Below are 71745 nucleotides of genomic sequence, written 5' to 3'. Positions count from 1 at the left end.
AAGTGGCAGAGTTAGGACACAGATGGGGTGTCCTGACGTGGGTAGCACTTGGGGGACACCTGCCCCTGTCCCAGATCAGAGTCCTCAGTGGTCCTCCATGTTCTACCAACTACAAACTGACAGCAGGGAAGAGCCCCCAGTGGGTGAGGGGAGATGACAGAGAGGCCCAGTGGTGCCAGGGAGGAGGGTCTAGGCCATGTCTGCAGCCCCTAGGACCCCTAGAGCCCCAGGCTCTAACTTTCTGGTGTGACCATATAGAGATCCCCTGGAACTCCTCATGGCTTCATGGTCAACACTCGAAGCAGTGGGGTCGGGGCCGTGACGAGCAGGTTAAGCTGCCATCTGCAGCGCCTGGCATCCCACATGGGCACTGGTTCGAGTCCCTGCTGCTTCACTTCTGACCCCGCTCCCGGCTAATGTGTCTGGGAAAGCAGTGGAGGATAGCCCAAGTGCTCGGGCCCCTGCACCCACATAGGAGATCTGGAGAAAGCTCCTGACTCTAGCCTGACCCAGCTCCAGTGCGAATCAGCGGATGACGATCTCTCCCTCTCTCTCTCCTTTCTCTCTGTCACTCTCAAAAAAAAAAAAAAAAAACAAAAAAAAAAACACAACTCACAGTGGAGGTCTCTGCACTAGGCACTAGGCACCCATGGCCCACTTCTAGATGAGGAAACTGTCTCAGAAAGGTTGAGTGACTGGCCCCAGACCACACAGCTGCCAGCTTGTGAGGCCAGCGGTCCTTACCCAGTTTTAGGAGTTGGACAAGTGTTTTTCTGTCCCCTCTCCCCAACTGGAGAGCCCCATTCCAGAGAAGTGGCAGGGGCTGTGGGTAGGCCATTGAAGGAGGAATGGACAGAAAATGGGGGTGCTGGTTCGAGTCCCAGCTGCTCCACTTCCAATCCAGTTCTCTGCTATGGGCTGGGAAAGCAAGAGAGGATGGCCCAAATCCTTGGGCCCCTGCACCCACGTGGGAGACCGGGAAGAAGTACCTGGTTCCTGGCTTCAGATTGGCACAGCTCCAGCCATTGCAACCATTTGGGGAGTCAACCAACAGATGGAAGACTCTCTCTGCCTCTCTGTAATCCTGCCTTTCAAATAAATAAATCTTAAAAAAAAAAAAAAGAATAAATAGAAAATGTTGAATGAAAGCTGCCGCGTGAGGTGCCTTCCATCCGTGTGGCACAGGGGACGTAGTCCATCTCCCCTCGGTGGGCCCAAGTCCCCGCAAGGGGCAGGGGCCTGGGGCATTGGCACAGGAAGGGCTGTGGGGAAGACAGCCGGGTGGTTCATTCAGGCCAGAGTCCCTCCCCACCAGCTTCATAGGGTCCCACCGTCATCCTCTGCCACCTGCACCCAGCCTGACCCCAGCTCTGACTTCTGCCTCTTGCTCAGGTGAGGGGGGTGGCCTGGGTGTCCACCCAGTTTTCGGGCTGCATGAAAAATTCACAAGGTTCACATCAGAGGAAGATCTCTGTCTCTCTGCCTCTCCTCTCTGTGTAACTCTGACTTTCAAATAAATAAATAAATCTTTAAAGAAAAATTCACAAGGTTCAGGAGAAGTAAAAGCAGCCAGTGTGTGGTGGTCTCCTGCCCAGCACCAAAGGGCCAGGGAAGGGCGGCCAGTCCTTGACTGCGGATGGGCCTGGGGCTGGTGGGCTGGATGTGGGTTCACATGGAGTCCTGGAGCCCAGGATGGCACCCTCCAGTGCCCAGAGCTGCCCTGCTCAGGACATGAGTACTGCAATGCCAAGGGCACGGGCACGGGGTGGGGGGGGGCTACAGGATGAGTGGGAGTCCCTGAGCCTGGCAGCACAGACCAGAGGAGCACCCCTTGGGGCAGAGTCCCAGCCCTGGAGCCCTGCTCAGCATACCTGGGACGACTGGCCAGGAGGGTGCCCTTCAGATGAGCCATGCAGAGCACCCAACCTACCCTAGGAGGTAGGGTTGCAGGAGGGGAAACTGAGGCAGGAAGGGGGCCCAGCTACAGGACCCCTAGGCCAGGTGGCACAGTCTCAACTCCCTGCTGGGGTGGATGTAGAGGGAATGAGAGAGAACCAGGCTTGGAGTGCCTGTAGGAAGGGGAGCCAGGGTTCCCGGCAGGTCACGTGAGCCCAGAGGGCGTGGCTGTCATTGGTCCTACAGCCACTTTTATCCAGGAAGTGTTTATTTTACAAAAGATTCCTTTCCCCTGCCTCCTCCTCCCCTCCCCAGCATTTATTTACAAGGGTGATTTGCCTACAACTTACTACTGGGAGAAGCGCGTTGCGAGCTTGTCGCTCTGGTGGGACAGAGCCTACAGTGGGCAGGGGTCTGCTGAGTCCCGGACGCGTAAGGGAGCAGTGACAAAGTCACAGCCGCACACGCACCGGGGGAGCAGGTACACCAGGAAGTGGAGATCCTGGCTCCCGCCTCCTAAAACAACAACAAAGCCGCTGGCATGACGTCATCCCCGCCCGCGCTAGGAAAGTCCCCACGCGGGGCCGCCAGGGGTGACCACCTCCGCCACGGCCGCCCCAGGGGGAGCCTCGGCATGCGCCCCAGGGCGCCGGTGGGCGCGCTCGCTCCTCACAGCAGCAACCCGGGACACTAGGAGGGCACACAGCGACCCGACGCGGTTCTCCGGCTGCTGGCCTGTGGGCGCGGGCCAGGACAGGGACTGCAAGCTCGCGCCCCGACCCCGCCCGCAGCGGCCCGCAGCCCCGCCAGGGCCAGAGGGCGCCGCCCCAGGCCTGGGTCCCGCGCTCTGAGGGGTCGCCGAGGGCCGGGGCGCGGGAGGGCCGGCGGGGGGGACGGCGCCGGGCGCCCTCTGGTGGCCGCCGCGCCGGTGGGGTGACCGCGGCCTGGAGTCCCCCGCGCGTGGAGGTGGCCAGGCCTTGCGCCCCCTTGTTTTGCAAAAGAAGAGCACACACTTGTGGCCACACCCGGCTTCGGTGGAACTGGACCCCCGGAGTACGAAACCAGCGAGGGCGCCTCGCGGCCGGGCCCTGGCGGGGAGGAGGGGCGGAGACGGCCTAGCGGAAATGGTGGCTGCTGTCGCTCCGTGCCGCGCCCGGGGAGCCTGCCCGGGGCGCGGCCGCGAGAGAAAGGTGGCCCCCGGCCCGGCCCCGCGTCCCCGGGCGGCGCCCGCTTCCCTTGGTCGGGCGGTGGGGAGCCGGCCCCGCGGCCCCGCCGAGGGCAGCGCGCGGGCGTCTGTGGACGCGGCGGGGCCTGCGTGCGCCCGGCCGGCGTCCTCGAGGCGGGTGGGAGCTGGGGCGACCCCATGGCCCGCCCGGGCTTCGCCTGCCGCCGGCCTCCTCCAACGGCCTCTGGGAGGCGGAGGGGCCGCCCCAGTCCGTGAGGGGCACCCGGGCAGCCCTTGGCCGCCCTCGCGACGGAGCCCGCGCCTTGGCGCCGCGCCCGACGGTGGAGCCAGGGCAGCGGGAAGTTCCCTGCGCGTCCCGGGCGTCAGTCCCAGCTCCGCGGGCCGGGAGGATCGGGCCTCGTTCCGAGACAGGGGCGCCGGCAGTCGGCCAAGGTCCGGCCAGGTGCAGCGGGCAGGGAGGCAAGGGAGCCGGGCGCTCTGCGCCTCCGCCTGCCAGGCTCTGGGCACGTGGTGCGGCTCAGGCTGGGCAGAGAGAGGAGCTGGGGACATCTTTATTTATTTGTTTATTTATATATTTATTTGAAAGGCAGAGTTAGCAAGAGGAGAGAGAGAGATCTCCCATCTACTGGTTCACTCCCAAAATGGCTGGAACAGCCAGGGCTGGGCCAGACCAACCCAGGAGCCAGGGGCTTCTGTCGGGTCTCCCACGTAGGTGCAGGGGCCCAAGGACTGGGACCGTCTTCAGCCGCTTTCCCAGGGAGCTGGGTCAGAAGTGGAGCAGCCCAGCGGTGTCCATGTGGATGCACAGCAGCTTAACCTGGGCCTGCAAGAGCCAGGGCCTGTGCAGGGCAGGGAGGCACCCCAGCGAGCAGCCGCTCTGAGTCCTGGGTGGGTGGGGGAGAGGGGCAGGTTGTCCAGGGGCGGGTGTGTCTGGGGACTGGCAGAGGGTCAGGGTGGGCCTTAGAGTGTGCAGCTGTAACAATTCCACCCTTGGTTTATCAACACAAGCGTGTTTACTCGCTGTCCAGAGGCCGGGAGGTGCTAAGATCAAGGCCCTGGCAGTCCTGGTGTCTGGTGAGGGCCCGGTGTCCGCTTCCTGCAGAGGGGAGGGGCCCTGGAGCTGTGAGCAATCACCAGCTGCCCTAACTCGACGTCTGGGCCCGGATAACCGCTTCCTGCTCCTCTTTCTAAGGTGAAATCCCGCCCGCCGTCCCTTCCCCGGACCCCAAACCTTCACCACGACCCGCGCGGGCCTCTCCCCTACCGCCCCCGGACCCCGGGCCCCAGTTTTCGGGCGGGAAAGGGGTGGAAATCGCCGCCGCTTCCCACCCCGGGGTAACTCGCTTTTTGCTGCCTCCCCACAGTTGTTGCTAAGCTTCACCATCTTGTCTCTCTTCTCTGGTCACCGACCATATTTTTTCCCCCGTTTCTCTCTTCCCCATTTTAAAAAGGAGGAAAAAATTTTTAAAAGAGGGACATTTTTTTCCTTTTTTGGAGAAGCGGAAACTTGATGCATTTGAAATGCAAAAAAAACTTTTGCATTTTGGAGGGCGGCACGTGGCAGGGGATAGGGGTATTTTCGAGCGATTTGGTGTTTTGTCTGTTCGGAAGGGAATCGGATACGTTTTGCGATTGTTTCCATTTTGTTCTGGTCTGGGAGCCGAGTTGGTGGCGGCGCGAGGCGCTGGGTGCGAGGCGGGCAGACTGGGGGACCCCGTGCCGAGGGGCCCGGAGGAGGCAAAACCAAAAGTTTCTGTGGAGCTCGGGTGGACCGGTCGGCGGTGTCGGGCGTTAATTAGAGCCCAGGTGCGGGGCGCCTTTGATTGCACTGCGAAGCCGCGAGGAGCTGCTTTGTAGAATGCTCGCCGGCGGTAGCTGCTGCTCCTCTTGTTTTCTAGACGGCTTTTTGTAACATAAGTGTTAAAGATGCAAAACCAAAAATGTTTTTAGATATTTACAGCAGTCCATCGACTGCCAGACGTATTTGGGGGGCGGGGGGGGGCTTAAACCTTTTTTTCCCCTGTAATTTGACTCGACTTTTCTGTGGTTTGTGGCTTGGTTCTTTTGACTTGTTTGTGGCTCAAATGTTTACAGACATTTCTAATTTCTACTTGAATTAGAGAAATTGGATGCAAGGCTTCAGGGGTCTTTTTGTTTTGCCGTTTGCGCTCACAGTTGGTTTTGAGGCGATTGGTATTATGCTAGCGATTTTCTAGTACTACAGTTTGTTTCGTGGAGTCATATTTGGGTGGTGGATGAAATCTGCACCCTTTCCAATTATATAACATTACGGACATTTTAAAAAATACATAAACTGATCATTTTCAGATTCTGGCGGGGGGGGAGGTGACAGTGGCAGGAAAACTTTGGTAGTTGCATATGGTTATTCTTTTTGTTGTTGTTGTTTTGTTTTAACGCTGGTAGGATAAGTAAGGAGGTCTTTATACCATGGCTCGTACAAAGCAGACTGCCCGCAAATCGACTGGTGGTAAAGCACCCAGGAAGCAACTGGCTACAAAAGCCGCTCGCAAGAGTGCGCCCTCTACTGGAGGGGTGAAGAAACCTCATCGTTACAGGTATTAAAGGGAAAAATTGGACAAAGTCTCTCGTGCTATATCCATATAATTTAACAAAGAGATGGCTAATAGCCAAACTTTATGCTTTAGGGAAGCTGAGATTTCTCCTTTTTAATATTTGCTGCTGCTTGAAGAAAAAATAAATAATTTAGTGTTAGGTTTTATTGAAAATGTGTTTGATTTTGAAGCAGTGGTCTGACCTAGAGGCCTAAGAAGAGGACTTAATAGAGCATCAATGTTGATGGACTAGATTAACCTCGAATTAGCTATTAGTAATTCTTTTTAAAAATAGTAAAATGCTTTTTCAGTTTCTGAGACTATCCTTCCTTGTTTTAAGCAAGATTGGGTTTTTGTTTTTCGTGAACTCCTTGTCCCTCGTGTGCTTGATTGGTTTCTTTCGTTCTGTATTAGCTCATTTGGTTTTGAAATGCTAAGCAGTGTTGTTAAGGGCATGTGCCATTAGAGGGCAGAAGTTAACCATACTTAGGTAGCCTCTGCGAATTTCACAGTTCACCTAAAATAAAACCCCATACAGTGGAAGCAGAAAGTCAGAATTAGAGGTAAATTTCTTGTTGAGAGTTTTTAAAAAGTATTCAACGAGGAATTTGCCTCTAAAGTGGATGAACCACCACACAATCAAGAGTATTCAAATTATTCTTGAAATATGAGCAGTAGACAAAGTAAAGATATTCTGAGGAACTCAAAATACCACAATGTTGTTTTTAGGTGAAGTGCATTGGGTTCATTGAGATGGTCAAGGATATAGGTGGGAATGAGAGTGGTGCTCAATTGAAGCGCCTGGGGGCCATACCTTATTTATTAACTTGATTTATACCATCCCATGCTCTAATGTCTGTTTGTACCGTGTTTTAAAATGCAAATCAATAGGGCTTTGATAAACTCCATGCCAGGATTGTACCTTAATCCCATGCTGTTTACGTTAAGGGTACTGTTACTCTTAGTAGACTTGAATGTTTGGATCATAAGTGGACCCGTGAAATTTCATCCTGAAGATGAAGACTAGTTGGGTGATTTACTTTTCGAAAAAGTTGGGCATTTCTTTAAAGCTGACCACTTATCCTCTGTGGTGTTTGCATATTTAGTAACAGTTTCTTTCCTGTTAATTTCTTAAAGGCCCGGTACTGTGGCACTTCGTGAAATCAGACGTTATCAGAAGTCCACTGAGCTTCTGATTCGCAAACTCCCCTTCCAGCGTCTGGTGCGAGAAATCGCTCAGGACTTCAAAACAGATCTGCGCTTCCAGAGCGCAGCTATTGGTGCTTTGCAGGTAAAGTAAAATGGTGAATGGGATGGGGTGATACTTTGGTGTGTGTCCCTGCTGTATAGCAAGAACAGCAGTGAATCTGAGTGCACTTTCTATAATCTAGTTACCTACACATCTGAAGTCGTTTACAGTGTCAGTTCACTGGTGAGGAGACTTAAGGAAAGTTAAGTTCCTCAAGGTCATGTGTATAGTAGATGGGAGTCATAACTTCAACCCATTTGATTTCAAAGCCTAATGCATATTCCATTATGCCATTTAAAAATTTTAACATTGCACTGAAAGCAAATGTGAAAAGACAACTCGGGTTTAATGGATGCTTTGGGATGTTAAGATGGTACAAGACTAGAGGTCTATGGTGTTTTGTAAGTCACTGTTTCAGACAGCCATGACTAGTATACATGGGAAGTTCGAATGTCCTTTGGACCTGAAGAGACAGATGCAGGTGGAGAGAGCCTAGCATGGAGTAGACAGCATTAAGGAATGATGCATTAAGGTAAAAGCATAAAGGTAAAAGTGAGTGGTGGTTAGGATTGGATCGATGAGAGGGACAAATGGTGCTTGAAAATGATACGGAACATGTAAAAGGACAGGGATTTGAAGATTTGTGGTTTGCTAAAGGGGACTTTGAATTTTATTTAAATGGGGAGCATGTTGCATTTCATCTTGGCTCCAGAGTGTCAGGAATTTGAGAAATGTCATTCTAGAGGTGGTTATATGGTTGAAGTATTTGTGGCGTATGTCAAGATTGAAACTTGAAATTCCCATGCGTAAGGTATTTGATTCAGTGTGTGGGTGTAATTGTTACTGTCTCTTGCTTAGGGTAATCTATATTGTATTGGCATTCTTTATATCCCTGTATCTGATGAAATGTGACTAAGACCACCACCTCCATTAGAATCACAGGATTGGGGGGGGGGGTTCAAATTATGAGGCACCGTTGCATAGCTGAAACAATCTCTTTGGAGAGGGTCTAAAATTCGCACACACCCATTGGAGGATTTTCCAGGCTGCTGTTGCTGTGCCGGGCTTTTGCTTTATATGGGAGAACGATTTGATAGGTGGATTCTACCCTGCTGTATAATTGGTCGAGCTGTTTCTATGGTTAGTCTCAACTTCATTTGATTGGTGAATTTCAGGAGTAGGAATCCATTAAATTCTCAGTGGATTGAAATTACTGAAATTTCAACTACCAAAATCTTCCCATGCTGTCACTTAAAACTTTTTCTGTTTTAACAGCTAATTATCTTCAGTTCCCATTTCTCTATTTTAGAGAGAGAAAAGATTCCCAAACATTGGTACAAAACTGCTAATTAGGTTTTCTAGTTATTGCTGGGGTTGTGCTTAAAGAACACCACACTATAAAAAGTCCAGCATATTTTTAGCTTAAATGTAGGTAAACTAGCCTTGTAAATTAAAATTACTAAATAATTTGGGTGGTGGACTCTTTAAGATTAATTGTATGTGTCAACTTCCACTGTTGCTATTCCCGGGTTATATATTTATTGAGCATGGCTGTGTTGGTTTTGAGCAAAATGTTCATGTCTGCTGCCTCTAGATCTCTTGGCATCAGATAGTTCTGTCCTTTATTGAAAAGAATTTTTACAAGTTTTTTGTTGTATTTATTTTATGCAAACCTTAGTTCTCAATATACACAGGATTTGGGTATGGAAATAGGGTGATAGGAAGAAATAGAATTCCAAAAGTTGTTCCATGTTTGGTTTTTACAGTTAACAGCTTTTCTAATATGGTAGTCTCCCCCTTGACCATGGGAAGCATAGTACCAGGACCCTCAGTACTGAATCTCATGTACAAGGGTACTTCAAAAAAGTTGTGGGAAAATGGAATTAACAGGTAAATTTTAGTGCAAAAAATTTGAAATCCTTGTAAGTACCCGCATACTGTTCTGTTATGTATATCTTGCTAAAATTTAGTTTATAGGTTAGATACAGTACTAACAGTGGTATAATTTTTATTACAGTACATTGTTTTAAGAGTTTTATTTCTGGAATTTCCATGTAATATTTTTGGACCATGAAAAACAAACAAAAACAGGGAGGGAGTATTGACTACTGTACACTACAGGGTGGAGAACAGTGAGAATGGTAGAGGGTGTTTGCATCTGCCATGATTGTGTATTGACCTAGAGCTTAGTCTTTGTCATGTCTAGACTTTGAACTAAAGTAACTTTGTATTAAAAATAGACAGTGGAGTTTTGGAATAGGTAAGAGTCAGACATTGAATAGGCTCAGTGTTGGAAATTTGTCCCCTAGTTGTAAGATGTGTTTTCTTTTTCTGTTCTCTTAAAATTGTGTTCATTGGGTCTTAAATTAATGTGGTGGACTTTAATTCTCGGGATGTACAGCCTTAGTGTTTGAGGCACTGTAGGATATTTGCAGAGGAACTGGAAATGTATGGGTTATGGTCAGACCCTCTCTGAGTATTGAATCCTTCCAGAGCTGACCAGACAGGACCCTTGTAAGCTGTGTTCATCACTGAGAGCCCTGGCTGCCATGTGCGTATCTGAGTGATCCCAGACAAGCCCACAGATGATCCCAGATTGTGCTCTCAGAACCATGGTACCTGTTGGCTTGTCCACACCAGCTTGTGCTGCATTTCACAAAAGCACTCTGCTTTTGCATAATCCTAAAGTGCTGGAGTAAACAAAATGAAACTGGCTTGTTTCCTGGAGAATTTCAATTCTAGTTTCAATTGTGCATTGTGAACCTCTATAAAGAGTAGGCTATAAAACGCAGTGGTGTTCAGACTTCTTTACACACTTTGAGACTGACCTGAGAATGAATCCCTGAATAATGAGGACTTTGGCTTTTGACAGCTCTGGGAGAGAGACAGGGACTAATACATAGAATAGGTATTTTAAAATTAGGGTGGGGACCGGCACTTGGCCTAGCAGGTAAAGCCGCTGCCTGCAGTGCCGGCATCCCATATGGGTGCCCATTCAAGGCCTGGCTGCTCCACTTCCAATCCAGCTCTCTGCTGTGGCCTGGGAGAACAGTGGAAGATGGCCCAGCTGCATGGGCCCCTGCACCTGCCTGGGAGACCTGGGGGAGGCTTCTGGCTCCTGGCTTGGCTTTGGATCCATGCAGCTCCGGCCATTCCGGTCAACTGGGGAGTGAACCAGCAGATGGAGGACCCTTCTGTGTCTCCTCCTCTCTGTGTGTGTAACTCTGACTTTTAAATAAATAAATAAATAAATCTTTTAAAAAAATTGGGGTAAGATCTAAAACATACTAGCAAATAGTGGAGGTTTGAGAGCAAGGCATTGTGAGTGAAATGAGACCTCTGATCAGATAATTTGAGGGCATTAAAAGAAAGCTGGTACACTACAAGGTCAGTTGAGTGCCAAGGAATTAGGGGTTCCAGGTTACCCTCATTGGAGACATGGGCAAGAGGAGTGCTTTCTTTGTCCTTCATGGGATAGGTAGTTTGAGCTAGGCCTTAACCGTAGGTAAATAAGACTCAGATATTGATAAATAATAAAACGTATGTAGGGGCAGTAATATGTGAATGGAACAAATTTTTATAGAAAAGTCATAAGGCCAAAAAGCATGAAGGTGTAAATGTGAATGAAAGAATATAAACGGTTTGGAGTTAATCAGTATGTTGGTGCTTTTAAAGCAGAATCTCAACAGTGTTATTTTACTGCCAAGTCAGTGGGGTTCTTTAATTTTGTTTTTGGAGAAAGCATATCTGTATTGCTTCCAGTTATCTTGTGTATTACATAGCATTATGGGGATTGAATGGCTCCAGGTTTTTTGTGTGTCTTTAACTATGTCTTTACCTAAAGATTCCAAAGTGGATTTTTTAAAATAATGTCTTTATTTCAAAATGAGGAAATAGATGGTTAACTTTTCTGAAAAGTTTATACTGCCATAAGATACGCTGACAATTTGCGTTGTTCATTTTGAAAGGAAGCTCTGCTTTCCTTAACATGCCAAGTGCTTGTGAATGATTCGTGCAGCCAGCAGTGTTTGGTAGGTGTAAGAGGATGCCTTGAAAGAACCGCATCATCAAATGGGACAAACTAAAGGGACTGGTGTTAGTTCTAGAGGACAACGAGCGCTCTTAGAGACTGAAGTACATAAATGGAAGGGTCTTAGTAGGGAACAAGGGCACATCTAGGAATACCAGATTACAGTATCAAAGAGACTGATCTGTGATGTTTTGGGACCTACATGTACACCTGTGATAAAACAAGTGTAAAAGGAAAGGTAGTGGGAACCATATAATGGAAACCGGTTGTCAGCCATACTGCACGACTTGATGAGGCAAAGGTTCAAGAGGATATTGGCGTGTGAGTGGGTTGCAGAATAAGACTGGGTAGAGTAGGGTATTTGGATTCGATACAATTCCTTTTTTTTTTTTTTAATTTTTAGAGATTTATTTATTTGAAAGAGCTCAAGAGAAAGACCTTCCATCCACCAGTTCACTCCCCAAATTACAGTAATGCCAGGGCTGGGCCAGACCGAAGTCAGGAGCTAGGAGCCTCACCCAGTTCTCCCATGTGGGTGTCAGGGGCCCCGGATACCTGGACCATCCTCCCCCAACCCTCCCAGGCCATTAGCAGGGAGCAGGATCAGAAGTGGAGCAGTTGGAACACAAACTGGCGCCCATATGGAATAGTGGTGGTTTTACCCGCTATGCCAAAGCAACAGCCCTACAATTCCATTTATAAATTTATATGCGTGATAATGTTAGAAGAGCTTAAAGTGGACTGCTTATTTTGTTCAAGACATTTCAGTTTACTAGAAATTATACATTAACACTAGAAAAATTAAAAGCTCCCAGGTGTGTGTGTGTGTGTTTGTTGTTGTTGTTTTAACCTCTTTGTTTGAAAGAGATATAGATCTTCCATCACTGGTTTACTCCCCAGATGCCCCACAACGGCTGGGGCTGGGCCAGGACAAAGCCAGGGACTTCTACCAGGTCGCCCACGTGGTGGGTGCCAAGGCCCAAGCATTTGGGCCATCCTTCTCAGCTCTCAGGCACAGCAGTAGGGAGCTGGATTGGAAGCTTTACGCCCACAGTGCCGGTTTCAAGTACTTTGACTTGTGTAACTGGATAAGATTTACAGGTTTGAGCTTTTGACTTTTCGTAGTCTGCCTTCAGAGTTTTATCCCACAGATGTTAAAATTTAAATATTTGGGATAATTTAGCGTGATTCACATACGTGTGTCTTAAACTGTTGAAAATAAGATGATTAATCACTTTTTCTCCCTTCTGGTTGCAGGAGGCAAGCGAGGCCTATCTGGTTGGCCTTTTTGAAGACACCAACCTGTGTGCTATCCATGCCAAACGTGTAACAATTATGCCAAAAGACATCCAGCTAGCACGCCGCATACGTGGAGAACGTGCTTAAGAATCCACTATGACGGGAAACATTTCATTCTCAAAAATTTTTTTTTCTCTTCTTCCTGTTATTGGTAGTTCTGAACGTTAGATATTTTTTCCCATGGGTCAAAAGGTACCTAAGTATATGATTGCGAGTGGAAAATAGGGGACAGAAATCAGGTATTGGCAGTTTTTCCATTTTCATTTGTGTGTGGATTTTTAATATAAATGCGGGGACGTAAAGCATTAATGCAAGTCAAAATGTTTCAGTGAACAAGTTTCAGCAGTTCAACTTTATAACAATTATAAATAAACCTGTTAAATTTTTCTGGACAATGCCAGCATTTGGATTTTTTTAAAACAAGTAAATTTCTTATTGACGGCAACTAAATGGTGTTTGTAGCATTTTTATCATACAGTAGATTCCATCCATTCACTATACTTTTCTAACTGAGTTGTCCTACATGCAAGTACATGTTTTAATGTTGTCTGTCTTCTGTGCTGTTCCTGTAAGTTTGCTATTAAAATACATTAAACTATACCTGCTTTTGGTCTTTATTATCAACCTTTACCTATGTGGTTCACTCATTTTCATATTCAGGATAATCTTAGTACCATGTGCTTTGACTGTCACCTGCTACCTGAGACATAAGTCTGTATTTGAGGGTGAGGATAGGATAAGCTTGGTGTGGAAAGGAAAGAAGCTGCTGCTGGTCTTTTCTAATTGTTCCAAGCATGCAGAGAGTAAATCTGTGTGCAGAAACCAAACCTTAACTCTGCATATGTTGTGTTGTGAAGCTACTTCTCAAACCTAGCTAGTCAACAGGATCACCTGAAAATACTTAATTGAATTTGTTAGTAGTGAAAGTACATTTATGCCGGTGCTATGGCTCAATAGGCTAATCCTCCGCCTTGCGGCGCCGGCACACCGGGTTCTAGTCCCGGTCGGGGCGCTGGATTCTGTCCCGGTTGCCCCTCTTCCAGGCCAGCTCTCTGCTGTGGCCCGGGAGTGCAGTGGAGGATGGTCCAAGTGCTTGGGCCCTGCACCCCATGGGAGACCAGGAGAAGCACCTGGCTCCTGCCATCGGATCAGCACGGTGCGCCGGCCGCGGCGGCCATTGGAGGGTGAACCAACGGCAAAAGGAAGACCTTTGTCTCTGTCTCTCTCTCACTGTCCACTCTGCCTGTAAAAAAAAAAAAAAAAAAAAAAAAAAAAGGAGCAGCCAGCACTTGAACTAGCATCCCTAGTGGATTCTTGTTCTGCTGTTCCACTTCCTATCCAGCTCTCTGCTATGGCCTGGGAAAGCAGTAGAAGATGACCCAAGTCCTTGGACCCCTGCACCCGTGTGGGAGACTTGGAAGAAGCTCCTGGCTCCTGCCTTCGGATGGGCGCCTTTCCGGCCATTGCAGCCAATTGGGGAGTGAAACAGCAGAGGGAAGATTCTCTCTCTCTCTTCTCTCTTCTCTCTTTCTGCCTCTCCTCTCTCAGTGTAACTCTGACTTTCAAATAAATAAATAAATCTTAAAAAAAAAAACAGTTTACATGACTAGACATCAGGGAAATGCAAATTAAGATCATGATCAGATATTGATCTATACCTATTAAGAACTGCAAAAAATAAAAAAAAAAAAAACCACTAATAGTTACAACACCAAAGTGCTCAAAAATTCGTGGAGAAGCTGGACCTTCTAGTTTGTTGGTGGTAATGGAAAAATACCCACTTCCTCTGGAAAAGAGTACCGTGCAGGTTACATTCATTCCACGGAGCTTGCTCAGCAGAAACAAGGAGCATTTATACACGCAAGTTGGATCAATTTTAAGGGGATTATGCTGAGGAAAAAAAAAAAAAAAAAAAGCCCTGGCCGGCGCCGCGGCTCACTAGGCTAATCCTCCGCCTGCGGTGCCAGCACACCGGGTTCTAGTCCCGGTTGGGGTGCCGGATTCTGTCCCAGTTGCTCCTCTTCCAGGCCAGCTCTCTGCTGTGGCCCGGGAGTGCGGTGGAGGATGGCCCAAGTGCTTGGGCCCTGCACCCCATGGGAGACCAGGAAAAGCACCTGGCTCCTGGCTCCTGCCATCGGATCAGCGCAGTGCGCCAGCTGTAGAGGCCACTTGGGGGGTGAACCAATGGAAAAGGAAGACCTTTCTCTCTGTCTCTCTCTCTCTCACTGTCCACTCTGCCTGTCAAAAAAAAAAGCCCTAAAATATCTTATACTATATGTTTCCATTTATACAACTTTCTTAAAATGACAAAATACAGAAAAGGGAAATGAAGTGTTTTCTTCAAGGTTAGAGATGAGAGTGAGTATCCTCCGCAGATCTTTGTGCAGATGGAAAGTCTCCACTGCAGTGATGTTTACACAAATTCACACAAGCAAGAAAATGCTGAAGCTATCTACACATATGGAACCTATGTCAGTTTCATATTTTGATACTGTACTTGAGGCATAAATCCACTGAAAAACACCACCCGAAGGGCATACAGTGTTTCTCTGTGCTATACTTGTGACTTTCTCTGAATATTATTTGACAATCGAAAGTTTTTAAGAAATCATTTTTTTCATTTATCCTTGAGTGATTATAATTAGGAATTGGCAAGATAGTAGTTATTTCTCTTGTATTTCTTTTTTGTTTCTACTAAGTAATGAAAAAACCCAACATTTCCAAGATCTTTTCCACAGAAAAATTGTTCTATGCCAAATATATTTATTTCCATAACAAAGAGGTTTTATGGGTAAGAAATTTGGAAAATCTAAATATCTAATATCAATCTTTTGAAGGTTCACAGTGATACACACAAAACATCTGGAAAATCTCATTAACAAGAGTATCCAGAGTTTTTTATACAGAACTTTTTCTATCCTGACGAATATCTGATATTATAACATATTTCACTTAAAGCAGTGGAGGAGAGCAGAGATCACCGTTGCTAATTCTTGAAACATAATGGAAGTCTCTGAGCCCCACTTAGCAGCAAACTGCAATAAAGAGTTCTTGAAGCTTTGGACAGCTGATCCTTCACAGGAAGACTGACTGGTTAACAGCATGATAGCTGACCTACTTTCTCACATCATCACACAGAAAAACAAAAGCTTTTCACAGTCCAGGGTTAATAATTTTCTTAAAAACACCCTAGTTGTGATCACTGACATCATACGTAAGAGTGTCAATTGTTAAGTCAACATCAGGAGTCACTGTGCACTTGCTCCACATGTAGGACTTCTGTCCTTAATGAGTTGTACTATGAGAATTCATGGTAAAACTTGTCTTCAAACAGTACTTTATATTTTGTGTGTCTGCGTGGGTGCAAACTGTTGAAATATTTACTTAGTATATAGTTGGTGTTCTGTATAAAAAGATAATTAAAAATGAATCTTAATGAAGAATGGGATGGGAGAGGGAGTAGGAGGTGGGATGGGAATGGGGGTTGGAGGATGGGTATGGGGGGAAAATCCACTATATTCCAAAAGCTGCACCTATGATATTTATATTTATTAAATAAAAGCTTTCTAAAAAACATCCTACTTGACTTTAAGGTGATACCTTATTTAACTCAAGCCCATGTTGAGATTAGTATTGATTTAGTTATATATATATTTTTTTATTAATTTAGTTTTAAATTCTCTTCTCCCCTGCCAAAATACTTTACACTTACTACAAACTCTCACTTCACATGCAAATGTTTATGTTGCAGTCTCTAACTAGGCACAGAGCTCTGCAATTACTCGGGTCATATCTTGTTTCTTTATTTGTTTGTTTTTCCTCTAGAGTCACTTATATTGGATGTACCCAGTGTTTACCAAATACATGAAAAGTGATATGTTGATAACATGTGTCTTAAAAGCTTGCTTGGAATTAAAATGATTATTGACTAAGAATGAAATACACAGTCCCTAAATGAGGATATTTTGACTTTCAATTTTTCAACTTCATAATGGTGTAAAATGATTCACATTTAGAAGACAATATTTGAGATTCTGGATTTTGATCTTTTTCCAGGCAAGCGATATTCAGCATGGTGCTCTTTCCTGGTGCTGGGCAGTGGCAGGGAGACACAGCTTCCAGGGAGCACTGCAAAGCGGCTAATGAACCTGACAGTGGACTGTGTTGCTGAACTATGATGTTCAGTCGATTAAGTGTATCATATGCATTTCAACTCACAGTATTGTTTTCTACACAGTGTGTTACTGCAAAATAATCACACTGCAATATGAAAAGCCTTTGTAACAACCTGTTAGTGCTTTCCAGCACCCAGTGCTCATGAAGGTATGGGGGCACTCCCATGCAGCACTCCACAATGTCAACTGCATTTTTGTCATAACTGAGCATAAATTCTCACATGATAAAAAGTTCAGTATGGAACACTGAAGTCAATAGAATACTACATAATATAATCTTACTGTAAGTAAAATGTAACATCAGTTCATAGCCTTTTTTCTAGCATCATACACCTGTTATCTTGAAAATGAAGATGGCCCAGTATTTGGTCACCTGCCAATCAGGAGGGAGACAAAGATGGAGTTTCTGGTTCCTGGTTCTGGCCTGGCTCAACCCAGGTCGCTGTGGATATCTGGGAGTGAACCAGCAGATGGTGAACCTCCCCCCACCGCCCCGTTACCTTGTCAAGCATTTTCTTTCTGTTTCCTATTTTACCTTCTTGCTAGAGACTTTATCACCAGGAAATAAGCAAATGTATAGATTGTTATTTATTTTATGTTTGTAACCCTCCTTCCCATTCCCCAACCACCAGTCAGAATGAAAGTAGGAAATCTGTATATATGTGGAGTTGCCAAAAAGTTTATGGAACACGTATATCATGAAAAAACTGAGCATGGATTATAAAAATTTTCTTATACCAAACCAAGTTTACAATTCTAACTTGGTGGGGCCGGCACTGTGGCACAGCGGGTTAACACCCTGGCCTGAAGCGCTGGCACCCCATACGGGCACTGGTTTGAGTCCCGGCTGCTCCACTTCTGATCCAGCTCTCTGCTGTGGCCTGGGAAACAGTAGAAGATGGCCCAGATCTTGGGCCCCTGCACCCACGTGGGAAACCCGGAGGAAGCTCCTGGTTCTGGGCTTTGGATCGGCACAGCTCCAGCCGTTGCGGCCAACTGGGGAGTGAACACTCCGATGGAAGACCTCTCTGATTCTTCTCTCTGTGTGTAACTCTAACTTTCAAATAAATAAATAAATCTTTTTAAAAAATTACAATTCTGTCTTGGCATGAACTTTTTCAAGTACCCTCATGTTTATCCTGGCATTATCTTAAGTAACAAGAACAGAAGCTGGCTAAAGTATTTGAAAGAGCAAATGGTCATTTTTGAAAATCTTCTGAAAATCTCCAATAAATTCTATTAGGCCCCCAAGCACATACAAACCTAGTAAACCTTGATCTGAAATATTAGAATCAATTAAATTCATCAAGGAAACATATATGGAACGATTTTTAAAACTAAAACATGGGGAAGTCCTAGCAGTTAAGCCATTCTGTATCAGAATGCCCAGGTTCTTCAGTCTTGCTCTCAACTGATTCCAGCTTCCTGCTAACGTACATACACCCTGGGAGGCCAGGGGTGACAGCCAGAGTACTTGGGTCCCTCCCATACATGTGGGAGACCTGGATTAAGTTCCTGGCCCTTGGCTTCAACCTGGTTGTTGTGGGCAGTTAGGAAATGAACTAGCAAATGGGAGTTCTGTCTCTCTTCTCTGTCTCTTTCTCTCTTCCTCTCAAATAATTTAAACAATGAAAACACAAATTATGCTTATTATTAAAATCCAGGTATGCTTATTAGGAAATATTCTTTTTTTTTTTTTTTTTTTTTTGACAGGCAGAGTGGACAGTGAAAGAGAGAGACAGAGAGAAAGGTCTTCCTTTGCCGTTGGTTCACCCTCCAATGGCCGCCGCGGCTGGCGCGCTGCAGCTGGCGCGGCGCGCTGCAGCTGGCGCACCGCGCTGATCCGATGGCAGGAGCCAGGAGCCAGGAGCCAGGAGCCAGGTGCTTTTCCTGGTCTCCCATGGGGTGCAGGGCCCAAGCACCTGGGCCATCCTCCACTGCACTCCCTGGCCACAGCAGAGGGCTGGCCTGGAAGAGGGGCAACCGGGACAGAATCCGGCGCCCCGACCGGGACTAGAACCCGGTGTGCCGGCGCCGCAAGGCGGAGGATTAGCCTAGTGAGCCGCGGCGCCGGCCGCTTATTAGGAAATATTAATACAATAAAAGCTCAGTCCTCTCAACAGAAAGATTTTTCAAAATTGTGTATTGCTTATATCAGTGCTTCTCAAAGTTTACTGACATATAAATCACTCAATGATTTTGTTAAAATGAAATGTACGTATGATTCAGTTAGTCTAAGGTAAGTCCTGAATGCTGACAAAAGTGTTTCTCCAGGGATTAAGATTTGAATAGCTCTGTTTAAGTTTTTAGCAATGTTAAACTTCGCATTGACCTGACATAAAAAGTATTGGCATGTTGGGTTGGTGGTTGTGGTTCAGCAGGTTATGTCACTTCTTGAGGTTCCTGCATCCCCGTATCAAAGTGTTGGTTTGAGTCCCAGTTCCTCTACTTCAAATTCGGTTTCCTGCTAATAATCCAAGAAAATCAACAAATGATGGTCTAAATTCTTGGGTCCCTGCCACCAACTTGGGAGACCTGGATGGAGTTCCTGGATCAGCTCAAGCTATTACAGTCACATAGGGAGTGAAACAGCTGGACAGACTGAAGATTTCTGTCTCACTCTACATGTCACTTTGCCTTTCAAAGAAACAAAAATCTCTTAAAAATGTGAGAACATTTTGAAGACCTTTCATCCAGTAGGAAAACAAAATATGTTGAATATACTTGCTGTAACTCTAATCATGCCGCTCTGTAGTAACTGAATAAGAGTTCGATTTACTGCTTATCAAACATTTCTTCTCCTCCTAATATAGGCATCCTCACCCCACCCTGATGAATGGGTATGTGACTTGTTATATCCAAGGGGATATCTGAATGCATGCCCCTGATAGGGACTGGACATATGTAGAAAAATTTTAAAGTGTATGGAAAATAAAGTTAAAAACTAACTTTCTGTTGCTGCAAAAATAATTTGAAAGGCATGCATAGTTTTTTCAAAATACACATTTTGCATGAATTTGTTGAAGGCTCCTCATATACTAGCACATTTGGGTTTGTGACTCTGTGTTCCCATTTTCTGCCCTAAGAAGAACATGCCTTGGGTAGCCACTGGCCCAAGGCAGATCAGAAATATGAGATGTAGACCTAGGCTTGACCCAAACATTAGAGCTAAGTTCTACTAAGTTAAACCCAAATTATGGGAATTGGCCACTTACGGACTGATAAATATATTTTTTTAATTGACACTGAATTTTACAATAATTTCTAACATTCTTGTAGAATGGCCCATTTACAAAGAAAGTAGTCGCTATAACAGTATACTAGAATAAAAATCACCCACCATTTGTGGCAATAGCTCTGGGCCTGGATGATAGAACACAGGTAACTGTTATAGGTGATAAAAGTGTAGATTATTGGAAACATAACATTAAATTATTTGATAAATGTGTTATCTTAAAAATTGTATGAATCGGGGCTGGCACGGTGGCTCTGCAGGTAAAGCCGCCGCCTGCAGTGCCGGCATCCCATATGGGCGCTGGTTCGAGTCCCGGCTGCTCCACTTCCAATCCAGCTCTCTGCTATGGTCTGTGAAAGCAGAAGATGGCCCAAGTCCTTGGGCCCCTGTACCTGCATGAGAGACCCAGAAGAGGCTCCTGGCTCCTGGCCTTGGATGGGCACAACTCTGACCGTTGCAGCCAACTAGGGAGTGAACCAGCGGATGGAGGACCTCTCTCTCTCCCTCTCTCTGCCTCTCCTACTCTCTGTGTAACTCTTTCAAGTAAATCAATAAATCTTTAAAAAAAATTTTATGAATCATAAAATGCATAGAATTAAACTGCAAATTTGTGTGAGTAGATTTCTGGGCAAAATTTTGAACAGTGAATTGGTTGTTGATATATCTGATTAAACACACATGAAAAAATCTAAGCTGACTAGCTAATAAATGCATTTAAGAAGACAAAAAGAGCTCAGAAATTCTGAGTTACAAATTTGGAAAAAGAAATTATTTTATCATTTCAAAGTAATGAATATTAAAACATAATTTCAAGAAAATGCCAACCCCAAGGCTACATCACAAAGGCAGGACCTTAGGGTAGAGATGACTCCAAGGGTAAAGCGTTAAATCCTTTCTGAAGGCTGTGACGGGAAAAACAGCTTCCCAGAAAGGATACATTTATGGTTTAAAAAATGCCTGATACACTCAAAAGACCTGTAGTTAGGTTTAGGGAATACGTGTCACAAACCAGTTTTAGAGTGGCTCAGGGGCATCGTGGATGGCAGACCTGTAGGCTGGGACTCTTCTACAAAATCAGCAATGGCCTCAATAAAATGGGAAGTAAGCAGCTCCATGCTCACAGAGACATCAAAATAAAAACAGAAATTTCAGAATCAAGGCCATCAAAACTCAGGAAGGCAGGCAAAAATTTCACAACCAGCAAGCAAAAGCTGAACCAAGAAAACAGCAACCTAAAAATGCTAGGAAGACTCTTTGCAATCTCTTCCCAAAGGCAGAAGCAGAGAAAGCACCTCCTCATTCATGAGCTCAGCTTTATCTCTAATAAGAAAACCAAACAAAACTATTACAAAACAAATAAGAAGATCAGTATCTCTCATGACTATAAATATAAAAAACCCTCAATGAAATATTAGCAAATAAAACTAAATGATAGGCCGGCACCGTGGCTCACTAGGCTAATCCTCCACCTTGCGGCGCCGACACACTGGGTTCTAGTCCCGGTCGGGGTGCCAGTTCTTTCCCGGTTGCCCCTCTTCCAGGCCAGCTCTCTGCTGTGGCCTGGGAAGGCAGTGGAGGATGGCCCAAGTGCTTGGGCCCTGCATCCCATGGGAGACTGGGAGGAAGCACCTGGCTCCTGCCATCGGATCACATGGTGCGCCGGCTGTGGTGGCCATTTGGGGGGTGAACCAATGGAAGGAAGACCTTTCTCTCTGTCTCTCTCTCTAACTCTGCCTGTCAAAAAACAAACAAACAAACAAACAAAAAAACAAAACCAAACAACAACAACAAAAAAAACACCAAAAAACTAAATGATATGCAAATATAACTATGTAACATGACCAAGTGGGACTGATTCTAAGTTTGCAGGGCTGGTCAGACATTTAAAGATCAAATAATGTGGGGCCAGTGATGCGGCGTAGTGGGTTAAGACGCCGCCTGCAGTGCCAGCATCCCATATGGATGCAGGTTCAACACCCACTGCTCCACTTCCAATCCAGCTCTCTACTATGGCCTGGGAAAGCAGTAGAAGATGGCCCAAGTCCTTGGGCCCCTGTACCTGTGTGGGAGACCAGGAAGAAGCTCCTGGCTCCTGGCTTCAGATCGGCGCAGCTCCAGCCATTGTGGCCAATTGGGGAGTGAACCAGAGGATGGAAGACCTTTCTCTCTTTCTCTCTCTTTCTGCCTCTCCTTCTCTCTCTGTGTAACTTTCAAATAAATAAAAAATCTTTTAAAAAATCAAGTAATGTAATCTGTTACAACCCAAGTTAAAAGAGAAATATCCTATAACTACATTAAGACTTAGAGAAAAAACATTTGACAAAATCCAGCACACATTCACAATAAAATCTTTTGGTGGATTATAAACAGAAGGGAACTTCCTTAACTTTATAAAGAATGGCTACAGGCTGGCGCCATGCTCATTTGGTTAATCCTCCGCCCATATGGGCACCGGTTCTAGTCCCGGTTGCTCCTCTTCCAATCAAGATCTCTGCTGTGGCCCGGGAGGGCAGTGGAGAATGGCCCAAGTGCTTGGGCTCCTGCACCTGCATGGGAGACTGGGAGGAAGCACCTGGCTTCTGGCTTCGGATTGGTGCAGCTCTGGCCGTGGCAGCCATTTGGGGGGTGAACCAACGGAAGGAAGACCTTTCTCTCTGTCTCTCTCAAAGTCTTTAGCTCTGCCTGTCAAATAAATAAATAAATAAAATAAACAACAAACAAATAAATAAATAGTAAAGAATGGCTTCAAACCACCAATAGGTAACATCATTTTTTTAAAGATTTATTTATTTTTCACTTGAGAGTCACAGAGAGGAGAGGGAGAGAGAGAGAGAGAGAGGTCTTCCATCTGATGGTTCACTCCCCAATTGGCCGCAATGGCCGGAGCTGTGCCAATCCAAAGCCAGGAGCCAGGAGCTTCTTCCGGGTCTCCCACGTGGGTGCAGGGGCCCAAGGACTTGGGCCATCTTCTACTGTTTTCCTGGGCCATAGCAGAGAGCTGGACAGGAAGCGGAGCAGCCAGGTCTTGAACCAGCGCCCATATGGGATGCCGGAGCTTTAGGCCGGAGCATTAACCCACTGCGCCACCGCGCCGGCCCCGAAATAGTGATATTTCAATTCATACCCCTAGGATGGCTATAAGTAAAAAATTAAAAGGGAAAATAATAAGCCCCAGACTCTCTGCAATTAGTTGCTTAAATAAGCTTTCTTTTAGGCCTATCCTTGTCTTGCTAAGTAATATTTCAATTTGACTTTCATCTATGATTGTCTAAATCTCTCTTCAAATCAGGAGTTGGTAGAGAACAGATGGATAGCATTATTATACTCAGCTTTCTGCATGCAGTAGCCTTCTGACTACCCTGATCTCTCTCTCTTATAGTATATTCATTATTTACCATGATTCAGTGCTGTGCCACTTCTTTCCCAAGGTTTTCTCTTTCAGGCATTAATAATTCCTTGCCTTTCACTTCTACTCATGTCTACAACTAATTCACTTACTACAGCATTTCCTATGTACCTTGAAAGGCAGTTTCAGTTACACTACAATCTAAAATCAGTTCCCAGCCTGCTAGCATAAGGAGCAAGAGAAATGTACATGGGGTACAGGGACATTTGGTGCAGCGGAAGGATGCCCACATCCAGTCTTGGAGTGTCTGAGTTCAAGTCCTGGTTCTGTCTCCAATCCTAGCTTCCTTTAATACACATCCTGGAGGCAACAAGTGATGGCTTAAGTGGCTGGATCGCTGCCACCCTCATGGGAGACCCAGACAGAGTTCCTGGCTCCGGGTATGGCCTTGCTCAGTAACCTGGATGTTCACAGGCATCTGGAGAGTGAATCAATGCATGAGAGACCTGTCTCTCTGTCTTTCAAATAAAATAAAATTACATGTATTTTACATATATATACATACACACATATTTTAAGTATACACACACACACATTCGGAGTACGTCAGTCTATAGGGTAACAGACTTGTCAGGTGTAAATCATGGTCACCAATAAACAAGTGAGTCAAGTCAAGGATTTTCAGTTAATTCTTTGCTACTGTCTGGGTCTGGAAAAACTGGGAAGGTGACTCATGTTCAGAGTTTAGGTGGTTCCCATATTATGCTGCCTTGAGATTTTAAACACTTCAACCTTCATACCATTAAAAAAATCATACACACCAAAACAGCACTGTTGTGCACTAGAGATTTAGTAAGACAGCATAAGTAACAGCTTTAACATCTAAAACTATACACGGCTTTTTTATACACAGAATGCTGAGCCTCAGATTTCTACATCTGCTACAAGGACAGATAAGCCATTGCTATCTAGCTACTGACCTGCCCACAATCACATCCACATGAGGCAATTCACGTTGTGTCACTTCTTCTTGTACTTTGCTACCAGAGTTCAGTTATCCGTATTTTAAAGCCTTGTGTATTATTCTTTTACAATTTATTTATTTGAAAGGCAGAGTTACAGACAGAGGGAGAGACAGAGACAGATCTTTCATCCACTGAGTGGTTATTCCCCAAATAGTCACAATAGTTGAGGCTGCAAAAAGCTTAAAACAGGAATCTTGAACTCCAGTGGTTACTCACATAGGTGGCAGGGGTCCATTTTTTGCTACTTTCCAAGGTGTATTAGCAGGGAGATGGATCAGAAACAGAGTAGCTGGGACTCAGAGCATTGCTTACATGGAATCCTGGCTTTGCAGGCAGCAATTTAACCCACTGACACCACATACTGCCCCACTCTATTTTGTTATAAATGTTCATAGATTATTTTTTTTTTTAAATTTATTGGCCGGCGCCGCAGCTCAATAGGCTAATCCTCCGCCTGCGGCACTGGCACCCAGGTTCTAGTCCCAGTCAGGGTGCCAATCTGTCCCGGTTGCTCCTCTTCCAGGCCAGCTCTCTGCTGTGGCCCAGGAAGGCAGTGGAGGATGGCCCAAGCGCTTGGGCCCTGCACCTGCATGGGAGACCAGGAGAAGCACCTGGCTCTTGGCTTCGGATCAGTGCGGTGCGCCGGTGGTAGCAGCCATTTGGGGGTGAACCAATGGAAAAGGAAGACCTCTCTGTCTCTCTCTTTCACTGTCCACTCTGCCTGTCAAAAAAATTATTTATTTGACAGGCAGAGTTACAGGCAGTGAGAGGAAGAGATAGGGAGAAAGGTCTTCCCTCTGCCGATTCACTCCACAAATGGCCACAATGGTAGGTGCTGGGCCTATCTGAAGCCAGGAGCCTGGAGCCTCTTCTGGGTCCTCCACATGGGTGCAGGGGCCCAGGCACTTGGGCCATCTTCCACTGCTTGCCCAGGCCACAGCAGAGAGCTGAATTGGAAGAGGAGCACCCAGGACTAGAACTGGCACCCATATGGGATGCTGCAGGTGGAGGATTAACCTACTGTGCCACAGCACTAGCCCCAACCTCTATGTTATTCTACAGCTTTATTAATCAGCAATTGCTGTTATTAATCATAGCTACATTGCCTGTGATGAAAAGGCAAACTTAAGTTCTGAATATATAAAAAATGTAGATCATATTATAAGTATTTTATACCTGTAAACAAATACCACAATACTGTTTTTTTTTAAGATTTATTTATTTATTTGAAAGTCAGTTATACAGAGAGAAGGAGAAGCAGAGAGAGAGAGAGAGAGAGAGAGAGAGAGAGTGAGGTCTTCCATTCTCTGGTTCACTCCCCAGATGGATGCAACGGCTGGAGCTGCGCTGATCCGGATGCAGGAGCCAGGAGCTTCTTCTGGGTCTCCCATATGGGTGCAGGGGCCCAAGGACCTGGGCCATCTTCTACTGCTTTCCCAGGCCATAGCAGAGAGCTGGATTAAATGTGGAGCAGCTGGGACTTGAACCAGTGCCCATATGGGATGCCCGCACTGCAGGCGGCAGCTTTCCCCGTTATGCTAACCATAATGTTTTACAGACAATTCCCGGATTTATAATAATATAAAAACAAAATATCACAACTAGAATATGTTCTAAGGCAATGCTAGTAAGTAGATGGAAATAGTTAAAGCAAACGCAGTTTAAACATTGTTAAAAGGAAAATATTTTTTTTTATTTAAACAGGACCAATGAAGGGGCCCAACTTTAGAGGAGAGTAGATTTTGTATGATTTTATCATGGGCTTTGAAATGTTAATTCTATTTACCAAATACAGGGTCTTTATGTTTTAGAAACTCTGTTAATAAAATATTAAATTATTCAATTTACTTAAAAACAATCTTTTTTTATTTTTTGACAGGCAGAGTTAGACAGTGAGAGAGAGAGAGAGAGAGAGAGAGAGAGAAAGGTCTTCCTTTTTCCGTTGGTTCACTCCCCAAGTGGCCGCTACGGCTGGTGTGTTGCGGCCAGCACGCTGCGCCCATCCGAAGCCAGGAGCCAGGTGCTTCCTCCTGGTCTCCCATGCGAGTGCACGGGCCCAAGCACTTGGGCCATCCTGCACTGCACTCCCGGGCCACAGCAGAGAGCTGGACTGGAAGAGGAGCAACCGGGACAGAATCTGGCGCCCCAACTGGGACTAGAACCCGGTGTGCCGGCGCCGCAGGAGGAGGATTAGCCTAGTGAGCCACATCGCCGGCCTAAAAACAATCTTAAGATATGTCTATTAACATTATAATTGTGGAAAACTATATATACTTTTTTTATTTATTTGACAAAAATAGACATGTAGACCAATGGACAAGAATAGAAACTTCATTGCTTCTCAGCCTTTTGGCTAAGATCAAATGAAGAATAGAAACTCCAGAAATCAATCCACACATGTATAACCAAGCAATCGTTGACAAGGAGCTAAAAACAACCCTTGAAGTAAGGAGAGCCTCTTCAACAAATGGTGCTGGGAATGTTGGATCTCTGCATGCAGAACTATGAAACAAGATCCCTACCTTACATCTTCTATAAAAACCAACTCAAAATGGATCAAGGATATAAATTTATGACCTCATAACATCCAATAACTAGAGGAGAATATAGTGAAAATTCTGAAAGACATTGGCATAGGCAAAGACTTCTTGGAATAGACCCCACATGCCCAGGCGATCAACGCCAAGTTTACAAATGGGATTACAGGAAGCTGAGAAGCTTCTGAACTGAAAAAGAAACTTCAGCAAACTGAGAACCAATGGACAGAATGGTAGAAATTATTTACAAACTATGACACTGATAAAGGATTAACATTCAGACTCTATAAAGAGCCCAAGAAACTCAACAACAAAACAAACAATCCTGTAAAGAAATGGGCAAAAGACTCTCACAGGCATTTTTCAAAAGGGAAATTCAAATGGCCAACAGACACATGAAAAAATGCTCAGAATCACTAGCCATCAAGGAAATGCAAATCAAAACCATAATGAGGTTTCACCTCACCCAGTTAGAATGGCTCACATACAGAAATCAAGAAACAATAAATGTTAGATGGCAGATCTGAGCAGTTGTCTGATGAGGAGACAGTGCTTATAGCAGCAAAATTCATCATTCATGCCCCTCCTGGAGAACTTAATGAGGTATTTAATGATGTTCAGTTACTGCTTAATAATTATAATTTTCTCAGCGAAGGAGTAGCACATGTATTTGCATATTGATAACAGACTTTGTATATGTAAACAGACTTTGTTTCACATTTGGTCACTTCAGAAAGTAAGCAACTGATCCGAGATCCAGCAAAAAGAAAATGTGATTGCATCAGGGAGAAGTTCAGTAGAAACTGATCTTTGTGCTTATGTAAAAGAACATTATCCAAAGGGGGTCTGCACTGTATATGGTAAAAAGATAGATGGACAGCAAACCATTATTGCATGCATAGAAAACCATCAGTTTTAAGCAAAAAATTTTTGGAATGGTCACTGGAGATCAGAGTGGAAGTTTACAGTCACACCTTCAATCATTCATGTGGTTGTTATCTTGAAAATCCAGGTTCATCACTATGAAGATGGCAATGTTCAGCTAGTGAGTCATAAAGACCTACAAGATTCCACAATGAATCTAATGAGGCACAAATAGCAAAATAACTTGCAAAAATTATAGAAACTGTGGGAAATGAATATGAGACTGTCATGAGTGAGTTATCAGATAATGTCAGACACTACTTTCAAAGCCAGTTGCATGCAGTTGCCAGTTACATGCAGTAAGATTGACTGGAACAAGATCCTTAGCTACAAGATTAGCAAAGAGATGGAGAATTCACAGATGAACACTGCATAACCACATCACACTTTAGTGTCTTTTGCATTAAAAAAAAGAAAATTTTTGCAAAAGTATTCAGAACTGCCAAGATGCCCAGATGGGCTGTTGCCATTTAAAATCACTGTAGTTAAATAGTTTGATTAAAGCACACAGCTTAGCTAGTCAACCATTATTTTTCATTTCAGAAAGTATTGAAAATGGCTTTAGTTTACTTTTTTAAAAAATGTAGTGGATTATTGCTCTTTTATTATTTGCATACATTTCATAAGTACAACTTTAGGAACCTAGTAATTCTTCCCACCATACCCACCCTTCTATCCAGACTCCTAGCCCTCTTCCCCTTCCCTCTCCCATTCCCAGTCTTGTTTTCTTTACTAAGTAAGATCTATTTTAATTTAACTTCATACGCAGAAGATTATTCTAAGAATAGAGTTCAGCACTTTGTATGAGGTATAAAAAGAAAGAGAGAAAAAAATCAAAACAAACAAACAAAAATCTAAAAAATAAGAGCAAAAGCTGTTCCTCAACAGTCCAGACAAGGACTGTTCAAAATCTTTGCATCTCCATGGTAATTTCACTTTTTTTTGAGACTTAATTATCTTTAAAGAGGAAGCTAGGAATGACATATCTTTTGTGAGCACTTAGACATAACTATAATTTGTGTGACATAAGAATATCCTTCACTTAATATGCTAAAATGAATTCTTTGAGAATAAGTTTTACTGTTACATTTCATAATACGACTCTTTGAGGACAGAGGTCCTGCATAGGAAGTTAGCACACAATGACTCCTGTTGTTTCTTTAACAATATACAGCTGATAAAGGATTAATAACCAGAATATATAAATAAATCAAGACACTCAACAACAAAACAAACAAACCAGTTAAGAAATGGGAAAAGGACTTAAACATTTTTCAAAAGAGGAAATCCAAATGGCCAACAGACACATGAAAAAATGCTCATGACCACTGGCCTTCTCAGGGAATTGCAAATCAAAACCACAATGAGGTTTCACTTCACCCCAATTAGAATGGCTTTCACACAGAAATCAACAAACAACAAATGCTGGTGAAGATGTGGGGGAAAAGATACTCTTATCCACTGTTGGCGGGAATGTAAACTGATAAAGTCAAAATGGAAGACAGTATGGAGATATCTCAGAAACATGAATATAAAGCTACCATATGACCCAGCCATCCCACTCCAGGGAATTTACCCAAGGAAATACAATCAGCATATGAAAGCTAGTTCTACCTCCATGTCTACCACAGCTCAATTCACAGTTGCATAAACATGGAATCAACCCAAATGCCTATCAACTGAAGACTGAATAAAGAAATTATGGGATATGTACACCATGGAATACTACACAGCAGTAAAGAAAACAGGATCTGGTCACGTGCAACAAAATGCACTTTACTTTCTGTTTTGTATTTACTTCTGTTAGGCCTTTCTTTTTTCTTTTGACAGGCAGAGTTAGACAGTGAGAGAGAGAGAGACAGAGAGAAAGATCTTCCTTTCCACTGGTTCACCCTCGAAGTGGCCGCTAAGCCGATCCAAAGCCAGGAGCCAGGTGCTTCCTCCTGGTCTCCCATGCAGATGCAGGGCCCAAGGACCTAAGCCATCCTCCACTGCCTTCCTGGGCCACAGCAGAGAGCTGGACTGGAAGAGGAGCAACTGAGACAGAACCTGGTGCCCCGACCGGGACTAGAACCCGGGGTGCTGGTGCCACAGGCAGAGGATTAGCCTAGTGAGTCGTGGCACCGGCCTGTTAGGCCTTTCTTAAAATGAAGTTTATGGTTATCAATTTTTGAGGTGTTTAAAAAATATTTTACGTAATTCTACAATTGTTTTCAGTTTAGAAATGGGTAATTTTTGATATTTGCACAATTATTTTTAAATGGGGTCAATAATAAAAGTTCTAGTTTAAGGTGGTCAATGGATTTAGCCAGATATATTACTGGAGAAATTGTTTGCCTTCACCCTCACCTCTTCCATTTCTGTAACATGATTAGAGGGAAAGCATTTTTCTATATGCATTGTGTTTAAACCTTTTGAGAAGGTTATTTAGCTAACTTAAGTGTTTAAACTTTTGTTAAACAAGGTTAAGGTCTAATTCTCTTTTAATATTCTGAAATTAAATGAAAATAATTATTTCAGAAATTCATTTAGTGCTTTCTTGTGACAGCTATGTAAATTAGCTTGAATTCCAAGGGTCTCTGAGTTATTTTTATCAAAAAGGCACCAATGTGTTATAACAAGGCAAACTGTAATACATATAATCCTGAACACAGAAGTACCGTCCACACAAGAGTACACAGGTGCAGTCTGCTGGCGCCTGGCCGAAGGTGGGCTGTCTCCAGCTCAGATGGATTGGGAATTGGGAAAGGGAAGACATGACAAAGTCAGGAACAAGAGGAGGCTAACAAGACTGGTAACATCATAATTTAGTGTAAGTCATCTCTTCTGAGACAGCTGCTGCTGGGACACTTCTCCAGTTGCCTCCTCAGTTCTTCCTGTAGGCATGTTGTGGCCCACACACACCGGTAGGTCTTGTTTGTCCAGTTGGAGAGGATCCAAGGCAACCCAGGCAGCCTCCATCCATGGAATCCTCGTCTAGTGCTCAGGAACCACCCCTTTTCTAAAGAGGACCCCAAAGGAGAGACCGGCAATCTCTTGAAAATCTCAAAATCGTGGAACAGGGATGATTGTCTTTCAAAGATGTGACCGTGGACTTGACTCAAGAAGAGTGGCAGCACCTAGATCCTGCTCAGCAGACTCTTTACATGGACATGTTGGAGAACTATTGGCACTTCATCTCTGTGGAGTGTCACATAACCAAGCTTGATGTGATCCTCAACTTGGAATGAGGAGAAGAGCCATGGACACCAATGTAGGTCACATCTTAGAAGAGAACCAGAAAACCAAAGACTTTTCAGTGAGATTCAAGGAACATAATGATAAATATTCTAGATCAATTGTATGCATCAACCATAAGAAACCAATTAAAGAGAAGAGTCACATATATGAAAAGTCAAAGTCAATCACTCTAGGAAAAAACTCCGTTAATTTAAAAATCTTACCTCCTGAATATGATACTCATGGAAAGATTTTGTAAAGTGTTTCAAAACTGATCATCAATAATCTAAGTCCAGCAAGAAAGAGACTCAGTGAGTATAATGGATATTGGAAATCATTCCTCAGTACAAAGCAAGAGAAAACTCATCCTCAAGTCAAATCCAATACTCAAAGTGTCAGGGCTTTCAGTCATAATGAAGGGCTTACGCAGTATCAGAAGATGGGAACTCCAGTCAGTCATTTGGATATGATGGCAGTGAGAAATAATTCCTTAAAATGGGAGGCTTAATTACAATTACACATAGCAGAGCATACAGAGGGGAAAAGCTCACCTGTGTACCATAAAAGGAGAAGAGCAACTAATATGGAAAAAAACACATGCTCTGAATATGCAAAATCCTTCTGCAGGAAGTCAGTATTGATTCTGCATCAGGGAATTCCCTCAGAGGAAAAACCTTATCAGTGCCATCCATGTGGAAATGCACTTAGAAGGAAGTCATATCTCATTGATCACCAAAGAACTCACACAGGAGAGAAACCCTTTGTTTGCAATGAATGTGGTAAGTCTTTCCATTTAAAGACAGCCCGCACTGGTCATCAGAGAACACATACAAGGGAGATATGGTATGAATGTCCATAATGTAGCAATGCCTTCAGATGAAAGTCAGACCTCATTCAGAGAACTCATACAGGAGAGAAACCGTATGAAAGTCATGAAGACCACACTGTCTCTACGTCAGAGGATTCATACTGAGGAGAAACTCAACATTTGTAAAGAATGTGGGAAGTCCTTTCACCAAAACGCAAACCTTGCTGTCCCTCAGAGAACTCACACAGGGGAGAAGCCATATATTTGTAATGAGTATGGGAAACCCTTCTCCCAAAAGACAACCCTCGCTCTTCATGAGAAAATTCATAACGAGGAGAAATCTTATATTTCTAATACATGTGGAAAGTCCTTCTGCCAAAAGACAATTCTTGTAGCGCATCAGAGACCACACACAGGAGAGAAATGTTACGAATGTCCTCACTGTGGGAAGGCCTTTAGAATGAAGTGAGACCTCACTGATCACCACACAACTCATACAGGGGGAAAACCATATGAATGTAATGAACATGGGAAGTCATTCAGTCAGAGGACAAATCTCAATCTACATCAGAGAATTCATTTAGGGGAGAAACTCTGTATCTGTAATGAATGTGGGAAGTCCTTTTGCCAGAAAGCAGCCCTCACTGTACATCAGAAAATACACACAGGGCAGAAATCCTATGAATGTCCTCAAAGTGGGAAAGTTTTTAGTAGGAAGTCTTATCTCATTCATCATCAATGAACTCACATGGGAGAGAAACCATATGAACATAATGAATGTGGAAAGTGCTTCCTGTAGAAGACGAATCTCATTGTACATCAGAGAACTCACACAGGTGAGAAGTCCTATGTTTGTAATGAGTGTGGTAAGTTCTTTCATTAAGATAAATTTCATTTCCCATCAGAGAACTCATAAAGCAGAAAAGATGGAAATGCAGTAAATGATTTGATTATTTTGTGAAGTATACCCAAGTTATTGTTAACTTTTAGGGTTTTGTAAAGAAAGCATGTTTTACACGTTTATGTATTTTTAATGACAAACATAGTCAAGATTGTTGAGTACCATATTACATAACTACTGTTTACTAGCATATGAAATGGGTGTAATTATTGTTAGTCAACTCTTACCAGCTATGAACTATTTTTTAAAGTTTTTAACTCATACTTTATTTTAAAAAAATACATGCAGAGGCAAATTATAAAGTGGTTATAAGCATCAGTCTCTCCTGAAAAGAGAGAAAATATCTCTGAACTTTCTAATTGTACTCTATGTAATAAAGAGTAGTTAGTTTTTTCTCCGAAGATTACCACTTCCCTGGCTTATAATGTCATAAAGTAGTTTTTGCATGCTTTATGTATAATCATACATCATGAATGGTGTCCTGCTTCACTCAACATGTTAAAGACTTGTACATTATTGCATGTGGCCGTAGTGTATTCATTTTAATTTTGTATGCTATTCCATTTTAAGAATAGATCGGCTATTTATCCTATTGCTAGATATTTGTATTTTTCTTTTTTTTTTTTTGATAGGCAGAATTAAGACAGTGAGAGAGAGAGACAGAGAGAAAGGTCTTCCTTCCATTGGTTCACCCCCCCAAATGGCCACCACAGCCAGTACACTGCCCTGATCCGAAGCCAGGAGCCAAGTGCTTCCTCCTGGTCTCCCATGGAGTGCAGGGCCCAAGCACTTGGGCCATCCTCCACTGCACTCCCGGGCCACAGCAGAGAGCTGGACTGGAAGAGGAGCAACTGGGACAGAATCCGGCACCCCGACTGGGACTAGGACCCAGGGTGCTGGCGCTGCAGACGGAGGATTAGCCTAGTGAGCCACGGCGCTGGCCTGAATATTTGTATTTTTCATAATTTTCAGTTATAATAAAAATACTACTATAAGTATTTGTTTATAAAAAAAATCCTGAATTCACGACTCTCAGTTTTTTTCTTGAATTGAAAAGTGCTGAAATTCAATGTAATGTTAAAATGCAAATTTTCCTATTTATTGAGTAGAAAAGTCTCCTACCAATGAGTCATATACATTTTAAAATGCATTATTTGGATATTGCAATTCTTAACTGGTTGTAAATTAGAAAAGCTGAGATTACACACAGTATGCCATTCCAGCCTAAATTTTTTCATCTTCCTATGCATCATAAGCATGTTTCTACTTTTTTTTTTTTATTTTTTGACAGGCAGAGTGGACAGTGAGAGAGAGAGACAGGGAGAAAGGTCTTCCTTTGCCGTTGGTTCACCCTCCAATGGCCGCCGCGGCCGGCGCGCTGCGGCCGGCGCACCGCGCTGATCCGATGGCAGGAGCCAGGAGCCAGGTGCTTTTCCTGGTCTCCCATGGGGTGCAGGGCCCAAGCACTTGGGCCATCCTCCACTGCACTCCCTGGCCACAGCAGAGAGCTGGCCTGGAAGAGGGGCAACCGGGACAGAATCCGGCGCCCCGACTGGGACTGGAACCTGGTGTGCCGGCGCCGCTAGGCGGAGGATTAGCCTAGTGAGCTGCGGTGCTGGTCAATAAATGGTGTAACATGAGTAGAAGGAAAATACCAGAAAGGACAACATGAAGAAAGGTGGAGAGATGGAAAAGTAGGCCCAATTAACTCCAAGTTTGATTAAATCCAATTTTCATCCATACGGCATGGTGGAAATGAGTGTTCATGATAACACCAAGTGAAAACAATCTAAATGTTCATCATGACCTGAACATTTCCCTACATCTACGTGTGTATACATGTTTGTGTGTTGTTTATATACACACATATATGTGAAGTTCAAAAGAAAGAAATGAGAACTCTTCAATTAGATTGTATATTTTATACAATATTAGCATTTTGTGGAACAATATAATAGAATTTCTGAACAATCTATCCTGAAATACATTAAATTAATATACATAGGTTCTTTGTCTTGTCACATATGTGAAAATAAGAAATAACATTCTAGAGAATTGTAGTGAATTTTATCCTTCAATTTAATCTTCCCTGTTTCACCATGGCAGTGGAACACTACTAACTATATTATATAACAGGAAAAATGTCTCTCAACTTCTGTGAAGAATGATAGTTAATTGTGACCCTAATGATGATTATTATTTTAATAAAGAACATAATAAAAAGTGCCAAGTACAGTGAATGTCAGAGTTTAACAAATAAGTACATTATAATGATAAAACCATGCTAGTACTACAATGAAAATTAACAACAAATCTGTGTTTACTGACATTTGTATCCTAAAACACTTGTATTATTAAACCTGCCCTAGAATTCCTATTGACATACTGGATAGGATACATAGTTTTCTGCTGATCTCATCAAATTTATCTTTCAATCTTTTGTCTCATCATCTAACTTCATGAAATAATGTGGCATAATTTCCAGTGTCGCTTGTACTACAGAATGTGCTTAGTGGGTGTCAGCCACTTGAAGTAGTTTCACATCCACTTAGCAAAGTATATTTATTACTATTTATTATTTAACACCTTGCTGTTAAATAATGAGTGTTCTATTTAATCAATGGCATATGCTAACTGTTCCATATTTGTGAGTCATGGCTTTTCATTTTTATGATGGGGCATAAGTGATACATTCATAGGGCACATATTTTGAATTTCGATCTTTTCCTACTCTAGGACTGTGCCGTGCTATCTGTCCTCCCTTAGGATGCTGGGCAGCAGCAGCGACCTGCATCTCCAAGTCAACTACTCAATCAGAAGGGTAAATGGCCCATACTCTTCTGTGTACTATGCTGCTGGGCTAAAATGTTGAGAAGGGGGCATGTATTAAATGCGTTCTTGACTTACAATATTTTTCATTTAATGATGATTTTATCATGATGTAACCCTCTCAAAAATCAAGGAGCAACAACACTTTGAATGTCATCACCACATACATCAATCCACATTCTTTCCATCATGCATACACACTACTGACAAACTGAGATAAAACAGAAGATGCCACGTTCCTGCACAATCCATGTTATATTATTTAGCCAACAGATTCAGTTCACTATTTCTCCCCTGATAAATCTGTGACACTTAACAAGCTACTGAAGTATCACAGAGCAATCGGTGTGTTGGTGCACTAAAACTGGTACAATTCTACAGTGTGGAATTACAGATGGCAAGCAACTTACTTGCAAAAATGGCTAAAGTAAATAAGAAAAATAGCTGTGAGGAACTTAATTTTGCTAAAATGTTCACGCTGAGAGGTTATAAGAACACATCAGTTGATAGTGAAATGCCTCGGTTGAAGACAAATTGGCATTTATTGAACAACAATAAAATTATACCAACTAAAATAGACAAAAAGTTACAAGGGAAGAGCTTTATGTAGTGCAGCATCTTTGCTTTTGTTCATCTGGAATTCTGGCATGAACTGTCAAGGTAATCCACGTAACTGAAAGTCATTTCAAAATATTTCTTTTAGGTCTGAGCATTTCTGTTGAGTTCATCATGGTCTTAAATATGGCAAGATAAAGACATTAAAATTATTATTTTGGAATATAGAATTTATTATTAATATTAGCATATATGTATGAATAATTAATAATTTTAAATAACTTGAAAATTTCAGAGGTGACATAGTGTCTGAAGTGATGGAACAAAGACATAAGCCTCAGCCATTCTTGATCATTGCGCAAAAGATAGAAACTTTATTCCTGGCCCTGAATCTCAATTCAGGTTCACACCCTGCCGTCTTCACACCCCACATTCTTCCGCAAGCTCCGAAGCCCAGTGGCTGCTTCAAAGACCAGTTTGGAGGAATTTACCTCTGCCTGCTGCCTATTCCCACCCACAACCTACGCCTTCCTAAGATAAAGAAGCCCAGCCTGCTGGGGTCCATGCCTCCTGCCATGCGTTCCCTCAATGTGCACGCCGGTGGTTGGTCAGCCACCTCTGTGGATTTATTTTCTCTGAATAGATTCAGTCTGACTGCAAATCTGTACCCTGCCTCCTCTCTGTGCTGCCTATCTTTTCCTTACATTAAGTAAAGTATGTCTCAGGTCTAGATTTATTTCCTGGAGACAAGGTACATTTTCAAGCAGATAAGAAAGTCCATTTGTGGCCTATATAGTTTTATATTTGCCTAGATTCAATATTTAGCCAAAATCAAGTATGACAGAGTTTTCTTTAAGGGAGTTTAAAATTATTACATTTCCCCTGATAATTACTTCTACTTGGCTTTATAGTTCTCAGTCACTTTTAAATGCAACAACCTGTGATTGTAGTCTCACCTTCGATTCCTTAAAAAATTTCTCAGTTTTTAACTCCCAAGTCTTCATATGAGATTGCCTATCAGTGCTTTGAGCCCTTTCCTTTTTACTAAGTTAATTTTAATTTTAATCACCCTTTTCTACCTTAATTTACATAAATTATATTCTCTTACACATGCTCATAAATACTTTTTAGTGTGGATTACTGTTGTAGACAGTTAATCCCCTATATTCCATGCTGATTCTTATGTGTGTGTCTTTGAGGACAGTGCTATTTCCTGATTCGGGACCTCTCTCAGTGTTATGAATTCGGCCAGCATAAACATTTTGCTTTTCTTTTCTACTGCAAAACTTTCAGAATATGGTCTCTGCTTTTTTTTGAATACTTCTCTCTTGCATGGAGCTATGATCCTAAGGAAGTCTTCTGAAGTCCTCTCAGGTGTACATTCAACTAGATCAACTGGAGTCGTGAAGAGCTATGAATACTTCCCAATTCATACTTTTCACGACAAAATGGTGTCCATGAAATGATATCCTGAGTCTCTGGTAGAGAATCCATTAAATGAGGACATTCTGGAAAACTTCAGGGATCACTAATCGAGTGGGTAAGAAGCTTACTAAACAGCTGATTCCTGGAATAGATTTCAAAGTGATAATAGTTCTATGACAAATTACTAATTTTTCCAAGAAATTAGAAGAAATTTTTCATTATTTGAACAAACTCAACTTACTGGTTACTACAACTGAACTTTGAATGCTGAATTCCTTAACATATTCTTGTATGGTAATTAAGTAAAGAGACATCTCCTGGCATTCTCATCTACAAAAGACCCATTATCAACGTTTGTTTTGTCATGTCATATATTTTGTACTAATTTATTATGGATCTAGAAAAAATAATCTTTCAATGTTTCCTATTTTGTGAACATGAGCAGTCAATATAAATGTTCTTAATCTCCAGATAACAGGGTCTGTAGAATGTAACTGCCATCTATTCACTGTCACTTAAGGAAACTAATTAGTAAAATCAGTGACCTCATTGCTCAGTTATCAGTGTTCACATGCACTCTTGGGATCACAATTCTTATGACATAAAGACATGAATGATAACCCTGCTTCTCTTGTACATGGTTATACAGTATTCATTATCCATCTATAAAGTGGAATCCATGGATCATATTTCAATCTTTTTTGAGACTGAACTAAGGCCGGCGCCGCGGCTCACTAGGCTAATCCTCCGCCTAGTGGCGCCGGCACACTGGGTTCTAGTCCCGGTCGGGGCGCCGGATTCTGTCCCGGTTGCCCCTCTTCCAGGCCAGCTCTCTGCTGTGGCCAGGGAGTGCAGTGGAGGATGGCCCAGGTGCTTGGGCCCTGCACCCCATGGGAGACCAGGAAAAGCACCTGGATCCTGGCTCCTGCCATCGGATCAGCGCGGTGCGCCGGCCGCGGCGGCCATTGGAGGGTGAACCAACGGCAAAGGAAGACCTTTCTCTCTGTCTCTCTCTCTCACTATCCACTCTGCCTGTCAAAAAAAAAAAAGAGAGAGAGAGAGACTGAACTAGGTTTTTATAAAGATTGATGAACACAGATTAATGGAGAAAAGTCTGTTTCTGAATCAGCAGTGCTTAGAATGCTCTGTCACTATGTAACAGTGCTGGAGTAGTCATCTCTCAATATATCCTTTTAGGAATCCAGAGTCGAAGTAACATATTCCTTGTGGTAAAAAAGGATGTAAAATGATCTAGTATCCATTTTGGATAAAGAATACAACTTACACCCTAGAAAATAATTCATTCTCAAAATCTCACTTTAGAGCTTAGATTTAAAAAGAAGATATTCATGGCCTGGCGCTGTGGTGTAGCAGGTGAAGCCACTGCCTGCAGTGCTGGCATCCCATATGAGTGCCAGTTTGAGACCCAGGTGCTCCACTTCCAATCCAGCTCTCTGTTATGACCTGGGAAAGCAGTACAAGATGGCCCAAGCCCTTGGGCTCTTGCATCCACATGGGAGACCCAGAAGAAGCTCCGGGCTCCTGGCATTAGATCAGCACAGCTCTGGCCATTGCAGCCAATTGGGGAGTAAACCAGAGGGTGGAAGACCTCTCTCTCTTTCTGCCTCTCCTCCTCTCTCTGTGTAACTCTTTCAAATAAATAAATAAATCTTTTTTTAAAAAGGAAAATATTCACAATTACAGATGACATAATTATTCAATGTTATTGCATTTTAAAAGTACTCTAAATATTAGCAGGGACTCCAAGTGACAGCTGTACACCCAAGGCCATAGCAAAATTAGTCAAGGTAGACCAAAGACAGACATAATGAAAATATGCATTAATTGATAAAAGCATACAAAAATATACTAAATATAAAATATTGTTTTCAATGTTTCACAATGTTTAATTAAAAACTTACTACCAAAATAATTTACCTTTTATAAAGTGGAACTGAACTGGTAGTAGCAAGTAGTGTTTGTATAAATACATTAAATATACTTATCAATGAGGATATTCATATTTGCTAAAATATTTCTACAACCTCCTACCAGAGAAAAAAACTCCTTTACAGTGTGGTGAGAAGAGACTGACTTACTGAACTTGGTTTTATCAGGTATTTCTGTTGCTCTTCAATCTGTTTGCTCCAACTTTGATGGTATCTTTTAATACTGAGTTTTCATATTTAAACCTAAAATGAATATTGAAAAATGTATTTACACATCAATCTAAATATACACATTAATTTTTGAAGAAACATTTGAAGGTGTAATTACATAAATTCTTAAAAATTTAAAAAGTAAACTATTTGGTGACTCTATCATGCTTCCTTGTGTGTTGGTAGGGATACAGTGTAATGCACATTTACATAATATGCATAATTCAAAGTAACTCAAAGATAACATTTTTGCCAGGCTTCACATACATGTATTTATAATGATAAATACATGTTCTATTTCTCACTTTCTTTGGTTTCACTGCTTTATAAAAGGACTCCAGTTATTTTGCATGGTACCTTGCATTACAGTATTTAAGGTGATCTTGTGACTTCCTCGCATTTTGTACCCCTTCTTGGTGTAGGGCTGCTGCTTCTTGGAACCAGAACAATAAATTTTTAAAACGTTCTACAAGTACCTTGTAGAAATCTGATAATCACCTAGTCTTTAATTATTTATTTGAAAGGCAGAGTTACAAAGAGAGTGTGAGAGACAGAGGGAGATCTTAAATGTGCTGGTTCACTGTCGAAATGGCCTACAAAGGATGGGTCTGGGCCAGGCCAAAGACAGGAAGCAGGAACTTCATCTGGGTCTCCCACATAGGAGGTGGGGGCCCGAGCACTTGGGTCATCTACCACACATACTCAGGGAGCCAGATCAGAAATGGAGCAGCAGGGACTTGAACCAGTGCCCATATGGGATGCATGCATTGCAGGTGGAAGCTTAACCTACTACACCACAAAACCAGCCTACATTAATGTGTTTTGCACCTAAAATTTTATTAGAACACACTAATGCCTGTACACCCCCATATTGCTCATGTGTACATTCATGCTGTAACTGCAGTGTTTACTTGTTGCAACAGACTTCACCCGGCCCAATAGCTACAATATTACAATGGTCCAGAATTAGTATCATTGATTTCATATTCAAATAAATTTTGACATTGAAGTCAGGTGGCATGACAATGAAAGTGATGTCTTACACAAGTTGTATTCCATTCCTGCAGACACAGTGGGGAGATGGAGGACAGAATACATCCCGGGCCCTGAATAAAAGTTTCACCATTTCCGTGAGCCAACACTATTTTTTCCAGTTTTCCATTACAGTTTGTAGACAAGTTTCTCTGTGTGCTACTTAACAGGGAAAGGATCATTCAAGGGGGGCCAGTACTGTGGCATAGTAAGCTAAGCCTCTGCTTGCAGCACCGGCATCCTTATGGGTGCTGGTTTGCGACCCAGCTGCTCCTCTTATGATCCAGCTCTCTGCTGACAGCTTTGGAAAGCAGTGGAAAATGGCCTCAGTGCTCGGGCCCCTGCGCCCATGTGGGAGACCCAGATGGAGTTCCAGGCTCTAGGCTTTGGCCTGGACCAAAGTCAGGCCATTGAAGACATTTGGGGAATGAACCAGCAGATGGAAGATCTCTCTCTCTCTCTCTCTCTCTCTCTCTCTCTTTCCCTATGTGTGTTTTTTGTCTCCCTCTCTTTCTTTCAAATAAATCAATAAATGTGTAAAGAAAAAAGAAGAGAATAATAATGCCAGTATTTACATTTTAAAGAGGAGTTAAGGCCGGCTCAATAGGCTAATCCTCCGCCTGCGGTGCCAGCACACCGGGTTCTAGTCCCGGTCAGAGCGCTGGATTCTGTCCCGGTGGCTCCTCTTCCCAGGCCAGCTCTCTGCTGTGGCCCGGGAGTGCAGTGGAGGATGGCCCAAGTGCTTGGGCCCTGCACCCCATGGGAGACCAGGAGAAGCACCTGGCTCCTGGCTTCGGATCAGCGTGGTGCGCCAGCCGCAGCACACCGGCCGTAGCGGCCATTGTGGGGTGAACCAACAGAAAAGGAAAACCTTTCTCTCTGTCTCTCGCTCACTGTCCACTCTGTCAAAAAAAAAAAAAAAAAAAAAAGAGGAGTTAACGGTCCAGCCTTGTGGCACAGTGGGTGTAGCCACCACCTGTAGCACCAGCCATCTAGGGAGTGAATCAGTGGAGGGAAGATTTCTCTGATTCTCTCTCTCTCTCTCTCTCTCTCTCTCTCTGTGTGTGTGTGTGTGTGTGTGTGTGTATCTCCTTCTCTAACTCTGCCTTTCAAATAAATAGATACATCTTAAAAAAAAAAAAAAAAGAGAGAGGGCTTAGGGTCCTAGGATGTGGCACAGCAGTAAAGCCACTGTTTGCAGCACCAGCATCCCATAGGAGAGCCAGTTCCAGTCCTGGCTGCTCCACTTCTGTCCCAGCTTCCTGTTAATGTGCCTGGGAAAGCAGTGGAATTAGGCCCAAATCTTTAGGCCCATGCACCCATGTGGGAGACCTGGATGAAGCTCCTGGCTTCAACCTAGCCCAGCCCTGGCCATTGCAACTATTTGGAGAATAAACCAGCAGAGGGAACACCTCTCTGTCTCTGCCCCTCCCTCTCTGTAACTATGACTTTTAATATAATAAATGTTTTTTTTTAAAGACAAGGAAAATCAGTGGTTCCATATGTGCTTAGACATACTACTAAGATTAAAAAATTACAATCACAATTTATGAACATTTTTGTTTAACATTTATAGAAACTTCTCAGGTTTGCCAGCTGTCAGAATTAGATAAACCTTATAATAAGGAAGTTGTTGGCAAAATATAAAATGTTCTAAAGGTGACATCTAATGGTGAACTGCAATAATGCAACTCAAACTGAAGATTATTCAAATTCTCAGATAAAAGAACAATATTTCAGTAAGTTATTATATACTTTATAAACAAGTACAGTTGTTCACATTGTATAAGGCACTGTGTTTAAAGTATTTAAAAAGGTACAAATGGTGATCCTTGTCAGAAAATAACCTAGAACTGGTAGAGAAAGTTTGACATACACATGGAACAATACTAACTACCGATGTAGGACAAATAAATGGTCCAGAATATGTGCTATGAGAGTTCACACAAGAGACACACTACTTTACTGAGGTAAAATTTAGACAAAGAGAGAACTCTGGTGAATGTTTAAGAAAACATAAAGGCCTTTTTTCTTTTTTCAATTTCCTGAAGTGGTAACTGTTTGGGGTATTGCGGCACAGAGGATTAAGCTACCGCTTGAGATGCTGGTATCCCAAATCTGAGTGGCATTTGGAACCCAGGCTATTCTGCTCCCAATTCAGCGCCCTGCTAATGCAATTGGAAAGACAACAGAAGATGGTCCCAGTGCTTGGGCCCCTGACATGTGGGAGACCAGGAGGGAGCTCCTAGCTCCTGGCTTCGGTCTGGCTGGGAACTGGCTATTGTTGCCATTTGCAGAATGAACCAGCAGATGGAAGATATCGCTCTATCTCTCTGCCTTTCAAATTTAAGAAAAAAAGATTTTCAAAAAAGATAATTGTCTAAAACAAAAATAACTAATAGGCATCATTAAACGTTATATGACAACCACTGCACAATGAAGGAGAAGTAAATAGAATTATTATAAATGTCTTAGTTTTTAAAAGTTTACTTTATAGTTTTAAATTTCTAAAACAAAAAATTATGAGTCCCATATACCCATCATCTACTTCCCCTATTATTAGCATATTAGTATACTTGTCACAATTAAATGGATTTTTTAATTTAATTTGAAGCAGTATTATATTGATTCAAGGGACACTATATAAAAATACTATATGTACCATAATCTCTAGAGCAAACACTGAAGAATAATACAAACAGGCATAGGTAACATATAGCTCAATTTATAATTTATTTTTAAATACTTATGATCTATACAATTAATAATTTATTTAAGGCCGGCGCCACGGCTCAATAGGCTAATCCTCCACCTAGCGGCGCCGGCACACCGGGTTCTAGTCCCAGTCGGGGCGCCGGATTCTGTCCCGGTTGTCTCTCTTCCAGGCCAGCTCTCTGCTGTGGCTAGGGAGTGCAGTGGAGGATGGCCCAAGTGCTTGGGCCCTGCACCCCATGGGAGACCAGGAGAAACACCTGGCTCCTGCCTTCGGATAAGCGCCGTGCACCGGCCGCAGTGTGCCAGCCGTGGTGGCCATTGGAGGGTGAACCAACGGCAAAAGGAAGACCTTTCTGTCTCTCTCTCTCTCTCTCTCACTATCCACTCTGCCTGTCAAAAAAAAAAAAAAAAGATTTATTTCAGAGTCAGATACTCATACCCATTCGTGTACATGCACACACACACACACAGTGCAAGAAACAGACGTAAAGAGGATTCTCATCTGCTGGTTGACTTCCTAATTCCCACAACTACTGGGCCTGAGCCTGGCTGAGTCGAGGATTGGAGAACTCATTCCGTGTTTCCAGCATGAGTGATGGGTACCCAAATACTTGAGTTTTAACCACTTCCCTCCAGGTCCACATTACAGGAAACTAGACTCAGGAGCCAGAAACAGGTACCCAATTTCTTGAGCCATCACAGCTGCCTTCTCCATCCACACTAATAGGAAGCTAGAGTCAGGAGCCAGAGGTGGGTACTTCAAAGATGAAATGCAGGCGACCTGCATTATTGGCTTGGTAACCAAGAGTTCAAAGCCTTGCCACTCTGAATTCTAAAAATCATTACAGTTTAGTAACAGTTTTAAAAGGAAATTAAGAATTTACAATGTGTTTTAATTTCATTTCCTTCATATATTTATTTCTCTGCAAATAATCTTCATCTTTTTCATGTGTACACACATTTTATGTAAATGCTTTGGTACTGTGTGAAGTTTTGTGACATTATACGTAGTTTTTTTTTTAACATATCCTGTTTATAGTTAATACATTTCAATAGTTATTTATTGAATGTACCTTATTTTCTTAGTTCTATACTGACTTTTTGCAGTTTGTTTGGCAAATGGGTAAGTGGTGATGTAGGGAACAAATTAATGTGCATCGGTTTTCTTTGTATTTCTTTTTTTTTCTTTTAATTAGTGTTTAGCAGACTCAATGTGCTTTGTGGACACAACTGTAAGAACACAATTACATTGCCTTCCTCCCTCCCCCTTTCTCCTTTCCACCGTGTTTCCTTCTCCTTTTTCTTTCTGTCTTTGGTTTAGATTTTGAGCCAATTTTCAAATTACATTACAGTAAAAAGGCTTCATACTTTACCAGATAAGTTTAACGAGTAAAAAACAAAATTATACCAGTTTAGTGAGACTATAGACAATGACTATAAACAGTAATTGAGTAGAAAAATGATCATTTCATCCCTATGTGGTAAATCTTTAAGTAATTACGGATCATTTAAATTGTGGTAGGATAACATTCTTAACCATCGGTTTCACAAAGGCATAAAACAAAATTTTACAAACCGTATTTGCAGCAATACTGATACACACAAACATTTCTTTCTGTTTGATTCCCTGAGATTCCTCCCAGCAGTGTCTAAGTGTTCCTCTTTCCCCACGTCCTTTGCAGCATTTGTTACTCTGTGGTTTGGATTTTAGCCATTCTAATATGGGTGAGGAGGTATCTCATTGTGGTTTGGATGAGCATTGTTTCATATGTTTGTTTGCCATTTGTATTTCTTCTTTCTGAGAATTGTCTGTTGAAGTCCTTTTCTATTTCTGAACTGGATTGATTTTGTTGTTGTTGACTTTTTAAATTGCATATATATTTGGGATATTAATCCTTTGCAGATAGATGGTTTGCAACTATTTTTTCCATTCTACTGGATGTCTCTCCACTCTAATTATCATGTTCTTTGTTTCTGAGTGTGATATAGTCCTGTTTACTTAGTTTTGCTTTTGTTGCCTGTGCTTCAGGGTTCCCATCCAAGAAGTTGTCTCTATATCAATGTCTTTTGAGTGTTTCCCCTACATTTTCTTCCAGCAACTTCATAATGTCAGGTCTTAAATTGGGTCTTTGATGTATCTTCAGTTGATTTTTGTGAAGAGAGACACAGATCTACTTTCGTTCTTCTACATATATGCATCCAGTTTTGCCAGTGCCATTTTGAAAATATTACCCTTAACTCCACTGTGTGGTCTGAGCACTTTTGTCAGAAGTGAATTGGCTATATGTATGTTGATTAAATTCTGGACTCTCTCTTCTATCCCACTGAGCTACACGTTGGATTTTATGCCATTGCTAAGCTGTTTTAATTACTATAGCTTTGTAGAATGCTTTGAAATCGGGTGTTATGATTCATCCAGGTTGGGTTTTCTTGTTCCAGATCACTCCAATTATTTGTGGCCTTTTGTGATTCCATATGAACTTTTTTAAAAGATTTTATTTATTTAAGAGGTAGAGTTACAGAGAGTGAGAGGGAGAGACAGAGAGAAAGATCTTTTTTCCACTGGTTCACTCCCCAAATGGCCGCAACGTTTTATTGTTGCTATACCCTATTCAGCTATATTGGATCTGTTCTATATATCTTGGAAATGAGATTATTTTTTCAAAGTGTATGAGTATTTGTATACTTTTAGTATTAATGCCTGTGTGTAACTTACAAATCCCTTTGTCTATACCTTAGTTCCTGACAGTGCAAAATGGGGGAGAAATACAGAGGATATACAAACAGCATTTGAAAAAAAAATCTGATTTACCATCATCTATTCTTCAAATTAGCTGTATTTTTTTTATTTCATTTAAAAAAAAGGAAGCCAGCACTTCCTACACTTAATTTAATCAGATAAAGCTTTTCTTTCATTGTGTGAACTCACAGGCTCATTATCATTTATTCAGCAAATCTTTGAGAACCTAAGAACCCCACTTCCACTGGTAGCTCTTCAGAGCTCTTCAGAAATTCACATTTTTGGAGGTTAATCACACATAAGGATGTTTTTGGTATAGTATTATGAATAAGTAATAGATTCTCTGTATCAATTCTCTTGGGTGGCAGATAACTAAGTGGGAGTGTGGAGCAGGGAGAATCAATCCCTTTTTCAGTTTCTTGTGGGCGCAGTTCCTTTTATTAAATTATAATCAGTCAGAAACATGGGAACGTGAGTAACTGCTTGTTTTAGTTTTGAGCAATATATCTCTGTAGAATCAAACAGGTGCAGTGGAATACGGGAAAGGTCTTTGGAGACCAGAACAGCTTCTTCCTCTAAAATGAGTTCATTGTTTGTATCAGCACAGTATTCTTGTGCATAAAGTAATTTGTTATATGCTGTTTTCTCTAGTTATGCTACATTTTAAATTGAAATATTTCTTGTATTTCTTTAGTATTCTTTAAGTTACTTATTTTCTTAAAATTATTAAGTGGACACCTTTAGATTTTCCTAACATCTTGTGGCTCAGTAGACACTCTGTGGTACTTTAATTGATTTTCAGGCTTTTTTTCTATTGATACTGGCAGTTTTGCAGACACTATGATACATTCTTGGTGAATTAATATGTTGGTTTGAAAGTCCATGATACCTCAGTTGGTTTTGCACAAATTTGCGCTTTTAGAAACAAGTGTTCATAGTAGAACTGGATTGTTATTTTTTAATTTGTTATCTTCTGTGAAATAGAAACTCCACCAAAACAGATAGTGAAATATGTTTTTGCATTTTTTATCCGCCTTGTGTTCTTGTTGTCTAGAATTGTCATGAACCCTGGTAGCATTTTAATGAATGGATAATTAAAGAAAAGTGAGATTGTCACGCTTAGGGAAAATTCAAGTTTTCTTTAACAGTGCATCTCAGTATTCAGTGTGTATATTGATCAACTGGGGTCTTGTTAAAATGCATATTCTGCTTAGCACTTCAGGGCTGGGGCCCAAAGATCTGCCTTTGATCAAGATCCTAGGTGATGGCCATGCTGCTGTCTTTACTTAAATAATTTGGTCCTAGAGCAGCACTTTACAGTGAAAATATGAATTAGTGTAAACTGTGTGTTCACTTCTAGTAGCCTCATTTGACAATGATGTGAAATTAGGTTTAGTGTTTTTTTAGCCTAATATACCCAAAGTAGTATCATTTCAACATTTAATTGATATGTTGAAAACTGTTAAGGGGTTTCTTTATTTTTTGGGGGGACCAAAGTGTTTAAAATCCAGTGTATATTTTACATTTACAGCCCATTTCGGCTTGGACTAGTCACATGTAGTGTGTCCAGCATGTCACCCATGATTGGTAGTGGCCGCTGGCTGGGGCAGTACAGTTCTGGAGTATATTATCTAGATTAACCACTCCCTTGTAGTTCTACAAAGCAAGTTTCATGTGCCTGATTTCTGCTGTACTCTATTTATGCAAAGCAAGGTCGGGATTGATGGGACCTTGAGCTTACAGTGCAGCTCATTGTAATTTTATTCTTTGTAAGTGTGCATTCATTATAGAAGACTTAGACAACAAAGAGAATGGAGGAAAAATAAAATCACATCAAATGCTGTCATTGAGTCAGTTGCTACTTTCCATAGGAGGAAATTTTTATGCCATGAAGTACTAGGGTTTTATAAAACATTTACAGATCATTTTATAGAACTTGTTTTATACACCTGTGTTTAATATTTACATAGTGGATTCAGCAGAAAGTTGATGTTGACAGTGTCAGTCTGAGAGGACTGACCAGGCGTACCTTTAGTGTTCAGGGAATAGTAATACTTACCTTTACCCTTAACTAATATGTGAAGTAATCTTGTAGTTAGGTTTAAGTTCGAGTACCTATACTTGGATGACACTGGGCACACTCCTGAGTTTTTGTATATATTTTCTTGAGTGTTACAAATTAGACTGAAATCCTGTATATATAATACTTTTAAAGCAGTTAGTTAAATACTTAGTCATTAATGCCATAAATTGTTAGATTTACTCTTATTCAACTGGATGTACAATGTCAAGGAACAGTCATTTGGGACACTGGCACCCAATATTGGAATGCCTGTTCTGCAAGTTCTGGTTCCACTCCCATATCCTGGGTGAGGTTGGATCACTGCCACACATGCGGTATACCTGGCTTGAATTCCTATCTTAGTTTTCTTCACCATCATCTCCCTAGACCCACAAGTAGTGTGATTTGCATATACATTAAGTAGTCAAGTTAATAACCTGGGGCCAAGGCATCTAATGCCCAGTAGTAGAACTAATGCTTGGGCTGGCGCTGTGGCCCACTAGGCTAATCCTCCGCCTGTGGCACCAGCACCCCGAGTTCTAGTCCTGGTTGGGGCACCTGATTCTGTCCCGGTTGCTCCTCTTCCAGTCCAGCTCTCTGCTGTGGCCCAGGAAGGCAGTGGAGGATGGCCCAGGTGCTTGGGCCCTGCATCCGAGTGGGAGACTAGGAGAAGCACCTGGCTCCTGGCTTCAGATCAGTGCAGTGTGCCAGCAGTGGCAGCCATTTGGGGGGTGAACCAAAGGAAGGAAGACCTTTTTCTCTGTCTCTCTCTCTCTCTCCCTGTCTAACTCTGCCTGTCAAAACAAAAACAAAAACAAAAACAAAAAACACTAATGCTTGACAGCAGAGACAGTTCTACCTGCTGTCAGCAAGAAATTCAGTGTGTGTGTATTTGACATAGGTAGGTAGTGAGGGAACAAGGACAGAAGCTTCAGCCATTTTAGGTTTCTGTTAACCTTACCTTCTCTCAAGGGACCAATTAATCTCACAACGTGTTGTTCTCCACCCACTCCCTGCATTCTTCCCCATGTTTGGAAGCCAGGGGATCCAAACTTGAAAAACTTGTATGGAGAAGCTCACTTCTATTTACTACCCCCGACTCCAAGTGCACCTAAGATATAAAAAGGCCCAGCCTATTGGGGTCTGGGCACTCTGCTGTGTATTGTGTGTGTTTGTATGCGCGCGTGTGCATGCGCGTGCTGGCAGTTGGTCACCCATTCACCAACTCTGGATTTATTTTCTTTGGATAAGTTTTGTCCAGCTGTGAGTTCGTATTCTGTCTTTTCTCTGATCTGCACCCTTTTGCTTATATTTGGTGCCCTGTGTGAGGAGTAGAGGGAGGGGCCAGCATCCTGCCCCAATCTGCCACTCTTGTATTCTCTGGGTGCGAGCTGTGACCCCCCCACCCTTCATCTGGACAAATCCTTCCCCTTTTTAGTGTCTCCACCCGCCCCCAACCTTCTCTTTCCTACCATCTCCTTTTTCCCCTCTGACCTGGAAGGCCCTGAGAGATGCCTCTCCAGGACATTTTCTCACTCTCGCTTGCACTTCTCATTTGGAGCGAATTCACAGTCAGAGGCTTTGCCTGGTCTCATCGCTACATGCCCACATCAGACCTGGTTCTCAGCCCACCATGCCTGCTGGGGCGATGCTCGTGACCGGTTCGTGCCCCCTCGCAGGGCCTGGGTGTTTAGTTGGATTCTATCGCTGTCCTCTTAGAGGACTCGGGACTTAGGTTCTTGGTTGAGGCGATTCTTTCCCAGGGAAGCCCTGCTACAAGAACCTCTTCCCTCAGACTGTAGTGTGTTAAATCCATGGGTTCCAAATGTCAACTTCCCTCTGGCCTGCCTCTGAAAAGACTTGCACAAGCTGGGCCTGAAGGGGAAGACAAAGCCGAAGTGATTATTCCACCTTAGCATGAATTTGGGGTTTTTTGTCTCAAAATTCTCCCAAGATTTTAATAACTTCACACAGAGAAATGGCAAATGGTCGGAAGCCCCTATTCCAAGCCTTTTTCCTCCATTGGGGTCAACTTTCCTCACTCTGATTTCTCATGGAGGAAGAAGGCCTGGAGCCACCCCTTAGATCGTCAGCCTGCCCACCCCTCCTTTCTCCCGCACCTGATAAGCTGGCCTCTCAGGAACACAGGCCTTTGCTCACTCCATTCCCCCTCTTTCTCTGGTGCCTCCTTTTCCCTCTCCACTGGCAACAAGGAAAGTTACCACCTTCCAGCCTCTTCTCCCCGGAGTTCTCTTTATCCTGCTCTCCTGAGGGAGATCAGACTCTCTGTAAACCCTCCTCCCCTCCCTCATACCATCCTCTCTCAGATCCTGGCCCAGGAGTGTGGCCCTCCTCCCTGCCCACCCCAGGGTCCTCCCAAGCATCCATCTGGTGATTCCTGTCTGGCTGACCCACCTGATTCCCCTTCATTAAGCCTCCTCTGAGGTCAGCTTTTCTCATTCCAAGCCCACAAACCAGAGGAACACTTGAAACCTCCCCTAGAACCCTTGACTTTGCCTTCCACTGTTCTCTCAAGGATGCCACAGCCTCTGGACCACGACCCTCTCCTTACCCTTCCCCCTGTCTGGCTCTTCCCCACCCCTGTCACCGGTAGCCAAAACTGCCCCTTTCCTCTCTCTCTGACCTCTCCTCTCCAGTCTCCTCGGCCAGTCCCCCCCCACCCCCCCGGCGGATGTAGAAAGGTAGTGTAAAGGCTCGCAGAATGTGTATCGCTCTGGAAAGCTCTGCACCTGAGACATGCCAAGCTCCGAAGACAATGCACTGTCACCTTCCACTAGGAGCCTTTCTCACTTCTGCCCACCTTAGCAGGGCCCCTTTGGTGCTCAGCACCTCCCCCAACAAGAGCTTAAGAAAGGACTCTGCCTGCTGCTCAGGTGCGATGAAGCCTGACTTCAGCACCAGCACCCACACTCCCACACTCCACACTCTGTCCCACAGCGCAGCCCCTGCTCTCTTTACAGTCCCCCTCTCTGTCCTAACTAGAATAGTTTTTTCTACCTGGCACTTCCCCCCTCCTATGAACCCTAAAATCCTAAAACTTAACATAATGGAGCTGCATCTCACACTGCTCCTCTCACATCTAAATTCTCTCTTGTGCAAAGACAGAACCTCTGTTCTAGCCATCTCTAATAATATATTTTGCACAGTATCAAAAAAAAAAAACAACAACAACAACAACAACAAAAAAACCAAATGGAGGAGCAGGGGTAAGTCCTGAGCAAATTTGTCCCAAAGAATGCTCCATGCCTAGCTGTCTTCCATCTTTTTCCCTCCCTTGTCTAGTGGCAGACAAAAATCTCTCTGCTAGCAACTGAAACTGTTTTGTCATTCTCTCCTGTACTGTGTCATATGTGTGCACATATTGTATGTCTATATGGGAAAATTTATTAACAGCTCTCTGTTTAATTGGGTTACACTTGTGTTAGATATTTGAGAAGTATTTCCAACTACAGGTACTCTTAAAATTGGTAGAAGGCATTGGACCTTTTGGTAAATGTTTTCATAAGTTACTTGACAGCTAAAATTGTTTGCTAAGTTTTTGCGGGATTTTAAGTTATTGACAGTAAGCAATCTGGAAAGCCTGACTTGTTCCCTCATTTCTCTAGTCTCTTCAAGATGGGAAACTGATTCTATTCTGCAGAACTCCACATCAGGGTGTACAGTTTGATCTTCAGACCTTATATTAGACAGTTTGGATAGGGTGGTCTTAATGTCTTGATCTTACATAGAAGAACATAGCTCTGCTCATTGGCATCATCTTACCTCACAGAAGAATATTGTAACATGCCTGTGACCGTAGATTTCTAGCTCAGGCCACCAAAGATTAGGGACGTGATTGAACACCCCCTTGGCTGACATTCCTAAAGGCTACTTCTGTGTTCTGCTTTAACAGAGACCAAGAGAAAGATGAGCGAGTGAGGCAGCAGGAGCAACGTAAGGATAGGTGGCAGGCCAATTAATGGCCGCTTTGCACCGTGATCTGCCATCAAGGAGACCCAAAAAGGCCAGTCCACTCTTGGGTGTGGCACCTGTTTAGGAAATGAGAAGTCAGGGCGGGGCTGGCACCGTGGCTCACTTGGTTAATCCTCCGCCTGCAGTGCCAACATCCCATATGGGCGCCGAGTTCCAGTCCCGGTTGCTCCTCTTCCAGGCCAGTTCTCTGCTATGGCCCGGGAAGGCAGTGGAGGGTGGCCCAAGTGCTTGGGCCCTGCACCTGCATGGGAGACCAGGAAGAAGCACCTGGCTCCTGGTTTTGGTTCGGCACAGTGTGCCGGCCGTGGTGGCCATTTGTGGAATGAACCAATGGAAGGAAGACCTTTCTCTCTGTCTCTCTCTCTCTCTCACTAACTCTGTCAAATTAAAAAAATTAAAAAATAAAAAAGTCAGGGCATTGGGCAAGTAGCTGTCATGAAGAGCCCTGTCGGCTCTGACAAGAGCCAGGCCACTGGCAGCGGAACTGCCCTCGGGGTTGAAGGACTCCTGGGTCAGAACCGCAGACCCTGTTGGCCCCAGGCTAAAAGGCCTTTCCCTCTGCCCAGCTCCCAAAGTAACCACCGCCATCAGGAGGACAGCCTAGGTTCAGTACCAGTCAAGGCAGATGCCACCTATTTAATACTAACCTCCTATTCAGGCCAGCCCTCCTCCCCGGCCAGCAAGGTGGTGGAAGTCAACGGGATGTCTTCCCCAAGGAGGTTCACACCTCCCTTACTATGTCTCATCCAAGGCTACATGTGAAGAGACAGACAGGTCTGGACCTCACAGATACCTTGGCTATGCCTTAAAACACACCTGATTATTACTGAACCCCTTCTGTCAGTTTCCGTTTGCATCTCAGTGGGAAAACTCCCTCCTTTCTTAGATCCTGTAACAATGACTTTGTCCTGTGGTTTACACCCTGTGTATATAATCTGCTTGTTAGACACCCTACACAAAACAGAATGGTCAGACATAAACCTGCCTTCGCATTAACTGGACAGGACTCTCACTTTCCTATATCCCCCATTGTCCTCATTTCGGCATCGGTCCCCCCATGGGCAATGTTTCCGATTTGTCTTTTTATCCTTGTAATCATTTGCTGCCATTCCTACCATGTACAACTAACATGTTTCGAAAGCCCTCACAAGAGGGTTTGACTGCAGGAGCAATACAAGGCTGCTTGCTCCCTCCTTCTCCAATCAGTCCAATCCAGTGTATAGATACGCTGCCCCATGTCTACGCCCCGTATCAGCAGAAAGTAGCCAGAAAGAAACAAGTGCCCCACCTCCTTATCTATACTCAAAACCAGGATTGATGGAACAAGGACAGATGCCTCAGCCATTTAAAAAAAGTTCTGGTTACTCATGCCTTCTTTCAAGAGACAAGTTTCGTCTCACAGCCTATTGTTCTTCACCCCGCCGCCTGCATTCCCCAGGTCTGGAAGCCAGGAGGCCATTCTGAAGAACTCGTACAGAGATGCTTGTCTCCACCGACTGCCACCCCCGCCCACCCTTAGCCCACCTAAGGTAGAAAAAGGCCCTTCCTACTGGGGTCTGGGCCCTCTGCTATGTGTTCAGTCCAACTCTGGGAGTTTCTTTTCTTTGGCTAAATTCCATCTGTCTGTGAGTCTTTGTATTCTGACTGCTGTTGACCTGCACCCTTTTCCTTACACTTGGTGCCCTGTGAGGAGGCCCTGCTCCACACCGCTTTTCCTTACAGTTAGCACGACGCTTTCTGTTTAGTCTTTACTTCAAAGTTTGTATGACAATATATCAGAAACAACCTGACACGTGGCAGCTTCTGCAAGGTTCTGGCCTATCTGTAGTCTGTTTTGTGTGTGTGTGTGTCGGGGGGGAGGTGCTGATAAAATAGTCAAAAAGCAGACTAATACTAGTAAAATTATGTTTCTCTTGGGCGTTTTGGGTAGGATGCAAAGTGATGAATAAAATTTTTTGCACTTAATGGTTGACTTTTGAAAAATGGTTTTTTGCTTTTATTTATTAAAACGACATAAAGGCACAGTACAGATAGTGACAGAGTGATGGGGCCTGGGGGTCTTGCATCCACCGGTTCACTCCCTAAATGATTGTCATTGCCAGGGCTCGCCAGAGCAATAGCTATGAGCCTGGAACTCCGTTAAGGTCTTCCGTGTTGGTGGGAGGGCTCGAATATTGAGACACCTGCTGCCTTGCTGGGCGCATTAGCTGGAGGCTGGATCAGCAGCAGAACAGCTGGAACTCGAACCAGTGCCCGTATGGGATGCTGGCATCATGGCGGTTAATCTGCTGTGCCTCAGTGCTAGCCCAAGTGAGGAGCAGTTTTGCAGACAGTTTCCAGGTTCATAGAAGTATCTACCTGTTGATTGCGAAGAGGTGCATTCTGGTTTGGGATGGCCAGGGAAGTAAGAATGTAGAGTGAGATAAGCTGAAAGGAGTAGGGTTCTCTGTGACCTTCTGCCTTCTCTCTGGGTTTTGTGCTGGTTTCTGTTCCTGCTGTCTCTTGGTCCTTAGATAATCAAAACCATTTGGTTTAAGGCTGAATACACAAATACCTGAATCTGTTATCATGAGACACTGAATTGATAAAGACTACTAAGTGTTAATTCACAAAATTTCTCTTTTTAAAACTCTAGGATTAATGATTTAGGTTTTGCATGGTTTTTAAATACAATGTATATGAATTAAGCTAATATTTTAGCCCTCCAAATGTCCCATTTAATTTGATCTGGACTAGTTTTATTTATGCCAACATGTAAATTTTTAAGCTTTGCTATTTTGTTCATACTGCATAGATTCTCATGTAGAGTTGTCAGTTTTTATCCAAGCCTAAATGTAATTTTGGTTTTAATTTGTCTCCTATTTAGCCCAGATCTACTTTAACAAAAGTCTAAAATCTAATTTTATGGCTTTTTGCAATTATCATTTTCTTTCTATCTCTGAATACCTTAATTGTGAAAACCTTTCAATATTCACATCTTTGGATGGCACAGAGATCTCTGCCCATTGGTCAAAATCTTTATATAATAAATATGTAATATAAAGCTTTTATATCCACGTATACTTGATCTGCACTTTTCTTACAAGTACAGTGAACTTTCTAATGTACCAGGTTTCATTTCTCACTTTCAAAGATTTATGTGTCCTGCCTTTGTGTTTACATAAGTGTTTGTAACTGTTTTTGTAATTCCTTGTCTGAGGCTATATGTGGGGACATGCCTGAAGAATGGCTTCTTTGTTGTTGTTAAATATTTATTCATTTGAAAGGTAGGGTTACAGAGAGGCAGAGAGAGTGAGAACACTGGTTCATTCTCCAAAGGGTTGCAATGACCAGAGCTGTGCTGGTCCAAAGCCAGGATCCAGGGCTGCTTCTGGTCTCCCATGTGGATGCAGGGGCCCAAGGATTTTGGCCATCTTCTGCTGCCTTCCCAAGTCATAGCATAGAGCTGGATAGGAAGTGGAGCAGCCCGGACTCAACCCAGCACCCATGTGGGATGCAGGCAGCGGTTTTACCAGTTTGCCACAGCACGGGCCTGGGAATGGTTTCTTGAATTATGTGTGTGTGTGTGTGAGAGAGGGAATAATAGAGAAAGGTTTTTTATCCACTGATTCACTCCCTGGATGACCACAGTGGCCAGGCTGAAGCTAGGAGCCAGGGACCCATTCCAGATCTCCCACATGGGTGGCAGGAGTCCAAGCACTGGGCTTGTCTTCTGCCCTCCTAGGTGCATTAGCAGGTCCTGAATCAGAAGCAGAAGAGCCAGGATTGAAAACCATAAGTCCCATATGGGAAGCTGGTGTCCCAAATCTGCTTAACCCTCTGAACCACACCTCCAGATCCACTCCGATTGATCCAGTATCAGACAGAATCTACTTTGTATTATTGATCGTTAATCTCATTTTCACACAAAATGTGCACTAGTAATGTCTCAGGGAATGCTGATAAATTGGTGTTTGTAAAGCAGTATGGAACTAGATCTCAAGAATGCAAAAGAATGCAAGGTTTAAAAGGAAGATCGAGCCAAGGGATAGGAAGATTGTTTCTCAGGTCCATATTTATCCTCCAAGAAAGTAGAATTAGCAGACAGCAAGTATCCCCATCTGTTACAAAATAACCCTTCCATGTTGTCTGTTGGCAAGGTTTTTTTTTTTTTTTTGACAGGCAGAGTGGACAGTGAGAGAGAGAGACAGAGAGAAAGGTCTTCCTTTTGCCGTTGGTTCACCCTCCAATGGCCGCTGCGGCCGGCGCACCGCGCTGATCCGATGGCAGGAGCCAGGTGCTTCTCCTGGTCTCCCATATGGGTGCAGGGCCCAAGCAATTGGGCCATCCTCCACTGCACTCCCTGGCCACAGCAGAGAGCTGGCCTGGAAGAGGGGCAACCGGAACAGAATCCGGCGCCCCGACTGGGACTAGAACCCAGTGTGCCGGCGCCGCAAGGCGGAGGATTAGCCTAGTGAGCCGTGACGCCAGCCGGCAAGGGTTTTTCATGAGGGGATTTTCCATGAGCTTTCTGAAGTTCACATGCATGGATTTGAAAAAAAAAAAAAAATTGCATCTGCAAGTTGCCCCAAGTGATGACCTGGTTGGGAACAACCAGGAGAGTCCAGATGTAAGTTTGACTCAAAACGTCATCACAAAAAGCAATACATCAACTCCCAAGAGAATCAAGTTAAGAAAAATACTTAATTTAAGCTCAAGTCATTTTCCAAAGCTGATTATCAAAAAGGTTAATTGTTCAGGAATGAAGCCAGAAGCATGCAATACATTTCAAAATGTGAAAAAAAATTGCACCAAAGTAAATATGTAAATGTCATTTTCCACAAACTCCATGAAGTACTCCTGTATTTCTAATTGTTTTAATCTTTGTTGGAACATAAGTTCTCTGAGAAGGCAGAACATTTTGTTTTGTTCAACAGGGTGTTAGAAGTGCCTAGCACATAGGATGTGCGAATAAACATCTGTCAGACTCATTGAATCACAGGATAAGCCCCAGGCCTAGCATTAAACACAGTTAATTAGATGGTTCTATATTGAAAAACAGTGCAGTCCTAGGTGCAGAAAGGAATTTGTCCCATTTTCTAATCCCATGTAACAAGTCATCCCAAATGTTGTGGTTTAAATGGCACATATTAATTTCCTACTATTTGGGGGATGGCTGGGGGGTTCTTACATGGAGTCCTTGTATGTATAGTCCGGTGGTTGCTGGGCTGATGGTTCCTTCATTCATGAGGCTGTTGAAAGTTGGGAGAAGGTAACCATTTCTTCCTCTAGGTGGTGTCTCTACTTGGCTCACTTCTGCTTGCTTACAACATGGGCAGTAGGTGTGATTTCTTACACTATAGCTGGATCCCCATAGAGCCAGTGTTAGGAGAGGCCCAGGTGGCAGCTGTCTTGCTGCCTTAGAAGCGTTAATGTGGGGAGCAACTCGGACTAGACTGTTACTGGAATTAAGACTTATTCTATGCATCTGCTCTCCCACAATATGGCGCTGGGAGAGGAGTAAACAACTTTTACACAGCTGCCTCCAGTTCGACCAATAACCTGCAGGAGCTGATCCTGCTCCTGATTGGAGGAGGGCAGCGTACTCGGCGTGTGGGTAGCAGAGTTGGGATTGGTGGAAGAGGACTATAAAGGAGGAGAGAGACAACATGCACCAGGAACATCTATCTGAAGGAACACCTGTGCAGCCCCCAAGAGAGCCGGCCGGCGGTGTGCCGCTCCCCCGCGGAAGTGGGGAAAAGTGGCAGGGGGAGCCGCCCTTCCACGGAGGTGGAAGGATCGGCAGCCAACCCGGGAAGAACCAGCAGCAAACCCGGGAAGGGCTGAGCAGACAAAAGAACAGCGCAGGGTCCTGTGTCGTTCCTCCACGAAGAGGGGGAGCGACACGTTAAGATCATTTAAGCATGTTCCAGGGAGGAAAGAATTCATCTACTCACAGGATAATAAACTCATGATGTTATAGACAAAGTGACCTTCCAAACAGAATGCCATGGAAAATGCGGAGCAAATAGTATTGAACGGTAATTAAGAGTAAGAACGGTGTGTCTGGTTAGATTGCCTTGGGCAAGTCCTGACTTCACCATACACCAGTTATCTTTGACACATCTTGGCCATTTCAGGTATAATTTCTCACCCATGATAATGAATGAGCCCATTCAAATTGCATAGTTAGGTTCTTCTGCCATTAGGCATGTTTTGCTGGGAAATTTTGAGACACTTTGTAAGGAACATGAAAACTGATATAATCAAACTAATTAATTGTATTTGGAATATTGTATTTCTAGTCACTTTGGCCACTAATTGGTTCTTTAAAAGTAAAAGCGGAATGAACCAGTGTTTGGTTGGTCTAAGTTTTAGGAATGTAGGGAGATGATCCTTCTTGTCTTTGGTCTTGGGTGCATGCATTATGGTGTAAAAATGCTGCAAAATCATCCCATCACTGCCTTACTTTAAGTTTACTGTTAGATAAATTTATTACAGATCAGTTCCTCCTGATGTTTAGATCTCTGTTCTTTAATGCTAGAAGTGTATTCATCAGTGAGCCTGAAGAGAATTCTACTTCTTTGCAATGAATTCTGCTACCACTTCAGATTCATCCTGGAAGAGGAGCAACCGGGACCAGAACTCGGCACCCATATGGCGCTGCAGGTGGAGGATTAACCAGTGAGCCATGGCGCTGGCCCCAGAAAACTGTATTTTGAATTCCTAATAACTGAGCCAAATTTTGGCTAGAAAACTTTATATTTAATCTAAAAGAGAATGAAAAATATTCCTTGGCCACAAGCTTAGATCTCTAAAGAGAATGTGAGAAAATTTAATTTAAAAACTAATAATTTCTCCAAAGAAATTCTAGTTCAAACATATTTCTGTCTTTTTAATAAGAAATTTAATAAGAAATAATAAAATTAAAATGATATAAATACAGCCAAAATTAATAAAAGTAACATAGCCGTGCATGTGAGCTAGTATTATAACTTATGAGCAACTGTTCCCATTGTGATTGTTCCTTCCTTCCTGATCACACTCTTTCAATATAGAAGTATTTTTATTATGTTCACTTTATTATTTGATTGCTTGTGCTTTTGTACTATATCTTGAAACTGCTATTTCAAGGCATATATACATTTTCACCAATGGTTGTTCCTAAAGTTTTACTATTTTAACTCTTAGCTTTAAGTCTTTGATCAAAATTTCAGTTTATATTTGCATATGGTGAAGTGGGGGTCCTATATTATTCTTTGCTTCTGAATATCCTATTGTCTAAGCACCACACTTCACAACTGAAGAGACTATCCTTGTAGTACTGATTGGTGTTGATGCACTTGCCAAAAGTCCATTGGCCATAATGTGTGTTTCTGGGTTCTCAATCCTCCTGGTTTAGATACTTACACTCATATTACTCACATGCCGAACTGTCTTGATCACCATAGCTTTGTAGTAAGATGCGAAATTGGAAATTGTGAGTCTTAACAACTTCCTTCTGAAAGAAAACATTTCAACAATATTTTCAGACTGTTAGCCTTGTACATTGTTAAATTTTTTCCAAGTATTTTATTCCCTTTGATACTATTAATAGATATGCTTCCTTTTATTTTTTTAGTCTGTTCATAACAAAGTATACACAAACCCAAGTACACATGTAATTCATTTATTCTAATAGCAATGTAGGAAGTTAATGTAAGTTTCCTGCCTAATTGTATTAGTAACAATTTCTAATACAATACTGAATAGAAGCCAAAAGAGAGTAAGTTCTTGCCTTTTTCCTGACTCAAAAGAGAAAGTCATCCATGATTAAATATGTTAGCTATACAGCTCTTATAATTGATCTGTATCAGGTTAAGGAAGTTCCCTTCAGTTCCAAGGCTAAATGTTTTTATACAAATACACTGTTCAATTTAACAAATGTTATCTCTGCATCTATTGAACTGAACATATGGCTTTTCCCCTTTATTAGTAAGGCAAATTCCAATAACTGAATTTTTCCTATGTTACACTCAACTTCATATTTCTATAATAAGTTCCTCTTGTCTGTGACACATGATCATTTTTATTTATAGTTTAGGGAATTTTCTAGTATTTTTTGTTAAAGACTTTTACACCGATATTCCTAATTGTCCTCTAGGTCTAGGTTGTCTCTTTGTGGGAAATATTTTAATTACCACCTTAGTTTTCTTACAAAGTCTATTCAGATTTTCTATGTGTTAGGGTGAAATTCAGTAGTTTGAGACTTCTATGAATTCATCCATTTCATCTGTTTCGTCTTGTTGACACACAATTGTTGATAATTACCTTATAGTCCTTTTTATTTCTAGACAATTGGTAGTAACGTCCTTTTTCATTTCAAATGGAGTATTCTCTATTTCGTCAGTCCAGCTGCCCATTTACTCTATGAATCTAGGTTTTGTTTCCTCATATTTGTTTTTCTGTCTTCTTCCTCTGCTTTAACAGGATTTTTCAGCAAGTGGACAGATCAAATGGTGATCACTCTTTGGGGATGTTGATTGGGGAAATCAAAACTCTTCACGTCCAGGGTCTACTAAGCTGCTGTATAGCAACTATGACTGTAAGGTTGTTAGCTTTCAAGTCAGATAAGGTTGGAGCTAGCTCAAGTGAAATGAAAAGAAACTTTCTTGAACACTCTTCAATTATTGCAAGTCTTAAAAATCCCAAAGTTCTGAAGTTAAAAACCAGCAAAAAATATCAAAATGGAAAAGCAAATATGCAGAGGTAACTGCTGTGTGAAGTGTCCCCTTCACTTGCGTTTGTTATTCTGTATGTTATTTATACTTTATAAAGCCATAAATATTACTATAACCTAGACAGGAGTGAAATAAATTCGTTTATACAGTATCTTTTAGATTTTCATTAATTTATTCCTTATTCCCACCTAGGGTTATTTTCCTTTTGACTAATTTCCTATAATGGGAGTCTGATGATATATCCTGTTTCTTTGTCTGAAAAATGTCTATTATTGAAGAATACTCTTAACAAGTATATAATTCTTGCTCATCTCCACCACAATACACTGTATGTCTGGCAAAATTGGAGAATGTGAGGGCCTGGGTGATGTTCCCCTGTTCACAGGAGGGTGAGTTTTGACTACTAGCACAAAGCACTCAAATATAGAATGAACTCACCGAAGTTGGCCTTAAAGATCTCCCATTCCTGTGAACCCAAATTCTGTACCTCTTAACCTCTCAACTACTCTGAAATGTTTGACACCATTTACTTTTCCCTTTTAGTCCTGCTAACAGTAAAAAGATAATCTGCAAGGTCCCATGGTAATGCTATTTTTTTTTTTTTTTTGAAGGCAGAGTGGACAGTGAGAGAGAGAGAAAGAGAGAAAGGTCTTCCTTTGCTGTTGGTTCACCCTCCAATGGCTGCCGCGGCTGGCGCGCTGCGGCCAGCACACCGCGCTGATCCGAAGGCAGGAGCCAGGTACTTCTCCTGGTCTCCCATGGGGTGCAGGGCCCAAGCACCTGGGCCATCCTCCACTGCACTCCTGGGCCACAGCAGAGAGCTGGCCTGGAAGAGGGGCAACCGGGACAGAATCCGGCGCCCTGACTGGGACTAGGACCTGGTGTGCTGGCGCCGCAAGGCGGAGGATATTGAGCCACGGCACTGGCCCGGTAATGCTATTCTTATTCAGTACCCCTTTGATATCAAAGATTCCCTATGGGCACACACACACACACACACACACACACACACACACTGAGGCATAACCATACTCCTGTCTGTATTTTCCAATACATTGGAATTAATTCTTCAACTTTTTCTTCCTTTATCTTGACTCTCTTTTAGCTGTCTTGCAAATCATGTCCTTCTTGTGAATTCGTTTTTCTGATGTCACTATCTATTCCTCTGGGCATCAAGGCACAGAATCTGGGAATTATCAATTTCATTACTTAGTTTCATTTATGAAAATGTAATACTTATTATGCATCTTTCTTCCATACTGAATGTAACCATCTCTTCTCTTTGCTTGGTGAAATTCTTTGCAGTTTTTTACAGCCAGCTTTAAAAACAAACAGGTGCTGGTGCAGTGGTATAGTGGGCTAAGTCTCCACCTGTGGCACCGGCATCCCATATGGGCTCCAGTCCTGCACCCACGTTGGGGACCTGAAGGAGGCTCCTGGCTCCTGGCTTCAGATCAGCGCGGTGCGCCGGCCGCAGCGTGTCGGCTGTGGCGGCCATTGGAGGGTGAACCAACGGCAAAAAGGAAGACCTTTTTCTCCGTCTCTCTCTCACCGTCCACTCTGCCTGTCAAAAAAAAAACCAAAACCAAAAACAACAACAACAAAAAAAAAACAACAAAAACACATTAAGGACAGAGATCCTACATGAGGAGTAAGTGCACAGTGACTCCTGTTGTTGACTTAGCAAATTGACACTCTTGTTTATGGCATCAGCAATCATCCTAGGCTCTTGTCATGAGTTGTCAAGGCTATGGAAGCCTTTTGAGTTCGCCGACTCCGATCTTATTTAGACAAGGTCATAGTCAAATTGGAAGTTCTCTCCTCCCTTCAGAGAAAGGTACCTCCTCCTTTGATGGCCCTTTCAAGAAAAAAAGTTATTAAAAGTAAGAAGTCCATTATTTGGAGCCATTGCTGTTATGTGACCCAATGTAAGAAACCTTCCCTGGATACTGTGCCTGGTTATCTGCCTAGTGTAAATGGCTGTCTTCCAAGACATGGCTGCTCATCCTTGAGATACCTTCTAAAAATATTCACAACTAGATCAACCATCAAATTTTTATTTAGTTGAATGGAATAAAGCCTGAGTGTCCATAGCTTTATTAGTACCTGCAAGTGATTCCGATGTGCTGCCGGTTTTGAGAACCAGCCTTTGACTAACCTATGGCCCTCGAAGTGAGATTCTCCAACTATTATCATCATAATCACCTGGGAACATGGTAAGTCTATAAATCCTTAGGGTCTAACCCATATCTACTTAATTAGAAACTCTAGGGTGAGTCCAAATTCCTGTGCATCAGCAAGTTCCCCAGGTGATGCATACTTGGGACCCACTGGCTGCAAACAGTCCTCAACAAAGCATAAGGAGATGCCCTTAATGGCTTCCATCAGTGACATTTCAGCAGGCAAGAATGGTTTTTGGTGTTGGGCATTTCGTGGGTATTGTTTTCTCTCCATGTAGCCATGGCTAAAATTTCATCTGTCATGTCTGACCCTTTTTTGGACATGATATTTAGAGAGACACTTTTCTCCATTTTCTGAGGTATAAAAGCACAATAAAGATATGCCACACGACTTTTAAATATAGGAGGTTTAGGCAAGACAGACTCGTAGGAAGATGTACGATATTGTTTGAGGGCACAGATCTCAACCTCTGTGAGACTTGTATTTAAGGATTCCAGCTTTCAAGCTTACCAAATGGTATGCTCAGAGAGAAGCTGTTTACCATCTTTTAAGCTTTGGTTTGCCCACGAGCTGTAGCATCCCAAAATTCTGTGGAAGGAGTTAATACAATTATATATGAAAAGAACATGTACAGAGCCTATTACATAATGAATCGTCAGTACTGATTTTACTACTTTTGTTGTCATTTTTTAAAAATATTTGAAATACAGAAATAAATAGAATAAAATGAATTGACATGGATTTAGTCATTTTTGAGATTTTCCCATATTCACTTTATATATATAAACATTATACACACATTTTTTGAAAGCAGGGTAGGATTTATGAAAAAGATCACAAAATGAGGGGATAAATGTATATTATTAGATAAGGACTATACTTCAGTTAAACAGCATTTACAAATATCTATATATCAAATAATATGGCATATACACATTTTTACTATTTAAATAATAACATACACATAAGAAAAAAATGATACATCTTTTCTGTGTCTGAAGCATTTCACCTAGTATAATGATCTCCAATTCCATTCATTTTGTTGTAAATGTCAGGATTTTCTTGTTTTTATGGCTGCATAATAATCCATTGTGAATATATACCAAATTTTCTTTCTTTATTCTTCCATTGAGCAGCTATTACAATTGTGATTGATCTCATAATTCTTATATTTTTTCTTGATGAATTCATTATTGATGTATAAAAATGCTACTTATTTTACATATTGATCTTATATTCCACAATATATAAAATTATGTCAACTGCAAATAGAGATAATTTGACTTTCTCCTCTACTATTTGTATGCCTTTTATCTGTTTCTGCTGTTTAATGACTGTGGTTAAGACTTGCAACATTACATTGATTAAGAGTGAGGAAAGTGAACACCCTCGTCTGGTTCCTTATCTTCCAGGAAACGCTTTCAGCTTTTCTCCATTCAGTATGATGTCGGATGTGAGTTTCTCCTATATAGTCTTAACTGTGTTGAGTTTATGTTCCTTCTAGACATAATTTTTCAAGATATTTTTATAGGGCATAGATGTTCAATTTTATTGACTGTGCATATCTACTGAGTTGATCTTTTTTTTTTTTTTTACAGGCAGAGTGGACAGTGAGAGAGAGAGAAAGAGAGAAAGGTCTTCCTTTTTGCCGTTGGTTCACCCTCCAATGGCCGCCGCGGCTGGCGCACCGCACTGATCCGATGGCAGGAGCCAGGTGCTTTTCCTGGTCTCCCATGGGGTGCAGGGCCCAAGCACCTGGGCCATCCTCCACTGCACTCCCGGGCCATAGCAGAGAGCTGGCCTTGAAGAGGGGCAACCGGGACAGAATCTGACGCCCCAACCCGGACTAGAACCTGGTGTGCCGGCGCTGCAGGAGGAGGATTAGCCTAGTGGGCCGCAGCACCAGCCGATCATGTAATTTTTACCCTTAATTCTATAAATGTGATGTATTGTTTATTGATCTGTACATGTTGAGCCATCGCTACATCCCTGAGCTAAATCCCACTTGTGAATGATGTTTTTGATGCATTGTTGGTGTCAGTTTACTAGTATTTTGTTGAAAATGTTGTATATGTGTTCCTTGAGAATATTGGAATACAATTTTAATTTTTTGTTGTGTCCCATGCACTTTCTTACCTATAAGCACGTGAAGTATGTATTTTCCTGTTCATATGCCCAGATAAAGAAACTGGAGGATAGAGAGTTTACATCATCCCCTAAGTCGACAGTTAACTAGATCTGAGATATAAACCTCGTGTGATTTGATTTCAGAAGTTGGGTACTGTAATTATGTAAATAAGACCCCAAAATATATCAAGCTCTAATCCTTAGAACCTGTAACTGTTACTTAAATGTCAAAGCCAATGCAAATGTGAGTGATATAACAATTTTGAGATGGGGCAATTATCCTGCTTTATCTCAGTACACACTATCTTGGTCCCTTTTAATTTGTTACAAGGAAGTATCAAAAGCTGGGTAATGTATAAAGGAAACAGATTTATTTAGCTTATAGTGCTGGAGGTTCAAGGTATGGCACTGATGTCTGCTCGGCTGACAGTCTCATGGTGGAAGGCATCACGATAATGGACGTGCAAGCAGCCCAGGAGGAAGCGGGACTTGGGAGGTATCAGCTCCCTTATAACAGTCCATTCAGTACCATAAGACCTGCAGTAATTCCTCCCAAGGGTGCTATTCCTGTCGTCTAACTATACCTCCCAGCGAGCCCCATCTCTAAGGGTTCCACCATCTCATCGTCACTGCTTTGGGGACCAACCTTCTATCACATGAATCTTGTAGACCACAACCAAACCATATTCAACCATACCAACCCTAAATGCAATCACAAGTGTGATTATAAGGCAAGGGCACAGGAACATTTGGCACAGAGAGAAGATGAGGCAATGCGACTATCAAAACAGAGATTAGAGTATATTGTCATCAGGAAAGGAGTGCTGGAAGGGGCAAGGAGAAGATTTTCCCTTACTGCCTTTGCAGGGAGTGCAGCCCTGCAAACATCTTGAGTTCAGCTTAGTGATTCTGCAGAACTAGAAGAAAACACATTTGTTTTGTTTAAAGCCACCAAATTTTTGATAATTTGTTATTGGTAACACAGAAAACTACTGTGAGGGTACCTCAAAAAGGTCAAGGAAAAGTAGAATTAAAAGAAGTTTATTTTGATGCAAAAAAAAATCTTGAAATCCATGTAGTTTTACCCTAAGTCATTTTCTGTGAACTTTTTGAAGATTCTAAAATCCCTCTTAGTCTGCTCTACACTGCCACGTACAGGCAAATCCCAGACTCTTCAAGGCAGACTCAACTTGAATAGGGACGAGGGTCAGACCAGCATGACCGGATTCAAAGGTGTTACTTCCAAGTCTGTAGGAGTCGGCTTAGAGAAGTCGATCTAAATCCAAAGAACACTTAAGTTAAAAGTAACCGTAAATATTCATGTCATGCTCCTGCAATTACATGTTGAAAGAAAAGTTGATCCTTGAACTTGTGATAAGGCAAATCCTGCACAGGAGAGTTCACTGGCTAGTAGGGCAAGTCCACGGGCGCCCGGTCGGGGACGGAGTGGGCTCCCGGGCTCCGTGGGAGCTCCGCCGGCGGGATTCCCCCGCCTCCTGCCCCGCGCCGTCGGGCCTTGACTTGTCTTCTTGTGTCTCCACAGCGGCGCGTGTGTGTATGGAGCGCTGGGCGGGGGTTGCGCCCGCAGTCGCGCCCCCGGCCCGCCGCCCAGGCCATGCCGCCCTCTCGGCGCGCGGAGCCGCGGCCGCCGTGCCTCCAGGGCTGAGCCGCGAGCGGCGGGAGGAGGCGGCGCCGGCTGCGGAGCGGGAACGGGAGCCGCGGCGGCGGCGGGCAGCGCGGCGGACCCAGTACTATGGCTGTGTACTGCTATGCGCTCAATAGCCTGGTGATCATGAATAGCGCCAAGGAGGGCAAGAGCGGCGGCGGCGGCCCCCGGACCAGCGACAGTCAGACGCCCCCGCCCTCGGGGAGGGCCACGCTGAGCCCCGGCAGCGTTTTCAGCCCCGGGAGAGGCACCTCTTTCCTCTTCCCCCTAGCCGAGTCGCTGTCGCCCGAGGAGCCCCGGAGCCCCGGGGGCTGGCGGAGCGGCCGGCGCAGGCTGAACAGTAGCAGCGGCAGTGGCAGCGGCAGCGGCAGCAGCAGCGTGGGCAGCCCGAGTTGGGCGGGCCGCCCTCGGGACGGGCAGCAGGTGGTGGCCACCGGCACCCTCTCCCCGCCGGAGCCCGAGGAGGCCAAGAGGAAGCTGCGGATCCTGCAGCGCGAGCTGCAGAACGTGCAGGTGAACTAGAAAGTGGGCATGTTCGAGGCGCACATCCAGGCGCAGAGCTCCGCCCTTCCAGCGCCCCGCAGCCCACGGCAGGGCAGGGCTCGCTCGCCCTCCCCCTGCCCCTTGCGAAGCAGCAGCCAGCCCCCAACAAGGGTCCTGGCTCAGTCCTCCCTGGGCGAGGAGCGCAGGACAAAGTCTTGGGGGGAGCAATGCCCAGAGACTTCCGAAGCCCACTCGCCGAGGAGAGGGGTGCCCAGCCGTTGCCCCTCGAAGGACACGGAAGGGGTGGCACCACTCCCTGGCCTGGACACCTCAGCAGGAGCAGGGGCCCTGCACCCAGCCACTTTGGTGAGAACGGAGAAGGGAGTCCCTGCCAGTCCCCCCGGTGGCTCACCCACAGCTACGGACATTGATAAGACGGGCTCTCCTTCGGGAACTCCGAGCTGCCAAGCTCCCTCCTTGGGGCTGGGCAGAGTGAGCTTCATGGTGGCCACAGACACCGCAACAGCTGCATCCACCTGGCCGCTGTGTCCCCACGCTCCCGCCCTGGCTGAGCCATCTGAGAGGGCCTGCGAGCCTGGGGGAGCAGTCTCCCGGGAGACGCTGGCCTCCGAGATGCGGGGACAGTTTCTGGGCAGCGATGACACAGGCCCAGCCTCGGAGAGGGCCAGGGCTTGCGGCAAAGAACCCCCTGGGAAGGCGGGGATGGGAACTGTGCCCTGTGGCCTCCCTGGCTCCAGGGTGCCTGAAGCCGGCGAGAGACCAGAGGAGACGACTGTGAACGCGCAAAGCTCAGAGGCCCAGGGCTGGGCCAGGCCGCCTGGAGTCCTGGGCTCGGGAGGTCCCGGGGAGGCCCCAGGTGGGGTCCCGGTGATCCGGGGGCCACGGCAGCGCGCTGACCGAGCGGAAGAAGGGTCTGCACCGCTGGGCTTGCTTGGGGGCCACTGCCCCGTGCAGCCAGTGGGCCAGGAGATGGAGGCGGGAATTCCTTCTGGAGCCTTTGCCCTCTTTTTTTTTTTTTTTTTAACATGAAACCTGTGTGAAGAATTATTTTTTTTTTTAAATTGATTTGACAGAGTTAGACAGTGAGAGACAGAGACAGAGAGAAAGGTCTTCGTTCCGTCGTTTCACCCCCTAAATGGCCGCTACGGCCGGAACTACACCGATCCAAAGCCAGGAGCCAGGTGCTTCTCCTGGTCTCCCATGTGGGTGCAGGGCCCAAGTACTTGGGCCATCCTCCACTGCCCTCCCGGGCCACAGCAGAGAGCTGGACTGGAAGAGGAGCAACCGGGACAGAACCAGCGCCCCAACTGGGACTAGAACCTGGGGTGCCGGTGCCGCAGGCAGAGGACTAGCCTAGTGAGCCGTAGTGCCGACCCAAGAATGTACTTTAAAAATTAAATCTGGTGGTGAGTGCTTGCAGGTGGGGAATTCTTGCCTGGATGAGGGTGTTGAAGGTGCAGACGGGTGGAACTGAGTTCAAGGCAGCCTTCTTCCCGTGCAGGTATGTGTGAGCATGCTTCTGGCAAGACGTCCGCAGCTTCCAGGGCTAGGAGAACCCTGAGTCACTGACGTGAGGTCTGGGTGTTTCTCTGACCTGTTTGGGGATGAGGACACCAAGACCCAAATGGTGAAGGGGCCACAGGACACGCCTAGGCTCTGCCTCTTAGATTCATTTGGTTTTCTCCTTTTAAGATGTACCTATTTTAATTTCGTAAGTAAAGAAGATTTATTTATTTACTTGAAAGGCAGAGTGACAGAGAGGGAGGGCGAGGCAGAAGGAGCGGACCTTCCACCTGCTGGTTCACTTCGTGAATGCCTGGGGTAGCAGGGGCTGAGCCAGGCCACAGCCAGGGGCCTGGACCTGCATCAGGGTGTCCCTTGTGAGTACGTGAGCCATCAGCTGCTGCCACATTAGCAGGACGCTGGGTCAGAAGCACAGGGTAGTTGGGACTGGATCCAGACCCCCTGATAAAGGGATGTGGGTGTCTGAAGCAGCGGCTTAAGCTGCTGTCCCATAATACCCACCCCTGGACTTTGCATATGGTCAGGGGATGGCGCCCTGGAGTCCGTCTTGTTCGATTCCATGATGCTGTGATTCTGGACAGGATTCCAGACCAGCTGGATGTGCGGGATGCAGCGGGGTGTCTGGGTGTGTGACAAGATCCTTTGTTGTGGACCTCGGGCCACACTGAGGCCAGAACTGGGCGCCTTAAGTTTGTGCTTTCACACGAGGGCAGCTGATTGATTGGCCTCTTCAGAAGAATGGTTCTTGGTAGTTCAGCATTGGAAAGGCGTGGGCCACGATGGTCCGCACACTACTGAAGATTTCCATGAATAGGCACACTGATCGCAGAGGCAGTGCAGGGAGGAGGCGAGAACGCCAGTCTGAAAGCACAGAACGCTCTGTGGCTTTGGGCCCCTCAGGTGTTTCAGCTGGGAAAGACAGAGCCAAAACAGCACTTCCGAGACCTTGTTTTTTTTTTCAAAGATGAAAGTACTTGGCCAGCTCAAAATTCTTTTCAAATAAAGGTGGGGTACAGAGAAAAAGGTTGCTTTTCAACGTTGTCCCTTTTATGCAGGTGTGGAGCCTTTGCCAAGGTACAGCTCACAACTTTCCTAGCCTTTATGTTTTCCAGGGCAATCTCTCGAACCAACCACTTGGTTGCTGCTTTTGGAGCAATGCAATTGTGGTATTGCAAAAATGATTTTGGGGACTTTTGTTTTTAAGCGCTGAATGGCTGTGGAGTGACTTTTCTGATTTCTGTTGGCGCCTGTCTCCAACTGTAAGTGCAGATTAGATTAGTCCTGTGTAGTTTATTTATATTCCTAGGAGTATTGATAACATTGTTGGGCTTGTTTTATCTTCTCCAGTTTCAGCTTGGTTATCAAAAGGTAGGATTTTAAATTATTGAATGGAAAGAGTTTTCTATCTTGGTAGGAAAGACTGTGTAGATCTGAGATCAGCAGGTGATTTGGGGTTAACTCAGGAACTAGAACGCTCTTGCTGTGTCACACGTCAGCACAGAGGGTTCTGGGGTTTTGTTGGAGAACTTGGCCTTGTAGGTGGGCACGTTGTGCTCTCAGTCCCATGACAAACGCCTGGCAGCGATTTTTCACGTTGTGCCGAGGTGGAGCTGGCAGTGTGAGCGATGTGTTTTTTTCCCCAAGCCACACCAAGCCCAACTGTGAGCTCCATGGCAGTATGAACAGTCCTTTACTGTGTACCTGCTGCCTGCTTAGAATTTCGTATTCTCAGTTCTCCTGAGAGGGCTGTCCTTGCTGCGGCTGCACACTGTTAACCTACGAAATCAAGCGCCCGGGGCCGTGGCCCGTCTCCACAGCATGGAGCAGAAACACCCAGCTCAGACTCAGCCCCGAGGCTCCCGTCCTGCTGACCGTGGGCGGTCGCCGTGGACGGCGGGCGGAATCTGCCAGGCCGATCCCGTGACTGTATTCCAGCTCGACTTGCCGTGGTGCTGCCACCAGCCTTGCGTGTCCTCGAGGTCCTTGTCATCTCCTCACCGGACCTGCCTTGTTCACTCTGGGCTGCAATGAGGACAGCAGCCCTGACGCGTTTCCCCAGAAGTGAACACCGTTGTTCTGAAGACAGTTCACGTCTCCTTGGATCCAAGATACCATAAATACACAGGACCTCCTTAGGAAGCCAGGTCCCTGTGCTTGCTGTTAATAACCCAAACTTTCCTGTAGCTTCCATAAGGAACCAGATCTGGGTCTGGGAGCGGCCCTGGGCTCATTTCCTCCTGTATCATCCTTCTACAGCTGGGGGCAGCAGGTCAGAGCATTCACTGCACTTCTAGGACCCTTTTTACCTTCTTTTCACTTAAAAATCTCTTTTGTGGATAAGCTTCTTGTTCACCCCTAAAAATCCACTGGGGCTTTACGATTAAAAAAAGCTTTTAAGGCCAGCGTTGCTGCTCACTAGGCTAATCCTCCACCTGTGGTGCCGGATTCTGTCCCGGTTGTTCCTCTTCCAGGCCAGCTCTGTGCTGTGGCCCGGGAGTGCAGTGGAGGATGGCCCAAGTACTTGTACCCGAATGGGAGACCAGGAGAAGCACCTGGCTCCTGCCTTCGGATCAGCACAGTGCACCGGCTGCGGCAGCCATTGAGGGGTGAACCAACGGCAAAAGGAAGACCTTTCTCTCTGTCTCTCTCTCACTGTCCACTCTGCCTGTCCAAAAAAAAAAAGCTTTAAAGGCAGAGTTGCAGAGAGGGAGAGACATCTTCTATCTGCTGGTTTACTTGTAACCCATATGGCTGCAGTGTTCCAGATTGGTCCAGGCCAGAGCCAGGAGCCTGGAACTCCACAGCATGGGCCCCAGGCCCATGGGCCATCTTCCACTGCCTTCCCAGCGAGCTGGATTGCAAGTGGAGCAGCCAAGACTTGAACCAGGCAGAGTGTGTTTGGAGAGGGCGCTGGGCCCCTTGGAAGAAATCTGTGCAGCAATGTCTGGATTTTGTTGAAGTTCCATTTTTATCCCACCCAGTCTAGTGCTGGAAAGAGGCCGGACTGGAGGTGCTTTCTGCAGGATTGGCGCTTCTAGGCGACCTGTGACCTCACAGGCTGGGAGGAGCCTGAGTTTGCCCATTTGGAATAGGGCTAGTTGCTTGCAGCTGCCTCTTGTTCAGTGGCAGGG

The 71745-nt window shown here is 43.9% G+C and overlaps 2 protein-coding genes and 2 pseudogenes across 8 annotated transcripts; all 4 read left to right on the top strand.

The window, feature by feature from the left end:
• The first annotated feature begins 2811 nt into the window (after positions 1-2811).
• Positions 2812-12833, top strand: LOC100346558 (histone H3.3A). Of its 7 annotated transcripts, none has more exons than XM_070055393.2 (5): positions 2812-2949; positions 4111-4274; positions 5507-5658; positions 6793-6946; positions 12192-12833. In XM_070055393.2, the coding sequence occupies exons 3-5, from the start codon at positions 5531-5533 to the stop codon at positions 12318-12320; spliced, it is 411 nt and encodes a 136-aa protein (XP_069911494.1). In that variant the 5' UTR covers positions 2812-2949; positions 4111-4274; positions 5507-5530; the 3' UTR covers positions 12321-12833. The 7 variants fall into 7 exon arrangements, with proteins under 7 accessions (XP_069911494.1, XP_069911496.1, XP_051677352.1 ...); XM_070055395.2 differs by having other exon boundaries at positions 4091-4274; XM_070055397.2 differs by lacking the exon at positions 2812-2949 and adding an exon at positions 3005-3086.
• A 7849-nt stretch (positions 12834-20682) lies between these two features.
• LOC149122551 (F-actin-capping protein subunit alpha-2 pseudogene) lies at positions 20683-27851 on the top strand (annotated as a pseudogene).
• Positions 27852-30534: 2683 nt separating this feature from the next.
• LOC138845037 (uncharacterized) lies at positions 30535-32443 on the top strand (annotated as a pseudogene).
• Positions 32444-66388: 33945 nt separating this feature from the next.
• ITPKB (inositol-trisphosphate 3-kinase B) lies at positions 66389-68134 on the top strand. The gene is given in 1 exon segment (XM_070054981.2): positions 66389-68134. A coding segment is annotated over 1 exon segment (1446 nt). The 5' UTR covers positions 66389-66673; the 3' UTR covers positions 68120-68134.
• The last annotated feature ends 3611 nt before the right edge of the window (positions 68135-71745 follow it).

The sequence above is a fragment of the Oryctolagus cuniculus genome, chromosome 13 (assembly GCF_051225735.1).
Source record: "Oryctolagus cuniculus isolate XC-2025 breed Fujian yellow rabbit chromosome 13, ASM5122573v1, whole genome shotgun sequence".
NCBI classification, from domain to species: Eukaryota; Metazoa; Chordata; class Mammalia; order Lagomorpha; family Leporidae; genus Oryctolagus; species Oryctolagus cuniculus.
Note: the sequence above shows the minus strand (reverse complement) of the source record. Positions and strands in the feature narration are given on the sequence as shown.

Coding starts and splice junctions, on each gene's coding strand:
- LOC100346558 (XM_051821392.3), top strand. CDS start 5,531: ATGGCTCGTACAAAGCAGACTGCCCGCAAATCGACTGGTGGTAAAGCA. Junction 5,659..6,792: donor AAGAAACCTCATCGTTACAG/GTATTAAAGGGA, acceptor AATTTCTTAAAG/GCCCGGTACTGTGGCACTTC. Junction 6,947..12,191: donor CAGCTATTGGTGCTTTGCAG/GTAAAGTAAAAT, acceptor TTCTGGTTGCAG/GAGGCAAGCGAGGCCTATCT.